Below are 72,089 nucleotides of genomic sequence, written 5' to 3'. Positions count from 1 at the left end.
CAGAATTTAGAAGTTCTTCATGCAGAACGCAACAGTCCCAAAGAAAGGCAAGGACCAGAGACGTGCAAAACATCTATCAGTGCCCATAAATTTTATAAAGTTTGTAGTTCATCAGGAAAATGGGCAGCATTCAAACTGGCAAAGATTCAGGAGCGCAGTAGTCACCCTAGATAGTAGCGTTGCGTTACGTCACCGTCGTCTTCAACAGCATAAGGGAAAAGGAAAAAGTATGCGCGCTCTATTCTACCATCATTTTTATAATAAAAGTAAAGTCAAGATGTAACAACTTACAAAGTTTGGGCTTTCTTGATTGGTCGGTTGAGATCGTCCGGTGAGTTTTAGCAGTTCAAGAGGTTATGTCATGGTTTTGGATTTTTCCGGTTTCTTGTAAAAAGTTCATTGTGTGGGTACTTGGTTGATTTCCCACCGTGGCCTTGTTCGGGTACAGTATGACGAGGGTCATGGCGAGGCCACAGGAACAAACTGATGCGCAGTCGCACTTCGCCCGAAACCTCGGGGAATGGTGGCCATCACGTCATGTCACGTCGGCGGCCATTTTGTTTTTAGGCCCAAAGGACAACTTAAGCGAAACAAACACAAAGAAGTAATTAAAACATGGAAATAATGAATAAAATGTTAATCCCTTACTAATCCCTTTATGTGGTTGTAATTATCTAGCGTATAGCGACATTTAAAGCGTTCATATTCACCCATTTGATGTCATCTTGGGCAACATAATGAAAACGTCACAAAAGCCACATATATCATGCAGTATTCTATTTACTACATATACTACTGTTAGTATGCGTACGTATTTTAGTGATAGAAGTTAATTAGCCATGCGAATGCAAATCCCACGTATATTTAGTATATTAATAAGGTTGATTAATACACATGCAAACTCATTTAGTAATATTATAATTAATAGATTATTCGACTAGTATATTCATGCAGAATAGGGGGGTATACAGCATTTTTCTACTGCCCGCTCCATCACCTGCAAAGGATCTTGGGAAAGTTCTCTTCACTATTGTGTTGTTGGGCATAGAGAAAGCACCCACTTCTGTTTCTACCTTCGGATAGAGAACATCTATGAAGGAGCTCTGTCTTAATAGCTTCATGCTATTTGACCCATTGATGGTGGAGAGACTTTTTAGGAATACTACACATGCTGACAACTTTTATTTTATTTTTCGTCTCTGAAGCTGCTTACTAGGGATGTCACTTTAGTCTTAGTGTTGGGATAGATTAATGCTTTATATTCATCAACCCTCGATGCAGGGAACTTGGACTCATGCTTTCTGATCCTCTGTATTCTGCTCCTTGAATGAATTGTTTTGTTTATGCTGCACCATTCAAACTGGATGCCCAAATTTGGCTTTATGCTGATTCCGATGTATTTCTGCACTCTCATCTTGAGGTGTCTTATAGTCCAGTTATTTTTGGCTTTGTGAAACATTTACTAACCATACGTAGTTGTCTGTGCCTACTATGTGTGTACTAACGTAGTCCACGCTGGTAGGATGTACTTTAAGTAAGTTTATTCAATTAGATAACATGTAGCTTAAATCCTGTACAGCAGGTAGTTAAGTTCAGTAGAGCAGCCCCACCAGGAGCAGGCTGCTAGCTGCTCAGCCCTTCCACCAACTGTCACTACTCATACCAGTCACTTAAGCATTCCACTCATGGCCCACAGCTTTACTGGCACACTCACCTCTTAATAATGTCTGTTGCTGTGTGTCATAATCCCCCCAGCTCAACATAATGGTAATCTAAATATGTGTGCATGATGAAACCATGTGCAGAATGCATATGCAGGTGCAGAGACGTGCAAAACATCTATCAGTGCCCATAAATTTTATAAAGTTTGTAGTTCATCAGGAAAATGGGCAGCATTCAAACTGGCAAAGATTAAGGAGCGCAGTAGTCACCCTAGATAGTAGCGTTGCGTTACGTCACCGTCGTCTTCAACAGCATAAGGGAAAAGAAAAAAGTATGCGCGCTCTATTCTACCATCATTTTTATAATAAAAGTAAAGTCAAGATGTAACAATTTACAAAGTTGGGCTTTCTTGATTGGTCGGTTAAGATCGTCCGGTGAGTTTTAGCACAGTTCAAGAGGTTATGTCATGGTTTTGGATTTTTCCGGTTTCTTGTAAAAAGTTAATTGTGTGGGTACTTGGCTGATTTCCTACCGTGGCCTTGTTCGGGTACAGTATGACGAGGGTCATGGCGAGGCCACATGAACAAACTGATGCGCAGTCGCACTTCGCCCGAAACCTCGTGGAATGGTGGCCATCACGTCGTGTCACGCCGGCGGCCATTTTGTTTTTAGGCCCAAAGGATAACTTAAGCGAAACAAATACAAAGAAGTAATTAAAACATGGAAATAATGAATAAAATGTTAATCCCTTACTAATCCCTTTATGTGGTTGTAATTATCTAGCGTATAGCGACATTTAAAGCGTTCATATTCACCCATTTTATGTCATCTTGGGCAACATAGCGAAAACGTCACAAAAGCCACATATATCATGCAGTATTCTATTTACTACATATACTACTGTTAGTATGCGTACGTATTTTAGTGATAGAAGTTAATTAGCCATGCGAATGCAAATCCCACGTATATTTTGTATATTAATAAGGTTGATTAATGAACATGCAAACTCATTTAGTAATATTATAATTAATAGATTATTCGACTAGTATATTCATGCAGAATAGGGGGGTATACAGCATTTTTCTACTACCCGCTCCATCACCTGCAAAGGATCTTGGGAAAGTTCTCTTCACTATTGTGTTGTTGGGCATAGAGAAAGCACCCACTTCTCCTTCTACCTTCGGATAGAGAACATCTATGAAGGAGCTCTGTCTTAATAGCTTCATGCTATTTGACCCATTGATGGTGGAGAGACTTTTTAGGAATACTACACATGCTGACAACTTTTATTTTATTTTTCGTCTCTGAAGATGCTTACTAGGGATGTCACTTTAGTCTTAGTGTTGGGATAGATTAATGCTTTATATTCATCAACCCTGGATGCAGGGAACTTGGACTCATGCTTTCTGATCCTCTGTATTCTGCTCCTTGAATGAATTGTTTTGTTTATGCTGCACCATTCAAACTGGATGCCCAAATTTGGCTTTATGCTGATTCCGATGTATTTCTTCACTCTCATCTTGAGGTGTCTTATAGTCCAGTTATTTGTGGCTTTTTGAAACATTTACTAACCATACGTAGTTGTCTGTGCCTACTATGTGTGTACTAACGTAGTCCACGCTGGTAGGATGTACTTTAAGTATGTTTATTCAATTAGATAACATGTAGCTTAAATCCTGTACAGCAGGTAGTTAAGTTCAGTAGAGCAGCCCCACCAGGAGCAGGCTGCTAGCTGCTCAGCCCTTCCACCAACTGTCACTACTCATACCAGTCACTTAAGCATTCCACTCATGGCCCACAGCTTTACTGGCACACTCACCTCTTAATAATGTCTGTTGCTGTGTGTCATAATCCCCCCAGCTCAACATAATGGTAATCTAAATATGTGTGCATGATGAAACCATGTGCAGAATGCATATGCCTGTGCAGAGACGTGCAAAACATCTATCAGTGCCCATAAATTTTATAAAGTTTGTAGTTCATCAGGAAAATGGGCAGCATTCAAACTGGCAAAGATTCAGGAGCGCAGTAGTCACCCTAGATAGTAGCGTTGCGTTACGTCACCGTCGTCTTCAACAGCATAAGGGAAAAGAAAAAAGTATGCGCGCTCTATTCTACCATCATTTTTATAATAAAAGTAAAGTCAAGATGTAACAATTTACAAAGTTTGGGCTTTCCTGATTGGTCGGTTGAGATCGTCCGGTGAGTTTTAGCACAGTTCAAGAGGTTATGTCATGGTTTTGGATTTTTCCGGTTTCTTGTAAAAAGTTCATTGTGTGGGTACTTGGCTGATTTCCCACCGTGACCTTGTTCGGGTACAGTATGACGAGGGTCATGGCGAGGCCACAGGAACAAACTGATGCGCAGTCGCACTTCACCCGAAACCTCGTGGAATGGTGGCCATCACGTCGTGTCACGTCGGCGGCCATTTTGTTTTTAGTTCTTGTTCTGTGCAAGACATACAAGACACATAGGTTAAAACGGGGAACAGTGTGCATGTAGTGAATTTGTGTGCTGGTAGTGTGTGTTCACCTCCACACACTTTAGCACAGTCTAAAGGGAGTGTAGAATCAAAGAGTGTGCAGTGTCTGAGTGTGTGTGCTGCATGTCATGTTGTGGGTGTTGCCAGATACATGTGGACCAGTGTATTGCTTCCCTAAAGGCCTGTACCTGTAAACAGAGGGGCATATAATGAGCTTGGCCACACAGTGCAGCGCAGATAACCTACTGCCTGCCTATGCGTGAAAGCATAATGGGAAGGAATGTGCTTATCTAATTGAATACAAATCATTTATGGCTTACATGTTGGCTTACATCCTATGCTGGGACATTTTTAGGGTTCCTCAGGGAAAGAAGGCACCCTTGAACCTTGGAGCAATGGTACCTATGTTGTATGCAGGAAGGTTTCTGTGCTTGAAGGTGTACCTTCCTGCCATGCAAGTTAACCTGTGAGCCATAATCCGTCAGCTGCGTGTGAAACACACATTGAATGATGAAGTGACTGACGATGAGTATGAAAGCTCCAAGTCCTTGTAATGCCACTCATGGAACGGATTTTCATCCAGGTGCATTCCCAGCTACACCTGGTTTGCTGAGTCTGGGAATGCAGCTCAAACCAGGGGATGTGATTAGGTACCCCGATGCACTGCACTTGGAACCACTTTCTGGTGCAGAGTAAGGTAATGCAGTGATGGGCAATGAATTGTGTCATCCAAGATCAATCGCACTTCCCAGGGCAACACAAGGTGGCCTTGGGTGGTTTAACAATTATCTTACTTGAATTGTGTTATGCTTGTACCATGTTGTGTTGTGCATGTGCCACACATATTGGGTCATACAAATGTCCTTGAGTGCAGAAGTGTCTCTGTCAGCACATTACATGGAGGACCCTGCCTATCTTCATGCATAACACATGACTGCCTAACAAACACAAGTGCAACATTGGATTCATACTAGATCATTTAAAAACGTCCATGAAACCTGCTGGCTGGATGGCACATACACTACAGTATGGGTGAGGCAGCCTGTTTCTGTGATTCCCTAAGTGTGTGTTGCATCTGTGACACATCACATGAAAGGATTCCGGACACATTGCATGTATGAAGAGATTTGGCAGAATGGGGAACACAAAAGAGTGGGCCATAGGCCCCAGGAGCAATGTTCACATGCACATATGTCTATGGGTAACATCCAGGTGTGTACCCTGGTGACAGCTGTGACAACTTATGTGTCATGATACAGCTCATGGGTCCTGACTTGCTGTGCTGCCGTGCTATATGCTGTCACCCTAGCTGGGTGCTGATGAATACACATGCAATCCTTGAACTCAGACTGACTCCACGGGCAGTCTGGCGGCTCACCGGTCAAGAATTTACAGGGAAATGCAGGACCTTCCACCACTCAGATTCAGCCCCAGGATACTGCCCTTTGTCACATAGATCTGCCAAGTGGTGCCACCCCAGCCCTGGACCAATGGAAGTGTGACAAGGTGTCTAATAGAGAACAAAAAGAGGGACTGAAGAGGCATTTCCCACTCACAGAGGAATGGGAGGTCCAGTAGGAACCGGGGGCCCCTAGTACAATAATGGCAAAGGATGTTCCTATAGTTGTGATATCAACGCGAAAGCTAAGGTGAATAAAATGCACCGTATAGACTTTATGGGAAATCCATATGTCGGATTTAAATGCCCTCACACAGCCTTGCGGCCTCAAACCCATGGGACATTCTACTGGTGGGTGAGAGTGGTTCTATCCCCCAATATTTCTTTTCTTTATATTGACTACTGAATTTTAGTGGCCAACTGTACTGAACGTTGTTTTTACCACCTTCCACTTGACCCAAGCCAAATATACCAATGGAAGGCCAGGGTCTAAGTTACGGTGATGACCACGCAGCCGAAATTCTTTGGACTCCCTCTATTTTGGGTCTTGATAATGAGGGCGCAACCGGCAGCCAATCAGGGGATTGGCAATCACTATCGGATATGAGGAGAGAAGGGGTAAGGATTACCCTACACGGTGCACTTATGACGGAATATTTCAGGGAAAATATTTCACCTAATGGCCTTGTAGTAAAAAACTTCCCCAGGATATTCTGGGAAGATGGCCAATTTAAAATCGAATGGTCACAAATCTTCTGGAAGTGCACCAGAGATCTCCTTATCCTAATTGTTAACACGGCCAAAAGACTGGCTGACGAATTACTCATCCGCATACAAGCCGCCGAAAATGCCCTAAAACATAACAACTCAGGCCCTACTTTTAAAACCAAACTGATGGAACTCAATAACGAGATTGCAGAGCACAAAGAATATCTCTTGAAGCAAAAAGTGACTAAGCTACAGAAGGACATTAAACGATTCGATAAGGAAAAGGCTTACCCCTACCTTAAAGCTGATTATGTCCCGGCTAACACAAATTACGCCTCTGATGCTAGCTCAAACTCCTCTAATAGGAGTTCATCGTATAACAGTGATTCTAGCACAGAAAGTATGGGACCCAACCAGTATAGTGGTAGGAAAGGAAGGCAGGGTTATAACACCTACCCACCGCCACTTTACCAGGGACCACATCACAACCCCCCACCTTTCTGGCAATACCCAATGTTCCCTCAGGGTCCTCCACAATTTGGCCCTCAGTATCCACCGCAGTTTGTACCCCAAGCCATGCGCCAGCCTTTTTTAGGCAGAGGTTGGGGCAGAGGGCGAGGGCGCAAAAGAGGTACTCAACAGGAAAAAAGAGTACAATGGGAGGACCCGGTTCAACCAGGAGTGGAAACCAGGAGCCAGACCAACAAAAAACAAACCTAGTAGTAAATCTGTCATCGAGACAACTAACCAAGACAGAAAACGATGTCCTCCAGAAAGGACTAGGCTTTGTTCCAACACCTCGAGTGGATCTGTTTTTACAGACCTGTGAATTGCACCAATTTTTTCGTAAGATACGCCTCAAATTTTTCTTTGAGGGGAAGGAATATACTCCTGACGAAGATTCAGGTCTACATAATCCCTCCTCATTTACTCCCCAGAGTGGGATGATAACAAACGAGGTACTGACCTACGAACAAGCTGTTCTGAAAGATGTGAGGGCCTTAACTAACAACAAACATTTCAACAACATCTCTAGACAAGAGATGCAGGCGATTGAAACACTCGCCTGTGACACAACTATCACCATTAAACAGGCGGATAAGGGTGGTGCAACTGTCATAATGTCAACCACAGATTATGACACAGAATGTCTGAGACAATTGGGTGATAGAAAATATTATACACCTTTGTCCCAAAACCCTGTTGCACGCCTCAAGACAACGATCATGGGCTTAGTAGATTCAGCAGAAAGCCAGGGTTGGATAAGCAAGAGAGAGGCCTGTTTTCTCATCAAGAGAGAACCTAAGACCCCATATTTTTATATCTTGCCAAAGATTCACAAGGGCATTACTCCTACACCTGGCCGCCCGATAGTATCAGGGATAGACTCGATTCTTGAACCCTTATCACAATTTTGTGACCATTTCCTCCAACCTCTAGTAAAACTGATACCATCGTACATCTAAGATACCACAGATGTACTACGTTTATTGGATCAGTTTCAGAATACCAATGACATCAGTTTCCTCATCACTCTAGATGTTGTGGCCCTCTACACTAAGAAGTGATCGAAGACATATTAAATTCATCCCTTGAGGGGTCATCTACCCCACCATCATTCATTATGGAGTGCGCCACCTTGGCACTGACTGAGAATTTTTTCGAATTCAAGGGCCAACTTTACCATCAGACGCAGGGTACTTCCATGGGGAGTACCTTCGCTCCTAGTGTGGCCTGTCTCTATATGGCAGCTTTTGAGGCAACCCATATCCTCAATGAAACCAACCCCCACCGCAATCACATCCTTCTGTGGAAATGTTTCATTGACGATATCCTGATCTTCTGGACAGGAGATCAGGACAGCTATGGTGATTTCTTTGGATGGATCAATAATCTCAATCCTTACCGCAATTTCACCATCACAGCTTCCTCTTCACGGATAGCTTTTCTGGACCTGACCATCCAGATCACACAGGGCAATCTCAGTACCACTATGTTCAGAAACCCGACTGACCGTAACAGCCTTCTCCATTATAGCAGCCACCACCCCAAAGCTCTTGAGGAAAACCTACCTTTTGGCCAGTTCCTGAGAATTAGGAGAAACTTCAGCACGCTGGATGACTTTAAAAGTGAGGCAACCATCATAGAACAGAATTTGACTGAAAGAGCATACCCGCACAGGAGTATTGCATTGTCAAAAAAACGGGCACGGAATAACCACCAAGAGGCCCTACTGGAACACAAAACTAAAAATAAATCTGAGGTACTGACGTGCGTCACCACTTTCACACCAATATCTAATCAGGTGACCAAGGTGTTGAAAAAACATTGGAGTATACTCAACACAGGCTCTATGAATATTGCTGCACCCAGATTTGCTTTTAGACGCTCGAGAAACATCAAGGATATGCTCATCAGAACCAGACCTAAACCAAAAACAACCAAAAATTCACAACAAACACTGTTGCACCTTCCAAGGGTCACAGGACACTATCCATGTGGCGGATGCAGTGTATGCGCTTTCACAACGACACACAGGACGGTAACCCTCAACACCTCCTTCACTTGGGAAATGAGAGCGCGTTCAAATTGCAATACCGCAAATTGCATTTATCTACTCATGTGCCCTTGTAACCTCTACTATATAGGGATGACAACCCGCCCTATCAAACTACGCATCACGGAACACCGCAGCAACTTTCGCTGTTTGAAGAACAACACCAAAATAAGCACTCACTTTCTTGAAAACAAACATTCACCTGATTCAGTGAGGTGGTTAATCATGGAAGCCTTTCTGAATATAACCAGACAGAGCCTTTATGCGAAGGAACAGCGATGGATACATCGCTTATCAACCAGCACTAATGGGCTTAACGATGATATCCCCTGGGGTACAATCAAGGTCTAAATATGACATGAACACTACCTGATACTACATATAGTAGAGCTTACATTGATCTTACTGGTTTCACTGGTTTAGAGCTACTTTTCTATCATGCTTCAAAAACCTAACTGACAAACAAATTTTTACCATCACACCAGCACTTCCTTGACCTTTAAATGAGTCCAATATATTTTTACCATTGTGCTAACCTAACCCTTATTCAATCGATGGTAGGGTGTCTGTTTTAATTCCAGACACTCACAATCTGTATCTAATGTTAACACTAACTTACAATCTGCTATCAACAATGCCTTCAACTAAAGTTCTTCACCATATACCTTAGTTGATAAGGTTTATACATTCCTATTACGCAAAGAACTTAACAAAGCGCACATCTGACACCATTCTCCCATATTTCGCCTTGTTAACAGTGATCTTGAACCCCATTCAAACATGGCGACCAAAATAAACCTTTTTCTGGCCTCGCATTGTATCACGTGACCATAGCTACGTGTCACATGACAAACCCTTACACTTAAGTCCTACCTCCCTCTCCACCACGCCACCTTCCGGACTCGGTGGAGAGGGTAGGTCGTATTACGGTACTCGAGGAGAAGACGTGTAAGTACACACAACCTTTTTTAACAATTCCAGTTCCCTTTACAATATTCACCCGCCTCGATAAGTACCTAGCCCCGCTACACGCGAGGATAACACCTTTATAACAGCCGCAATCAATAGTGATGTTTGCTTAATGAATTCCCGCATTACTCCGCGTATGGTTATTAGAAGGTATTACTTGCTCACCCTGACAAATGCATTAAATAATTTACCAGTAACATTGAGGGTTGCATATTGGGTTCCCGCCTCTCCCACACTTACTTTCTCGGCTGCTTAGGACGAGACATATGTGTGCTTGCCTTGACGTGTGCGCAAAGTTATGATTATTGACACAAGCAATGTTGGTTTACATGGGGTATTACCTAAGGACAAAGCCTATCATAATCCAATCCTTTTGTCAACACTAGAGGACCACAGTTTAACGTGGGTCTCTATTGAAACGACCGTGATATTAACTTTATGTGTTACCAATTCTAGGTGACAATAATTTGGTAGACTAGAGGGAGGTATCCCCTCACTTTAATATACTTATCCTATGTAATGCTAGACACTGCCAAAACTCATCCTATGTAATGCTTTACACTGCCAATATTCCCCTAATCCTGTTTACACTATACACTCTTTTGCTGTGCAATAAACATCAGGCATATCCAGGGATAGGTGAAGGATCAATACATACTATGTGGCATTGACATCTTGCGTTTTAATGGATGTTTCTATTACATTAGACTCTCTAGTTTTTAGACCGCTTCTCTGTTGTTTATTCTTTGTGTCTCAAGACAACCATATCAGAGTGTATGATTGATGTATATTTCGTTAAATACAGTCCTATAAATTTGAGGAAGTCATACTCGTGTACAGCCCACAGAGTACTGTTGATACCAGGATAGTGACTGATTAGGGTGAGTCACTCATGCACGGATGTGTGCTGCTTTTTATAGATGTTGCACACCGGTGAGTAGTCACTTTAGCTCACCTAGGGATCCACCACTTCGGCTTTTTAACTTTTTTGACGTTTATTACGACACCGCACCATTTAAGTTATAGAGTGTGTGTCACATTGAAGGCTTTACCAATTGTTTTTATCAAAAGCACCTGCATATTTGTTTGACCATACCTCTTCTTCTTTTCAGGTAGCTCCTGACACCAACAGGTATAGAGTCTGGACGTAATACGTAGATTGACACATAACCCTAACCTAAATAGGCTGTTGAATGTAGATAGTTATTTTCCATATAGGTCCTGAAGAATCGCGAGTATAACTACTCTAAGCGAGAAACATGTTGACCGATTATTGTAAATTACATGCCACTTCAACAGGAGACATTACACTCATATAAGTGCCATGTATACACGGTTTTAAATTAAGGTAGGAGGCCATCATAATAAAACTTACTTTCACCAGGCACTCCTCACCTTATTTTAATCTCACTGTTTTATATCTACATTAACTAGGCCCCACACCCGCACTTCATCTATACGGCAGTCGGATTGAAGATCTCCGCTAAAGTGGCCCTTTTTAGGGAGCCCGTCGGGCATTGCACCGCTGGCCCGACGAGGAGCAGCCCAAATGATGAAGCATGACACCTGCAAGGGTGTGTGAGGGCATTTAAATCCGACATATGGATTTCCCATAAAGTCTATACGGTGCATTTTATTCACCTTAGCTATCGTGTTGATATCACTCTATTCTTGAGGAACTATAGGAACATCCTTTGCCATTAAGGTGTCTAATCCCACATTACCCAGTCCTCCACAGGTCACCTGACACATTGTCCCAATTTTTTGGGTTAGAACCCAAGCATAAGCCCTGCTTTTGGGGTCATTGCACCAGTTGCGCCGGTTGTAAGCCGCGCATCGACGCCAATGCATAGAAGTGATTGCAGACGTGCCACTGCGCTGTGTATTCATCACACAATGGACATTTGAGTAGCAATGTGTCATAAAAAAATAACACATTTGTTGTAAATAGGTGGGAAATGACCAGGACATGACGCAATGGGTGTGGCAGGCTGCATACTAGGAAGTGCGAAGTTGCTTTTATTTTCTCTTACTCTCTGTCAGTTTGTGCTGGGTGTTGGAGGTGCATCTGTGCTTGTGCTGATTATATTGTCCTCTCTGTCTGATCTATCCCAGTTTTGTGTATTTGTCTTACATTATCTATCAGTTAAAATTGTATTGTTGTTTTCTGTGTATTGTTGGGAGTCTTTATTTTTGAGGTTGACATTTGTAGGGGTTGTTTTTGTGTTAAGGGGTGTTATTTTGGTTTGCACTTTGTTTGGGAGAGATAGGGAGATGTCTGAGAAGGGTAACAATTTCTTGGAAGGAAAGTTGGGGGCCAACTTTGGCTCATTGTGCACTACCTGCCAAGGATGCTGGCCTCTGGGGTAGGGTAAGCCAGGGTTCCCTACCGAAGGACAAGAAAGACAAGTGGGAGCATGTGCGTTGGCACCAAAACCAAACCTTTGGGCTGGATTGGACAGTCCGGCAGATCAAGCATAGATGGGCTGATGTGGTGGCATGGTAGGCCGATCTCGTTGCCCATCTGAGACTGGAGATCGGAGGACCCGTAGGTATGTATGTATGGACCATCTGCATGTAGTAATCCATCCATAGCTGAAATGCAAAACTTAAACATGGAATGGACATCATTTATCTTGTTGTACCTTCAATTTGCAACGTCCAACTTGCATATTGAAATAATTTACTGTGAGGAAATCTAGCTACCTAAGGGTAATTTGTGTGCCTCAGAATTTCTACATTAAGCAAGCCTACAACAAGCTCAGTGCGATTCGCTGCATTGCTATACCCTGGCACAAGGGGCTGTTCAATAGTGTGCAAGTGATTGTTTTGAGTGTAAATGCATGGGATTATAAGCATTCCATTATGTAACATATGTGAATGATATGGGGATGTATCAAGATTGCCAGAGCAGCACTGTTGATGGCTGAACAGGAGATATATGTCCAAACTCTATCTCAGATAAATGATCCATGTGTGCTGCATTGTGCTACACATGTACACAGATTAACATGCTGTTTTTAAAATGTACATGTGCAGAACAGTGGATTTTACAGGGCAACACTAATATTTCATACCTGCAGACCATGCATGCATCCTTGCACAAAGTGGGAATGTACCAAGATATTCCACTAGTCAGCACCAGTGCCATTTTAGTCTTATATGGTATTTGGACTGTCTTATACGGTGTCTGCCTGTGTTTACCATCAAAGCACTACTCAGTTCTACCCAGGGTCAATTGTGTCACCAGTGTGTCATGGTTAAATGGAGTCTGATATTTCTGAATACATCATATGCCTGAGGCATGCTCCAGGCATGTGATTATGGAAACCACTTGCATTTATCATCTAGTTAGTTCAGACCTGCAAGCGGAATAGCTGCGTTTTCAAATTAATGTACTATTTAGGAATGTGTGGCTAGGCAGTTGTACACAACTGAAATACTGGCATGACATAGTTTGTAAGGTATGAAAATAAGCGTATGTAACTGCAATATTTACAATACAATGTTCAGCTTCATGTCTTCTTTGAGGACATCTCCCATTCACCCGTGGTGAGGTGGACAGTTTCCAGGACCCCAGCACTAACAGTAAGTGTCATAAGTACATGTATATAGCAATTTGACATCTGTGTGTGATGTATGTCAATTGTAACAACGGGATGTGTTCTGGGAGGTGATGATCACCTACTACCATTTTCCACTTAGTATAGCTACACAGCTGAACTTGCATGCAGATTCATTTGTGATGAACAAAGAGGAATCTAATATTGAATTTAGGATGTACGTAAGCAGGCCCACAGCATCCAAGCATCTTCACATTTCTGTTTATCTTAGCACATCTATCATCATGGTGCTTTTGGCAGAGTGACCGTCAACTGCTGCAAAATTTGCATGTGTTCAACACAAACAATTGGCATGATCCAAATGTATCTTGTGTCTACCTATATAGCAGCACCGTCAAATGTCTGTTGCTGAGCTTGTTGGGCAGATTTCTGCTGCACATGTTCTGTTGCAAATTGTGCATGACACAGGTGCTGATGATGGTGTGCAACTTCAATACACAGACACAGTTCCCATAGTTGAACAGGAAGGTATCATGAACTCAAAGGCAAACACACTGTTAGCTAATATGCCACATATGTTCTATCAACATGCAGCATACCTTTCTCACATATGCAGCATAGTTTTGAGTTCTCCTGCAACACCATTTCTGTGTGTGACCACAAGTGTGGGCAAATATACCTGCTGTGTTACACTTAATTGGTTTGTAGACACAGACGTGTCCCTGCATTACTATGTCAAGCCAAAAGCATCATGGTCGGAATATTTATGACCGTGTCAGCAGGGTAGCAATCAAAATCGAATCATCTGAATATGATAGAAGCTGTATATGATGTTCTGATGTGCCCACATTTTATTCATCAATGCATTTGACCCATTACATTACCAAAAGGCATGTCTACATGTGTGTCTCTTTGTGTGTTTGTACATTATCAGACGTACTTCCAGATCTTTATTTTCTTACCCTACCCTAGGGTATGGCTGTCGTAAGCCAGCACCAGGGGTACTTGATCCTCCCTCAGAGTAGGGCATATCATCATTATGTGGAAAGCTATGATACAGGGACATTCACACTGATGGCCTGGAGGCTGTAGGGATATAGGCCTGCTGCTCTAGGTAACAATGGTTTTGTGTAGATCATTGCCTGACTTACTGACTGATGGGCAATTTGGATGTGGATGTCCACATGGAAATGTTGAGGTCATATTGCTTTCCAGGTCTTAACTGGATGCTAGCCTTCTGATCTCTATGCAGTGTATAATGTTGAAGGCTCATTATGCAAATGCAATTGCTATGAAGACTATGGGGTGTTAGTTGGCCTCATTGAATGTATTTAATCTAATTGGAATGTGGTGGCCAGCTGGACAAACACACTAGTCTGCAAATGGATTGGCCTTTAAATGCCAAACCCATACCCCTTAAATCCATTCTGTCCCATTTCTAGAAGGCATTCACACACTGCAAGGTAATCTGTATTCTTGCAGCACTGTGTAGATGTTGATATGCAGAAATGCGCATACTAGTGGGCTAAGGGAGGTTGAGTGCCAACAACGTGGTAAACTTGCATCATGGTGCATGTGATCCTGCATTATATGCGACTAAGTTCTTCATCCCCCATCTCGGTCATGCGTGGAACGCGCCAGGGCTGCCCCCTATCCGCTGTCATATTCTCTATAGCCATGGAACCACTGGCGATTGGCTACGGGAGGTGGGCGAACTTTGGGGTATACCGTTGGAGGGCAGCATGTATAGCGTGTCCCTGTATGCGGATGACCTCCTCATCTATGTCAGGGACATAACGGCAGACCTCACCACTCTTTGGACCACGTTCACTGATTTCAAAAAAGCGGCAGGTTTGAAAGTGAATTGGGCAAAATCCTCTATTTACCCCCTACATACGGATGCACCTCACTGGGAGGTTGGAATAGGAGACGCTACGCTAACCTGGACAGGAGACGCCCCAAGATACCTAGGCATTAGACTTTATCACACACCACAAGACCTTCTGAAGGGCAACCACTACCGGACCCTCAGAGGATTAATAAGCCAAGTGAACTTCTGGCGAACACTACCCCTGGCCCCCATGTTCCGGTTATTCCCTCACGCTCCTTCTTTCAGGAATTAGACTCGTTACTAACCTCGTTGATATGGGGGACAGGTTGCCGAAGAGTAGCCTTATCAAAGCTGCAGCAGCCACAAGACAGAGGAGGGCTGGGAGCCCCGTCCTTCGAGGCCTACTTCTTCGCAGCCCAGCTGCAATGGCCGTCGCGCTGGACAGCGGGCCGGAACCTATGGGAAGCGGAAACCCGGGCAGGACCCGTATCGGTTCCAGAACTGACGCGGATGCTCCTCCCGGGGACCAAACCCAACACATTCCATATTAGTCAAAGTGGCCAGATCCTGCGTCCTCCGCATCCACCGCCTGTCCGGGACGAAGCCCCTGTTCTCCCCATTATTGCCGCTAGCAGGCGTCCCCAAGGGACATGGGCACTACACCGCGGGGGAACTGCAAGTGTGGACGGACCACGCGCTCACCAAGATAGAAACCCTATTCACTGATGGGCAGCTAACATCGTTCGCGGAATTGACGGAAGAGAGTGGGCTGCCGGCAAGCCAATTCCTACTCCACAGACAGCTGGTGGCTGACTGCAGAAAGACCCGTGATACTCCCGGTATTACACACACTCCTACACATGGGGACAGGGAGACACCTCGTTACGTGGATATATAAATCCATCATGGAACTTATACGCACACCACTGACACGACCCCGACTCCACTGAGAAGAGGAGTTTGATCGAGCGCTCCATAGCAAGGAGTGGCTCACCGCACCAGAACACCACAAAAAAGTGTCCCACAACCAAAGGATCAAAAACATTCAATTCAATATACTACACCACGCTTACCTCAAGCCAGCGCGGCTTAAGCGTTTTTTCCCGGTCACACAATTTGACTGCCCCCGCTGCCACACACCTGACGTCCCATTTGTCCAAATGTTCTGGACCTGTCCCACACTACAAGCCTTTTGGGCAACAGTACATTCCACACTACAGTCGGTCACGGGCCTGGTGGGACTCGACGCATGGGAGGCAAGCTCCCTGGGCATTTTTAAGCGACACAAACAAGGAAGAGTGGAAACCAAATTTGCAGTGCTTGCCCTTCTCCTCACAAACCGAAGCATAGCTATGCACTGGCGCTCCCCAAGTGGTCCCCCAATCAACGCATGGTGGGGAGCGGTCAAGAAATGGGGTGCGGCCGAAGAAGACATCATCAGGCAGGAGGAGGCACGCGGCCTGTGACAAAACCCCATATCGATGGAGTGGTCAATGCTCCTCCATGACTTTGTGCACACACAGGCTACCCCTGGGGAGTTTCCCCGAGCCACCCAAACAGTGCCAGATCCTAGCGCACCCCTACCCTCACAGGCCCCCCTTGAAGTGAGCCACCCCTCTGACCACCCTCAGTAGACTGTCCGACTTGCGCTGACAAGAAGCTGCCGCCTATTGATAGTGGACCTAAGAGGAGCTATGCCCCCCGTTCCCTCCCACCCCCAACCCCCTGAGTTATATATCCCTAGTTTGGTTACACCCACGGATTGCCCCTTTACATTGTCACACATAGACAACATAGGTCTAACACCTGCTATCGGGGAATGATAGGTTCTTTCCTTTCACCTTATGGACACCCCCATACAGGCTTACACGTCAACCTGCTATACATGTGCAAGGCAGCACGCCCGCCATCCACCAATAGACATGCAGGTACTCATTATGAATCTCTCAATGATGAATGTAACGCCATGATTAACATCACTGCTTGCTGTATAAACTGTATGATAACTGTAAAATCCAGTAAAAAGGTTTACCCAAAAAAAATATGCCACAAAGTTCTTGTTCAGATAAGTACTTATGCATGCATACACAAACTACTGAGATGCATTGTGTAAGCAGACGACTGCATCCTTGGGATTATGTGTGTTTAGGAACATGTTTGATTGAGAGGTGTTAGCCAGTAGCGACATGTTAAATTGCAATACATTTGTTTGAGGGCTAATTGTTGAAATATACCAGTCATGTATTGCAGGAGATAAATGACAACCCCATCCATGTATTAGCTACTTGACACTTAGTAGGTGAAATCAGTGACTTGTGTGGATCCAGATGGGGTATGCAACGCAGAGGCACACCACCTGGAAGTATCACCTTATCCACTTTCACGTATGTCAAGGAGCAATTCTCAGCCTGCTTGCATGATGCAAACCCAAAACCCAAAGCTCCAATCTCTGGACCATGTGTACATTTTGAAATATGCTCATCCAGAGTGTGATTCAGTGTTCAATATGAAATGGTTGTAATCTTACTGCAAATACATTTCCATAATGTGCACTAACATAGACAGCACCTGACTCGATTTTTCTTGCTCAAGCAGGGGATGTTTTGTAGTGACAGTATGTTGTTCACATCTCCCAGACAACACAGGGACTTGGTATTACATTGTGAATGAGCTGAAGAAGATCACCAAGAGCATGGAAGGCTTCCGGCAGGAGCAGGCCAGCCTTCAGGAACTTGTGGTTAACATTGAGGAGGCCTTGAGACAGGGTGCCCAACTGTTGAGAACACTCCCTTTTGTTGTTACCCTTCCCTTGTTTTAAAATAGTTTTTTGCCATCCATAGTTGTTAGGCATAGGTTAATTTAGTGATTAGAATAGGATTAGTGTAGTAAGGGTTTAGCTGTTGGATATTTTTATAGATATATGCATAGGAAAAGGTTTTTAGTGGGTGGAGGGATTGATGTGTATTGTATGTATAAAAAAAATAAACATAGAAAAAATAAGAAAAATAGAAAAAATGATATTTGTTTTTCTTTACATGTGTAGTTAGTATATGTTTTGGGTGTAGTTGCTATTTGCATTGTGCCAGTCTACATGTGTGGAGGGTTGATGTGTAACATGTATTTTGTGTTAAATGTTTAGGATAGATTAAGATAAGTTATTTTAGGGTAGTGTTAATTTAGTTAGTGTAGGATAGGTCGCTTAGGCTTAGTTTTGATAGTGTAAGGTAGTGTTAAGATACGTTAGTGTAGGCTAGGTAGTTGTAGTTTTTAGGAAAACATTTTTTTGTATCAAACTTTTTTCTACTTTCACAACATCGTAATCATTTCATACTTAAGAGTTGCCATTGTTGATCAGGTTGAGTTGAGTACATGGTGTACAAGAGTTAGCCCACTTCACAATTGAGTCACTTAAGGACTCTTCACCATTCTTTAGGCACTATAAGTGGTACTCTTTGTGTTAACTAATGCAGAGCACAACACAGATAGTCACTTACTCTATCATTGTGTGTGTATGAGATGCAACATATTTAATAGGGGTGGTTTGGCATTACAAATTACACATTCTTGCTGTGCTGAAACACACACTAGTGCCTGCCACTCCCACACACAGCATTGCACCACTGTGCAAGTGGCTCATTGTTGTTGGCTGGTTACAAGTCATGGATGTGTCCACAAATGCCTGCCAAATTTCATTATCATGGACTTTGACTACATTTTAAGTGTGGCAATTCATGCATTTCACTTTGTATGAGTACTTGCTATGTTTCAAGCACATGAGTCTCCTAGGTCCTTTTCCCCTGGGGAGGTGTTGCTCTGTTCCTGTTTGCGTGGTCTTGCACCTATGCAGCAATATGTGTGTACTTTGTACACTAGATGTCATGTTTGGTTACATTCACACTCAAAATATGTGAGGCCTCTCGGGGGCAGAGGAACACATTTACACTATGTATCACAGTGTACCTTTCTAGACACTGTATCAGTTGACACAGAACCCCAACAATGATCTGTTGCATTTCTTGCATACTGACATCCAGGGTATAGGACTGCACTAACACATCCTTGTGTGGCACAGGTATGGTGCCAATGATGAAGGAGTATAGCATGAGTATCTGTTTAATATCAATGCAACATGATAACATTTGTACTTTAGGATGTCTTCAGTGACAGCATTGAGGGACAGTACTAGGTGACAAAGGAGACAAATGAGGTGGCATGATGATAAACACAGTACCACTAAGAAACTGGCCAGGAGGCACATACACATGCTACCTTGCTCTTTGCTGACAGAGAGTGGTGAAGTCCACATCTTCCTCCTCTGACACACACATCAGAGGCAGAAGATGTGGCTCTCCTGTCCCAGCAGCATTTGTCTGTGCCAGCAAGGAAGGCAGCACACGCTGACAAGGGCCTGATGGCTTGACAACAAGGCAACAACGTTGCAGTGGAAGGCACCCACAGTTGCTATATAGGAGTCCTGCTTGCACTCCATAGATTACAAGATATACAGATGGCCCCTAGCTGGGTGGCAACCTCATTGGTGTCACATTTGCAGGGCTGTTATTCTTTTATCTGCCTAATGGCACCGACAATGTCAGTCAGGGACTCATCCATTCTATGGAGCCAAGGGTAGGTGCCTTTAATGGCCTCAAAGGTGTCCCTATTAGGAGTGAGGCACCTACGAACTCCTTCTATGGTGCCCACTATGATATCCATCTCCACCCACACTTCATCAACCAGCAGGTGCTGGACTCCTGCCCCTCATTGGCATGTCCTGTGGTAGGCAGTCCCTCTGGAGACCCAGTGATGCTGCCATCCCTTGACATGACTGGAGAAGGACTTCCAATGGAGTCCAGGAGTTGCTGGAAGATGTCATTTACCATATTATTTGCTTTATTTTTTCATGATGGCCATATTGATTTGAGATTCACTTATTGACACAACTACTGTGCACATTGCACCAAGTCACCAGGGTGCCTGCATTCCTCTAGCCACTACTTAGCCCACAGCTCCTGGTAAAGTGATGCAGGTTTGGTCACGTATTAGATTTGGTCCCGCATTCTGCCTTTCACACAGTACACCATACCAATCTGCATTGTTGTGCTGTCTTGCATGCACTTTGAGCATTCATGTTGCCAAGGCATCACATTTGACACACATCCACAAAACTCTACACAGCAAGCAACCTTGCTACACTGCAGGAATGTGTAAGGGCCTGTACTTGCCTTGGTTAAGTTATTTGTGTGTAATCATATAATTTCATAAAACACACAGTCATCTCCATAGTTCAGAACAGTAGACACTGTGAAGCATCTCTGAGGGGGATAGACCCCTCAATCTTTGAAAATGGCTACCACTGACGCTCACCCCATTTCGTCATTACCAAAATTGGTAATCTGCAGAGTATCACACATTTCTTCACTCAGCCCTGATTACTTGTATCTGTACATGACTCCTCTGACAATTATCATTAAACCCAGGGATTCAAACTGTCTCACACTGATGGCACACAGATCATACATTGAGTCTCATGTGACATCAACACCGCCAAAATATGTTACCATATGCAATTGACCAACATGCCTCCCTGCATGTGAGAGCTATAGCTGTAGCTGTGTCCCAGAACATAGTAATAATGATATTCTGTCCCATATACCTACCCTGGTTGACCACTCAACTCGGCCCAGACACCTACCCTCCAGCCATCCCCAAAAACTGTCTATTAACCTGGACACTGGCTCATTTTGTCACTTCACTATTCCCTGTTTCACATCCTCCTGTTTTGAGATATGTGGCACAGTCAGACATTTCTTTTTATGGCTCCCTCCTGACACCTGCTACACCTTCACCCAGGCCAGCAGCACATGTAGAGTGTAGTACACCAATGCACTCTTCCACACCATCATTTCACAGATGCGACGCAAGTGTTATGCTATCAGAAACAGCACTGCATGACTATCTCTCAGGCTACCTTGCAGTACACACATCAAAACTCACTTCCTTTATATCCAATGGCTCCCCATTGAGGCACATTGCCAGTTCAATGCGCTGAGCCACACCTATATTGCACTACACAACCAGGGGCTCACCAAGCTCATACACCATCTATGCTTCAAACAAACACTCATGGTCCTCTGGTGTGCATCACTTGCATTCACCCCCACCCCCAATATTCATTTGTACAAGACAAGAGGTAGGGTGGTCTCTAACATGGTATCTGACACTTGTGTGATCTCACCCCGCCCATCAGGACAGCTGCGTGTGATGTTGTTTTATGCTAGTGACTGTACACGTTGCTCTACACGTGATCGTACTTGGAGATCCTTCTCACAGTCCGCACCTGGATCCCCTCTCAATTGAAGAGTTAATGCTCTGGCAACCCCATTCCATTACTTTACACTCCAGTTTTGGTTGCATAGGCCAGAGACAGACACACTAGCCTCATGGTGCCAGTTGGTCTGAATTGTCACAGTCAGGTTGGGCATCGTTCAAATGTCCATGCATGATGTGCTGCTCCAGTCCAGGTTTTTTGCTTTGTATTGTGGGACTTGCAGTCCTGGTCACTCATGCTATACATTCCACTACAAGTCCCAGCATACAAAAGAGAACCTGGGCTGAGGAAGCACATCACACATGGACCTGATGAATTTGGCAGAGCTGGACTGGGCTGTACAAAATGTAACTGGGCAGAATGATTTACATTCATGTGATTTATGAAAGAACATGTGAGAGATTCCTGCCCTTTCCATTTAAATCAGCCCAGTGCAGTGCAGGAACGTAGCTTGCTGAGCTGCACTGCATGACATTTTTAATCATAATGTCTGTTGTTGCCACTTACCCAGTAGATCTTCCTGGTCATTGAACTCAGCATTATCATGTCCTGCAACTCCTGCTACCAGCTTTCCTGGTATGACTGATGCCACCTCCTCCTCCAAGAGGTCCAGAAGCTCCTGCTTCTCAGGTTCTCCTTCTCAGATCTGCATGGCAGCTCTCAGGTTCTTAGTCAGTTTCTCCTTGGTCCTGTGCCGATAGTCATGCCAGTACTTCTGGCACTCTGAAACTGTCCATTCAGTTTTCCCTTCACTGTTTATCTTCTCGAATATGGACTGCCAAAAGGCTTCTTTCTTCCCTGATGGCAATTTGGAGGTGACAAAGAGAAGGTGTTCATTCTCTGTCATCTCTGGTATCAAAGTTTGATTCTCCTTCTCACTCCTCTTCCCCTGATGTTCTGTCTTAACATCCTAGCTGGTGTTGGGGTTGTTGCCTTGATTGCTGGTGCCTGCTTCATTTCTTCCTTTTAATGCGTTGGAATTAGTTTTTTGCAATGCATTGCTTTTTGAGGGGTTGTGACACACAACGCACTCCAATTTGATGCAAAGCTGATTTGTGGAACGTAAAGATTGCTTTATGACCCGCAAAGCAGATTAGCGTCACTTTGGCTAGAAATGCGCCACATTTCTATGCCATCTGTCCCACTGGAGATTCAATATTTTTGACGTACCTTGGGACCTTACAACAGAGTGTGCCATACCCTAAATATAGCTCATCCATGTAATTTTAAAGTGTCGTACCACAGCACAACTTTTTCTGATGCATCGCTGTGGTAATACAGTGATAAGGCAGTTCTCATAAATAAGTCCCCAGATTCGTAGATCGTCTGTCTACTAATTTGGCGTTTGCTCTGTTACAGCCCTCTTCTAAATCAGTCCTAGGGTCTTTTCCATAATAATGTACATAACTATGCACCTTCCCATTGAAGATGATTTTATGTGGCACTTTTAATTTGATTTCTACGCATCTGTGTCATCAATTAAAGCTCAGAAAACATTTTAAATAATAAATTGCAAAATAATCGTAACTCAATACCACCAAACAGATCTATCTCAACCATATGATACTGTCCGTGTGCTTATGGGGCTGTTATTTTCCTTTTTGTTAATGTTGATGTACACGAACAAAGCATCACATTATAAGTTTAAACAAACAATATAGTTTTGCAGTTTTATTCACTGTGAGGTTTTTGTTAGAGGAATTTAAAGTTAATAACAATCTGAAACAACTTTTCACAAATTAGAAGCCAGGTAGGGCAAAGCGTTGAGTTAAACTATAGGAAGTAGAATTAGAAAACGGTTAGAAAATATCTAAATATAATTTTACACGTAGGAGGAGAGCATGCATGAGTTACCTTAACAGCTACGTGACACTCACTGCTATTAAAAGAGTTCATTTTATCGCTAGTATTGCGTCAAAGAACTTTCCAGTAATACTGATTTCAATACCCCTAAACCCAGCTGCAGTAAGGAGATTCCTATATTCTGAAGAAGTCCTTTCTTTGCCTTCTGTGTAAATCAACATGTTCAAGGAGCTCATCTGGGCTGTCAACGGACCACTTTTGTATTCATTAACAAGGGCTTCAACCGGGAGTATGCCACCACCTGGAGATGAACAATAAAGTATCAGATTTCCTGTCAATAAGTTGTGCGGCATTGGAATCTGAAACTGAAATATTTGTGTCACGAAATTACCACATCCAAAATAAAGAAAAACATTTAATTAAGGCAGCTCAAAACATATTATTTATGAATGTGATGACATTTTGTGAATTATTAAACAGCTTTCAATTTTTAGTGGTGTCTCCCTCACAGCATCCATTTTAGGATATTGAAACCTCACTCCTTATCAATCACTCTTCACCCTTCATTCCTTACTTCTTATCCCTATGTCTCACCCCTCATCCATCATCATTCCTCAGCCTTCATTCTTATTTTTTCTCATTTTCACATCCCTCATACCTCATCTATCATTGAACATACATCACTCCTCACTTTTCATCTCTTATCCCTCAGTTGTCATTTGTCATTCCTCTTTTCTCATCTGTATTTCTCAGCCATCATCCCTCATCCATCATTCCTCGTCCATCATTACACACTCATCATCTCTCACTCCTCTTTCCTACTTATCTTACCTCGTCCATGATCCATCATATCCCATCATCCCTTATCCATCACTTCTCAGCCATCATTCCTTACTTCTCTTCCACATTTCTAATCCCACATTCATAACACAGTCATTCTTCATCCCTCTTTCCAGACTTCATGTCCCTGCTTTTCATCCATCACCCCTCATTCTCATTTCTTACTTATTTTTCCTACTTATCATCCCTCACCCCTTATCAATCACCACTCAGTCCTCACTACTCATTCAAGCTTTTCATCCATCACATATTATACCTCCTTCATCACTCCCCATACTTCCTCATCCCTCATCCATCACACCTCAAGTCTTATTCCTTACTTCTCATTTACCAACCCTCATATATCATTATTGTCCCTTATCCACTATTCATCAACCCTCATTTGTATTCCCTATTCATCATTCAACACCCATCATTCACATTCCTAAGACATCGCCTTTTTTTACCCCTCATTCTTATTCACCATTCATCATCATACCCTATTTATCCCTCATTCCTATTCATCATCTCTCATTCGTATTCCTCAGCGCAGGAGCAGGCGCTCTAGGTCTGCGCTGCTGCCAGATTGTATAATGGTTTTAAACTGCTTTTAATCGTTTTACTAAAAGTATATTGAATTTGATGTTTGCTAAATCTCACCTCCACAAACTTGCCTGATCGGTCACTCGACTTTGCTCAGCCGTTTCAGTTACTTCCTGGGCAACGCCCACCAGGGGCATCCTATTGTAGAGGGCGGGAAGAGGGGCTAAGGCTGCAACTGGACATTTAATGCCAGCTGCAGCGCGGTGGCTGGCGCTCTAGGACAGCGCTGCTGCCTGATTTTATACTGGTTTTAATCGTTTTACTAAAAGTGTGTTAAATTTGATGTTTGACAAATCTCACCTCCACAAACTTGCCTGATCAGTCACTCGACTTTGCTCAGCCGTTTCAGTCACTTCCTGGGCAACGCCCACCATGGGAGTCTGATCATAGGTGGGCGGGAGGAGGGGTTAAGGCTGCAACCGGATATTTTATGCTGGCCGCAGCGCGGGAACGAAGCGGGCGCGTGCAACGGGCAAGCAAGTGAGCTGGTGGCGCGCGCCAAAGTCAAGCCCGTCTGAGGCCAGGGGCCAAGTATTATGTCCAATTTTTATCCTACTCCTCGTCTGAACTAAAACTGCTACATACTGGAAAATACCCACTCAACCCCTTGATTTGCCCTAGACTGATTAAGTATGGGATTATGGAAACAAGGGCTTCTTTCCCAGAACTTGCCCATTTCCCTCACGTAACAGGACACACCCGGAAACAGGACAATTATAGGCCCTCTGTGCTATCGATCCTTTATTTAAACACTCGCTCTCTGGTAAAACACAAGCTAGATATATTTCTCCTACTGGACTCAGAGCAACCAGATGTTCTCTTTCTATCGGAAACCTGGTTCTCACAGGAGTCTGCCCCCAATATTCTGGCAGCACTTCCCAATAACTACTACATCCTTCAGGTAAATCGCCCACCAGGAAAAATTGGTGGAGGAGTTGCCGCTATTATGTGCCAGGAACTAAAATTTACTGCTCTAACACAGTTAGATTTAACTTTGGTGGATAGTCTTGTCATCAAACTGGCGTCGGTCTGAGCCCCCCTAACTTGTGTACTGCTATACAGGCCCCCCAGAACATGCCCCTCTTCCCGCATTTCTTGGGTGAACAGGTAGCCCACCTAATACCCAAGCATGCAAAAATCTTGCTGATTGGTTACTTCAATTATTGGGCCAATAACACTCTGGGTGGACCCCACTCCACAGATTTAAACACCCTACTTACTGGGCTAAATTTTACTCAGCAGGTAACCTCCGCCACACATATCAAGGGATGCATACTCGATCATGTCTGGACAGCCAATCTTGCAGTGTCCGCATTCATAGTCTCTCCCTGCACATGGTCTGACCACTACTTAATAAAGTTCGCCATTAACAACATTGTCATGGTTAAACCTACAGTTATTGAAGGGGCCATTGCAAGGAATTGGCTGATGATGGCTGATTAGCCAGACTCCAGTCCCAGGATGCTTGTTTCCGGTCCAGGGAAGACATGGCTTGGCAGTTCGGGCTGGACTGTTCCCATGAGGCACAGGGTCAGAGTGATTTGCATATGGCCATGTCTGAACTGGGGTGGCGGAGTGAGCTAAAGAATGATGATGGATTAAACCCAGATCTGTGACTGAGGGTGAGTGTCTAAAGAGTGTCAGCGCTCCGTCCACCATCTCCTTGTGTTTGCAAGGAATTGGAATGGCATCAATAGAAATACTTAATGTACCACACTGGCTAGCACAGTCCTAGTTGACCAATCATCCATCAACCTCAGTGTGGAAAATCTTACAGCATGGTTATCAGCAGCTAGCAATGAACATGCCCCACTTAGGACAGTAAGATCAGCTATGCGCCATGAGGCTCGGAGATGGTTCTCTACAGATTTAAAAGCCCAAGCACTAGCCCTACACCAATCGGAAAGGAAGTGGAGACGTAATTAGTCTCCTGATAAAAGACAGATCTATTTAGCTTCATTAGAGGAATACAAAAATCCATTTTAACAACCAAGGCCACCTATTTTTCTTCTAACATCCTGAGCTCTACGAACAGATCGAAAGCAATAGTCTCTATTGTCAATGAACTGTCCAACCCTGACAGAGTCACTATAAAACCTACACCCTCTCAGGCATTCTGTAACTCTCTGAATACTTTTTTCATTGATAAACTATCAGGATGAAAGCCAGTATTCCTACCTACCTCACCTCTGAGGCACTTCCATCAATAATGAGAATTCCTTGTTCCCTCAATCAATTTCCGGCAATAAGCAACCAAGCATTCTTGGATCTCTTGACCAAAGTAAAATCCGGGTCACCCATGGACTGCTGTCCACCCCATATTTTTAAAATAAGTTTTTTCGGCACTCCCCAGGCCTGCCCTCTCCCTCTTGAACTCGTCAATATCTCAGGGCTGTGTCCCCAGAGCCTTCAAAGAAGCAACTATTGTCCCTCCTTAAAAACAACCAGGGGCTGATCCCCGGACTCTGACCAACTACTGCCCAATCACTTTGCTCCCCTACTTGGCTAAGGTACTGGAGGCCATGTAGCTAAATGCCTCTGTGCCTTTATCGAGCACTCTGAATACCTTGGCCCTCACCTAGCAGGGTTTCGCCCAGCCCACTCAACAGAGGCAGTGGTACTGACGGTGTTGGACACACTCCGGAAGGAAGCCGACAAAGGCTCTCCTCAGGCCCTGGTGCTGTTGGATTTTTCTGTCGCATTTGATACGGGCGACCACAGTATCTTGGTCGACCGTGTCAGGATGCAGGCATCCAGGGATCGGCTCCTCAGCTGGATTAGATAATTTCTAGGGGAACGCTCCCAGTCAGTCCGCATATCCCAGTTCACCGTGCCTAAAATGAGAACTACATGTGGAGTACCTCAGGGTTCTTCACTATCCCCTCATTTGTTTAATCTTTACCTTCTTCCACTGATCTGGTCCCTGAAAGAAAGGATTCAACTATGCAGACGACCTACAATTAATGTTTACCATTAGTAACACACCTGACTCGGCATCCAAATTCCAAACTACTATGCTGCACATCAGCAATTGGTTGAACAGCAACCATTTAAAACTTAACCCGGACAAAACAGAACTTATCCTGACAGTGGGTATCCATAATCCATGGAGTCCACACTTCTGGCCAGTTGGACTGGGTTCTTCCCTCACTACATCCCCTTCCGCTAAGAGTCTTGGGGTGGCAATTAATTGTGACCTCACTATGAAAACTCAAATTGGATCAGTTATCTCAACTTGCTTCTTTCAATTAAGGAGGATAAGAAAGATCAGCAGACTTCTCACTAGGGAAGCATTGATACAGGTTGTTCCATGCCATGGTGATATCTCATATAGACTATGCCAACTCGCTTTACTTTGGCATACTAATATATCTAACTAAAAGACTGCAATTGGTGCAGAACCAGTCTGCCAGAATGATTTTCCAGCAGCCTGGATGGCAACACGTCACGCCTCTCATGAGGAAGTTGCATTGGCTTCCCATTCCAAAATAATGCGCCTTTAAGGTTGGCTGCTTTATCTTTAAGTCCTTGTATGGCACGAATCCCAAATTTATCTCTAGCCTTATTCAAAGGCATATACCTACCCGCAACCTGCGCTCAGCTCACTTGAACCTTCTGGCCACACCTTCTTACAAATTGAAGCAACAGGGCTGCTGCAGGTTGCAGTGCTGGCACCCAGGTTCTAGAACTCCCTTCCAGCTGACATTAGATGCTGCACTGACCTCTTGAGATTCTGTCACTGGTGTGCGTGTATTGCACAAATGCTTTACACATTGCCTCTGTGGATACACCTGTCTACTCTGTGCCAAGCTTCCGGGGTGAGAACAGGTTATCTTTGGTGTGTAACTTACTTGCCCCGACAAGAGTGGTGGGTTCTGCCTGGCTTAGGTGCATACCCTAGCCAACCAGATACTCAATTTCTAACACATTTGTATTATTATATCTTTATTTTGCTTGCCCTCAGCCTTATTCAAGGGTCAGATCAGTTGTTTCCACTCCCTCACTATCTTCATCACCCACATCGTTGGTTCTCCTCCAGCAGTACCCCAGACCAGAGGAACTGATTAGGGATCTTGTAGGTCCTGGTGAAAGCTGTCTCTCCCACCGGTCAAAAAAAGGCCAACTGAAGCATGTAGACCTGCTTGAATGGCAGAAAAGTAATATCTTTATGCCCATCTGTACCTGTTTTTAACTTACCAAAGATTTTTTTTTTAAAAAGGGTAAACAGAAAGGAGATATATTTAAGCAATTTTAACCTATCTCAAGATCCCTGAAAAAATTAACGTTAAAGTGCTCTCCCCAAAAGTGAGGTTGAGGCCACACAGGGTCATTATACCAACTGGGTACATACTTGATGATGAAGCATCCCACATGAGTCAGTGTAGTGAGAGACCTATATAAAAACACATTATGCCTTGTCTTGACAAGGATATAGACATTAGCATATCCCTTCTGGGATTAGTAGGCTCCTCCTTGTGCTGACATATTTGTATATCACTCTAGGGAAGAAGAAATTATATATCCCTATTACCAGCTCTCTCCCTTGCATTTTGTTGTACTGGTTTTTAGTCAGCTAGTAGGTCGAATTTATTGCTCATTGCTCGTGCATTGATCAGGATACAATTGCGCTGGTGTGGGGTGTGTTTGTAGGCAGAGTGGGTTGGATCGAGATTTGTATTTTCATATTTCTATGTTTCATTATTAGTGTGCCAAGAAGAGTTGGTGGATGTCCTCTTCTTGAGATTTAGAGGGTAATGAAACTGAGTGGGTGAATGAGATGTTTATGAACAGCTGGTTCTTGCATCATATCTCTCTAAGCTGTCACTGCCCTTCAAAAAGAGACGTGATGATGGTTTGGTGGGATCATTGTGAAAGGGTGAGTAGGAGTCTCTGTGTGTCTGAGAGGGAGCTGTTGGTGGATCATTTATGCATGATGTTTTATTGTAGTGATGTTGGCACCTTTTTCCATTTGTTGGGTCGTGATGCTGGTGAGGTAAGGCGTATCCTGTAACAGCATTAGTGTTTTTGTTTCTTTTAGGTTTGTTGAATGTGAATGGTATGTGGGCCAGGGGTGGAGTAGAAGTGTGGGTGTCTCACTTTGTCTAAATTAAGAGTTTGAAGTTCAGTGACTGAGAGTAGGTAAGAATGTGTGGCTTCATAAAGAGTTGTGGTGTGCTGTCTGACAGAGTGTGAGTATGGCTGAATGCCAGTATGTATATGGTTAGTAGGAGGATAAGAGGTGACTTTGGTGAGAGGATTGTAAGTGTGCTGTTTAGCATAGTCTGTGTTGGAAACCGTGTCTGTGAAAGCTGTTGTTAAAGAAGGAGATTTAGGCTGATTTCATTAATTTGGAGTTTAATGTATTTTCTAATCATAGTGCAGGTTGCATAGAAGGGGAAGACCTAGACCTAGTTGTTATGCGATCTGGGTCAAATGGGAATCCTGAACCCTGTGCTTAACAAGAGCCCCAATCCTTAGGTCCGGTGGGAGCCCTAACCCCAGCAGTCAGATGACCCTGGATAAAATATGTGGTCAGTTGTTTCTCCGAAATCTTTAATGTAAATATTTTGGTGGATCCTAATGCAGCATCTTTAATAACAAAACAAGAGTTAAAAATACATTTTTTGGCATTTGCCGCTAGGAAACGGGCCATTGCTAACGGTTCTCTGTCTACTGTTATGTTTTACAACAAGCATAACCTTGTTGAGGGTCTACCTAGCTATTTAGTATGGGTAACGAGGTCATCCCATAAGTTTGTGCTGACTAGACTAAGGCTTGGTATCGTCCATCATTTAGTGGCACTGCCAACATTAAAGAAATATCCGCAGGGGCCTTGTATGTGTGATGGCGTTTCCAAACAGAGCACTGTGCACTTTCTCCTCATCTGTAAACTGTACATGAATATTCGTATTGCCTATTTAAAACCTATGTTTCATACATATGGCACATGTACTGTTAATCACGCTATGAGTTTAGTTTTTAACCTACAACATGTCGATATCTGTTATTTTACTGCTATTTTTAACCCAATCTATCAAGGCCAGGAAAAGTATGTGTTTTTAAATCCATTGTATTTGTTTTCTGTAGCTTGTGGTTCATAATTTGTTTTACTTGTAATATTGAAGTGTATTTGTATTTTTATCTATGTTGTGCTTTTATGGTCATTTTTATATGCACCGAATAAAGCTTCATGAATTGAATTGAATTGACCCGTGTCCTGGGTTCATTGGGTGGCCTAACAGCCTCCTTTCTAACACATTCTTTCCTCCTTTTGTCTCTCACTCCAAGGTGCTTGTGAAGTCTGAATTAGACAAAAGACGATGTAACAGCAATCTGAAAAACACCAAGGATAAATAAACACGTAAATCTCTTGATCAATCATGCCAAAGATGGGCACTCTTTTGCCTCAGTATTACGAAGGCTCCATTTGTCAATGGAGCGGCCATATTGTAAAACGAGCAATGCGAAATGTCTCCTTTTGAACGTAGTCTCTGTGCAGAACAGGTGCCACTTCTGGTGTGCATAGATAGTAGCAAATTAGACTCTTATTTGTGAATCTTAAAACCTTTTATACTTTTTTGTGACTGTATAACAATATTTTCAGGCAGCCTTAAGACGCATTACAGACAATGCCTTCTGATTTCCATTCTTCAGAAGCAAACATGGTTGTGTTCATGTAATTCCCTTGTTTACACTCATTATTTCAGACCAATTTCATTTTTGGGACATCACATTTTGAGCAATTGTGATTCGAGCTGAGCAGTGGTATTGCAGTTAAAAACTTTTAATTACTTTACACATCATGAATATTTTGTTTGTGTCCTTTATGAAACTTTAACAATTCATATTTAAATTAACACTTCAGTAGCTCCATTGTGAATCTCGGGCTGTGCGGCAGGAACAAATATGATTGCAAGAAGAATTTGGCAATACTTTGGTACTTCTGCAATATGGAATTGTGTAAACACATTTTGCCGAAGCCCATGTTAAAGAAAGGGTTTTGAGCCTAGGCAAATAAAAAAACAATCGTTAAACCATAAGAGAACGTGTAACATATTTTTTTCTAATAAATGAGCTTACGTTATACATAAAGATTTTAAGAAACCATAGTCAATGAACTACAATTTCTTTTAAAAACTAAGCGAACGTATTTTCATTGTTTTAGCTTCCTTTGTAATATTAAAAATGACACCAACTAATTCTGCTTTACACGTATACCACGTTTTACATTTTAAAAGTGGAGACATACATTTTCTCTACATCTTAACATGTAAACAGGGCAAGAATGTGATTCCACTTTTGTGCCAATCTTCCTGAGAAAAATACTGGGGCTTATTTACAAGCCTCTTGCGCCACTTTTGCATCATTTTTACATGGGAAAAATTACGCAAAAGTAGCGCAAGGGGCTTTTGTAAATAAGCCCCACTGTTTGTTGCATTTCCCATTACAAAATGATGCAAATGCATTTGCCCTGTTTTTTCTTTTTTTTGCACAGCGCAAAGCTTCTAAGATACTGGCCCAGATTCACAGAGGTGTCATGCAACTTCCAAAGAGGCTGAGTTGCGCAACAGGGAGAGAGCAGGAGAGTGCCATATTCACAGAGATATGGTACTTTCCTCCCCTTACCCTAGCGTTGGCGCTGATTTGTGCCACTGTGCGCCAGGCACACCCCTTAGCGCCATAGTTCTAGGGTGTGTGCCTGGGTCTACCAAAGGATTTTTACTGGCAGGGTACCCTTTCTGTACAAAATACTATGGCTAGACATGTTTAAAACCTTTTCCTATTTTGCACGTGTGCTGTGCAGTGCAGCACACTCAAAGTCAGAAAAGCAAGGAGAAATGAAAACATTTAACTTTTTAACACCAGCTTTTGAGCTGCCTAATTTCTGGTGCTAGACCCTGTCTACTAATGTTAGTAGATGGGGTTTTGCATAAAAAAGTATGGGTGTCTGCATGGGAACGCCCATGTATCACCCATGTAATGCCCCCATTGACGCACAGTAATGCAAAGCAGCATTCTCACACTGCTTTGCAATACTTTCCCATACCAACCCTAACCCAGCACTAAACCTTTGTGATTCTGACCACCATTTTGAATTGATTTAATTTTATTGTCCCATAGTCTAATTGCTAGGGCAGGGGTGCAGTCTAAACACAACCTCGTCATGAGCGAGCCTCTTCCCTAAAGTCTTTTAATTGATATTAGTGGCTGGCAGGCTCAGATGGGCATCTCCAGGAGAATCACTGATGTCACTGCTAATAAGAGTAAGAGCACCTGTATTAAGTGGGAGTTTGTTAATCTGATAGATTCACATCTCAGTTAGTCAAAGGCAATCCTGCCTTATTTGAGGTCTGCATAGATGCAGCGGCCGAAGCAGTCAGCATTAAAATCGCACTTACCAACCTCTCGGAAGCAGTGTCTCGTGCACAATTTAAGGCGTCCCACGTGAGCTCTGGGAGGGCAAAGGTTTTGTTGGACGCATCATGTTCAAAGTGCCATAAAGAGCTGATGGTTTCACTCCATACTCAGCCCAGGTCAGCTGTTGAGGTTGCATGCTGCAAGAAGTTATGTAAAAGAGCGATCACTGCCTGGAAAGAAACCCTGAGAAGTCTGGAAGGATCTCCAGGAAGCTTCGCATAGGCCTTTTGGTCTATTACTAATCCGCCATTTCATAAAGAGAATGATGCACCCCTGATCGATTCTGCCATTTCTGGCCACCATTGGGCAGCTTTTTTCGGGGAAGTTTATTCCAACGGACCGGGCAAAGTTAGCTCTTCCATCCCAAGTACTGCGTCTCGCTGGAAGAAGTGACCATGGCCATTAAGGCCAGCCCAAGCTGTAAAGCTCCTGGTCCGGACAGGGTCCCCTGGACCTTTTTTAGAACAATCTTGAACTATGGGCCACTCTCAATGCCAACATTCTCAGAGCAGTGAGCTGATCCACGAAGCTTCTTCTTGGTCTGCATCTCTTATTGTCCCAATTTTCAAGAAGGGGAATCAGAAGTACCCTAGCTGTTTTCGCCCTAGTTCCCTCCTGGATTCAACTGTGAAGGTGCTGGGTCGCATGCTGCTATGTCATTTGGAACCCTCGGTGGAGGAGAGCGGTGTTGAACAGATATCCAGCATGGGTTTAGGAGAGGGATGGGGACAGAAGACTAGTGCATAAATCTGTGTCACTTCCTGGGGAAATACACAATTGCCAAGCATGGTGATTTGTACCTGGGTTTCATGTACTTGTCCAGCGCATTCCATTGTGATGCAGATCGGGCTTCTCGATTCCCCTAGGCTTCCACGGACAGGATGATTTCACAGTCACACGCACACACGTACATCACACGCTGGTGGGGCCCATAACACCAACATTCATTCTTCATCAACCTATCCGTACTGTACCAAAGAGGGAGATTCTTCTGGAGTTCTTTCCCGATCTACAACTTGTCTTTTAAGATGGAAATAACAACTTCCCTGAATTACCTTTCTATTACTTCCATCTATTCTGGCGATCGATCATTTAGTTGAGTTGGTTTAATAAACTTAACTCTCCATTATTCACAAAATACACATTTCATTGAAATAACAACCCGACACTTGAATTTTTAATCAATATTTCATTTTATCTAAATCAAAAGCAGGTTAAATCCTAATAAATCAAATTCATCTTTGTCATATTTACCTATTCTGACTATCTGTCGTCTCTAAGACAGAAAACCGTCCTCACTGGAAATCAACAGAGTCTCGTTCTATCCGTCAGTCACCGTCCTCTCTGTCAGCATGACGTTCAGTAGTGACGCGTCAGGAAGCTCTCGAAATGACGACCCTAGACCCTCTCTAGTCTACCAATATTTATACTAAAATTTACATATACAAAGTTTCATTCAATGGTTTCTCGAATCCTAATTGGTCCATCAAAGATACATTTAATTTCATTATGTTACATGGGGAAGTTTTCCCAGCTGGAGAAAGTATCTATTAATCAGGAAAGTTCATACTCAACGAAAGTTCGATACTTTTCTTCCTCTTTCAGGGGCCTTGGCATGTTTCCCAGATGACCTTCACACGCATAGCTTCTCCGGTCACACAGGGGACATGGTCGCTTCTCAATTGTTTCATTAGTGTCGTCATAAATCTAGTTAGGCTTCAGTCAGCAGCCATCTTGTGGCAGGCCCAAATGGTCAACTTAAGCAAAGAAAACACAAAAACGTAATTAATACATCGAAATGACTATAACAGTGTTATTCCCTTGCTAAAACCCTTATGTGTATGCATTTATCTAGCCATATGCGACATCCAAAGCCATTAATACTTAAATATTTAAGCGAAAATCACATATAACATCACTTTAAGCAACGTTTATCATTTTAATATGCATACAACTTAGTACACTAGTTATTTTAGCCATGCAATTGCATTCCCACGTGTATTCTTTCCGTTAATAAGGTTGGTTAATATCAAACCATCAAACTATTAATCATTATAATTAATCATAAGTAATTTTAATAAAGACATACGAAAATGGATTGGGTATATAAAAAGAAAACAAACTACCCGCTCCATCAATCCCCCCTTTTGGTGATTTTATCACCACAAAACAAAACCCACAAATTCAATTTGTGTTTCCCCTTTTACGGAAATTCAAAATGTTTTCTTGCTCAATTATAGTCTGGTTTCCCCTTCATCAGTTCTTTTAGCTTTGTCATACATACTCTCCTTCCACTCCTCCAACTCAATTTCTTCAAATTCTCTTTCTTGTTTCTTTTCTTTCTTTTTAATAATATCTCGTTTAATTTTCCTTTTATTTCTTCTATGTCTACAACACATACACCCTAGTCTAAATATTAATAATACGAAAATCACACACGTTAGTGGAAATAATATTTTCCCTAGTTTATTACTACCTAGTCTAGTTCAGAAATTCTTAATAGCAGCCATTTTATTACTCATTTTAGTCCAGATAGTTTCAGCTTCCAGTGGTACTATTTCATCATGCAATTCTGTAATATTTTTGATATAAACTTTTAGATCTTTGCTTTCGTCTGGAATGTAAGTACAACAATGTTGAACTTTCAGCATTCCACAGACTCCACCCTCTTTTGCCAATAAGATATCAAGGGCAAGTCGATTTTGCATAATCATAGCACGCATAGCAACCATTTCAGTATTTACCAAAAGAAAACCTCCAGCGGTGCTTGTTGACAAGCGATCCACTATGGTTGACAATTTACGAATATTATTTACATTCAAAGATATTCCCACTGCTGGTATTAATGCTCCAAAAATATCACCTACTATTTCTAGCCAAGTTTCTCTTCTACTGCGCATTAGGAAATTATTTGGTCTACTATTTTCTACTCTGTCCATATGAAAGATTTTTGGAAAGACCAGGCCAACATAACATGTGCCATACCAATGGTCAGGCAACCTGTAATAAGCCTTGTTCCCACAAATGTAATATAATCCAGGAAAAACTGGATCTTCTCCACCTTTGAATCCCCATCCTGTTGCAATAAAATAGGTATCATGGCACTTACTAGTCCCTATATAATAATAATCATATTGAGACCTTTCCCTCATAATACATAATCTTCCTTTCTGTGGAGTGTCTATAGCCACTGTCGGACTAACACCATTTTTCAGTTCTTTTCCTTTATTTATGTCCCACATAGTTTCACTCCCTTTACTTTCTTTTGCTTTCTTGTGCATTTTTAACCTTCTTTCCTCAACCATATCCAAGAACGTTCTCTCTTCCTTCTTCAAACTGCAAGTTAAATTATTTCTAAAAATGTAATCTAATGTTAGCTCTTTAGTTTCTATATAAATTTCACCTAACACATTAGCAGTTTTAGCTGGATTTAGCTCATTATTCATGGGCAATTGTCCAAGAATGTTATCTACGTTTGACAGATTATATTCTAATTTCCCTAATTGATAAAATATACTTGTTAGCACAGTACATGTTATTCCATAAGTTGCTGGAAGGTGATGATAAGTCACTCCTTCTGATACAGAGGCAGGTAACTGCATACATACATAGCAATCCCTTACATCCATTATTTTTACATATTCATACAATAATTTTGAAAACACATTACTAGAAAAATCAGTTATAGACCTATCCTTATGTATATGTTCTGTGGTAGTTCTTATCGGAACTATCTTTTGTGAACTCTTCCCTATATTAGTCACATTCTCAGTATGTCCTTCTAATGTATCTAAAGTTACTTTGAAAGAGATCAGTAGAGCCAGTACGCTCCAAAGAAGCATTAATAATCCAGTACAGCAACAGCACATTTTACACCATCTTTTCAAAAAGATGCATCTACTCTTGTTATCCTCTATGTTAGCCATTTTGTTAAATAGACCGTGTCTTTTGACTTAGCCTCTGCTACTCCACTACTGAGCTCTTCTACTTTATGACACTCAACACTTAGCAGGTTATTCCAGTTCTTCAACTTCTAATTTTAGTCTCTTTACTCTCCTCTTCCCAATGCTTTCACAGGATTACTCAGCTTGGCATCTCATCGTTTTTCACTTCCTTCTCGTCAGGCAAAAACAGAAATTCCTGATTCTCCGCTTCTTCTCCAATATCGGACAAGATAACTCTCAGGATTCCTTCAGCTTTTTCTTCTTCAACCACTTTCAGCAAAGTCTCCTCTGGATTTCCTTGACCATCTACCTCTTCTCCTTGTTCAGGTAGTGCCACATACGTCCATTCAGGTGACTTATACTTCTGGTTTGGCTTTCTTGTTCTTTTGTTTTCTTCAGACACTTCTGTCTCTCCCTCTTTTGCTTGGTTTTGGCTTGTCACTTCATTCACTTGTTCAGCCTTTGAGGGATTAACTCGTGTCAATCGATATCTCAGTCTTTTTATCTTGTTGGGCCAAAGATCTCCTTTAGCACTTCTTCTTGGTTTACTTTCTTTGTTATTTTTCTCCTCGATCCAAGTTCTCTTTCTCAGAACTCGACCTTCTGGTATTCCACTTTCACTGTCCTCAGATTCTGTCTCAACTTGCTTTTCACCTTCAACAGCTTCTTTTTCCACCTCTTGTGTTTTCCCTACTTCTGTCCCTCCTCAGGTCTCCGACACGCAATCTTCCTGCTGGCTACTTGTCCCTTCACCTAACTCAGTGTTGGTTGTCCCTACACCTCCTCGAGGGGTTTCCGCAATCTGTCCCTCTCTCTCTGTACCTGTCCCTTCTTCTTCTTCAAGAATTATTTCAGGTGGATTTTCTCCTACTCCCTCATCTGGTGTAGAAGTCACTTCTGTTGAGGTGTTCTTTTCTTTCTTCTTCTTCTTTTTGTGTTCACCACTGGTACTTGGTACCACCTGCTCGTCTCCAGAATCTGAACTTATATCTGAAATTTGCAGTCTTTTTCTCAGAATCTCCTCTCGTGGGGTTTGAACTGGTTTTGGCCTTTTCTCCCCCCTTTCAGGATTTTCTTTTGCTCTTATTTTTTCATCATCTGAATCAGCACTCGATTCTGAATCAAAATATTCTTTGCCAATGCTGTCACCTGGACTTGGAACTCTCAAGGTGTGACTTGCATGAATCCAGTTCTTCAGTCCAGCGCACTTCACAGCAGTTGTTGTAACTACTACAACTTGCCTTGGTCTTCCCCACCTTGGGGCCAAGCAATTTCTTCTTCTGTGGACTTTAATTCTCACCCAGTCCCCTGGGCTCAGATCATGGGCTGGTTTTCTTTCAAGTGTGGTGGCATCCGCTCCAACCTGGTGAAACACAGAATGGACTGCGTCAGCCAGGCCTTTACAGTAATCCAAAATCATGTCATCAGTTATTGTCATCAACTTGTTGACTGGAACAAACGCATGCCTCATGGCGCGTCCCATGATAATTTCATGAGGACTCAAACTTGTAGCTCTGTCTGGAGTAGACCTAATCGTCATTAGAACTAGAGGCAAGACATCAGGCCATTTCATTCCTGTGGCTAAACACATTTTCCCTATTCTGTTTTTGATTGTACCATTCATTTGTTCAACCACACCAGAAGCCTCTGGTCGATAGGCACAATGTAGTTTTTGCTGTACACTCAATGCTTCACAGATCAATTTCATTAGTTCGTTATGGAAATGTTTTCCTCTGTCTGATTCCATGGTCACTGGAAACCCGAACCTTGGGATGAATTCTCTTAACAATAGCTTAGCCACTGTGAATCCATCATTTCTCCTTGTTAGAAATGCTTCCACCCACCTGGAGAACAGGCAGACTACCACCAAGACATACCTCAATCTATTACAAGGAGGCATTTCAATGAAATCAATTTGCATTCTGGTGAAGGGTCCTCCCTCTCGGCCTATTGTGCCTAGGCTCACCACTGTTTTCCTTCCAGGATTGTATTGCTGACATATCAGGCATCTTTGACAGAGACTTTCTGCTATTAACCTGAATTTTGCATTGTACCAGGTCTGCTTAAACGCTCTTATCATGGCATCTCTTCCTAGGTGTCCCTGGCCATGATACATCCTTGCAATTGTTGACATCATGCTATCTGGTATTACTGGTCTTCCATCCCTGTAGACCCATACATGGTCTTTCTCTCTTGGGGCACAACCTGCCTTTACCCACTGTTTCATTTCTTCATCTCCTGCTTCATCCTGCAACTGCCTCACTTCTTCCCATGTTCCTACAACGTTAGTAAACATTAAGGAGCAAGAAACCACTTCCTTTTACTTTCCCCGATTAATTGAATATCCGTTGCGTGCACAATACTGAGCCATATCATTGGCGTAACGGTTCCCTGTAGTGATATAATCACTACCTTGGCCATGAGCAGCACATTTTACAACTGCTAGTTCTTTTGGCAACTGTATTGCTTCAATCAATTTTCCAATCACTTCTGCATTCTTTATTGGAGTTCCACTGGAGGTCAGGAAACCTCTTTGCAGCCAAAGTTGGCCAAAGTCATGGACAACTCCGAAGCCATATTGGCTATCAGTTACCACAGTCACTCTCACATTCTTCCCAATTTTGCATGCCTTTGTCAATGCCATTAATTCTGCTACTTGAGCGGATTTAACTCCTTTCAAGTGTGATGCTTCCAAAACTTCTGAAACTGTACAAATTGCATATGCTGCACTCAGCAATCCTTCATCTGTTGTTAGACATGATCCATCCACAAACAACACTTGGTCACTTTCTGATAATGGCAAATCTTTTATGTCAGGTCTGGGTTTTGTACAGAAATCAAGCACATCCAAACAATCGTGATCAACATCATCTCTTACCTCCACTCTTTCAGCATCTGGCAATAATGTGGCTGGATTCACATTCATCAAATATAGAGACAGGATGCACACCTTTTCCTTTTCACTTTCAAAGCTTTTTCACTGTTTTCTCAGTTTTCTTTTCTTTGCGTGCAGACTGGGGAGTCACCCCAACCAGTCGCACAGCTTCATTGTGCATCCTGTCTCTATATTTGATGATTTATACAGAATGCCCAGCATCGGGATAGCACCCAAATGATTGAAACATCATAAAGGAGAAAAAATGCGGTAGTCCACTCGCTTGGGAATTACATCGTGATTCATTATGGACAGAATTTAAACGATCAGGAAATGGACATTACATCATGTGGAACAGTTGTGTTTATAATACAGAAACTGTTTTAAATTACAAGACTTTCATTTGGGTTCTAAGGTTGCCACAAATGGGTTTGTGGGGAATGTAGTTTTTCAATGCAACAGCATCAGACATTAGCAATTATAATGTTGAAAGAGCAGGAAATTCGTAATTAGTGTGAGAAGCGGGCGGGGAGAAGAAAGGGTTATAAGTGAGAGGAAAGGAGGGGCGGTGATAAGTTTGTGTTGCAGTCGCTCGGAGGATGGAAGGTTTTTAACAGCTCAGAGCAGGTACGTGCATGGTTCGCAGTATGAATTGTTTTGAGGGGACTAAATCGAAAGTATTATTAAAGTTGGATGCATAGGAAAAGGCTCACTAAAAGCGAACACACTGATGGAGCACAAAAAGTTCAGAAAAGGGTTTATAAACAGAACGGGATGAGGAGAGACGTTAAGTGAGGTACACTGTATTGATACTGTTATGGAATCGGGTAAAGTACGAGGGCTGAATTAGTATGTAGGGAGTAAGTGACACAAGCAGGAGGGAGTGAGAGGAGTGAATCTCACGTTTCATGCTTAAAGTGAAAGCTGTTGCTGGTTCGGTAGAAAGGATGGGTTTCGTTTATTTAAATAAAAAGATCGTTTTGCGCACAATGCACTGAAATAGCTGAGCATAAATTAGAATACATGTGCAACAACAGTGATTTTATTAACTGGTGACTGTTTTTATTGATTGTAGTGACCCCTGAAGAAGTGCTTTTATGCACGAAATGCATTGGGTTTTAACGATTTAACACTGCCCTGAAAGAAGTATGCTTAAGTCGTGTTCTTACAGAGAGGTCCGGATGGGCACGGTGGGAACATCAGAAATTTAGGAAATTGCATGATCACTCCGCTTGTGGAATTCAAGCATGTTGAAATGAAGAATAATGAGTAAGACTAAGAAGTATAAAGTTGGAATTAAAAAGGAGTATGTTCTTGAACAAGTTGCCGAGGTAGGCACAATGAAGCTGTGCGACTGGTTGGGGTGAGATGTCGCCCCATTGAAATTGATTCACATTCACACATCTCTCAAGACTCACATTTGTTGCACCTAGTATGACTTTTTCATACTTAGTCAGCCGACTATGTGACATGAACTGTGTTCGGCTCCTTGTTAAAAGGATCGCCACTCATCATGAGGTACATACGCTTTTACTGGATATCCAATCACAATTCCTTCACTTTGCTCTAGACTGCGACATGTCGCAGCTACTGCTTTCAGACATCCTGGCAACCCTACAGCCACTGGATCCAGCATGGATGAGAAATAGGCAACTGGTTTCCGAAGTCTTCCATGTTTCTGTATCAACACTGGGAGTGCACATCCATTCCTCTCACTGCAGTACAACTCGAACTCCTTCTCATAGTCTGGCATACCCAGCGCAGGTGATTCACAAAGACTGTCTTTCAATTGTTTAAATGCTGCCAATTCTTCCTTGTTTAATTCAAGAGGGTCTTTCACCTCACTTTTTGTCAATTTTACCAATGGTTTGGCAATCAGGGAGAAGTTACGTATCCACTGACGACAATAGCCAACCATTCCTAGGAACATTCTCACCTCTCTTTGTGTCATAGGGGCTCTCATTCCTTTGATTATTCTGATTCTGTCTATTGCTATTTTTCTCTGTCCTTTTTCAATATTGTGTCCTAGGTATTGTACTTCCTTCTTACAGAATTGCAATTTTGCTGGGGACACTTTCAGTCCTCCATCTGCCAAATGATTCATTAACGCTATTGTGTCTGCTTCACAAGCTTCACGAGTTTTCGATGCCACAAGCAGGTCATCGATGTACTGAACCAAGACTGAATTTTCAGGCATTGTTAATCTTGCCAGAGATTTCTTCAACAACTGATTAAATATTGAGGGGCTCTCTGTGTACCCCTGTGGGATTCTGCACCATGCCAAAATACGGTTTCCAAACCGAAATGCAAAAATTGGCTGGCTGTCATGATGTAACGGGATTGAAAAGAAAGCATGACACAAATCAATCACAGTGTACCATTCTGCATCATGGGGAATCTGATGCAAAATCACTGACGGATTTTGTACAATCGGACAACATGACACAACAATTTTGTTAACTTTTCTCAAATCTTTTACTATTCTGAACTTCCCATTTGGCTTCTTCAGTCCCATTGTAGGTGAATTACATGGGCTACTCATGATTTCCCTTAGAACTCCTTGCTGAATCATTTTCTCAATTATCGGAGTTACTCCTTCAATTATCTCAGGTGTCAATCTGTACTGGGGAATGTTTGGATAAACTACTCCTTCTCTTACAGCAATCTTTACTGGATCCACATTCCTCATAAGTCCCACATCTTCTCCAGTAAAATCCCAAACTCCTGCCTTCACTGTCTGTTTTAATTCTGGGGGTAATTCATCTGGATTGAATATGGCATATGTTTCAGAAACATCATTCTCTCTGTTAGCTATGGTCATTTTATACAGGACATCCTCATCTGGTGTCTCAAAAGCTATTCCATCGGGAGTACAGAATATCGTGCAATTCATCTTGCACAACAGGTCCCTTCCTAACAAGTTCACAGGACTGGTATCACACACCACAAAGCGGTGCGTTTCTGAGAATTTCCCTATTTTAACATTTACTGGTTCTGTAAGGTATGTTCTAATCTGTGTGTTTGACACACCAACTACTTGGATTGTTTCATCCGAGAGAGGAAGATTCTTTACATCAGCTAACCTGACAGTTGATCGTGTAGCCCCAGTGTTGACTAGAAAAGTAATGTTCTCATCATTAATCTTTCCATCCACAAATGGTCCTGTCTGGTCTATTTCTAGAGATGCGCCAAGCACGCACTCTTCTTCCTCCCTTCGGCACCGTCAGAAATTTTCCTCTGAATCACTCTCGTCATTTCACAACCAATATTGTGAAACAGCGCTTGCGGGATGTGGTTTGTTTACCTGCTCTTCATCGTAGAATCCTGTCTCCGCACTATACCTCTGCTTACTTCTGCTTTGCGGAAAAGGTGGTTTTGGCACCTGATTCTGTGGTTTAACAGCCTTCTGCTGTCGCTGCTGTTGGCCACTCCCCTCACACTGCACCTGTGGATTCAATGAGGGATTTTCATTGTCAGTATTTGGAGGGTCCTTACACTCGGATTTCCAATGCCCTAACCTACCGCAATTGTGGCAGGGAAACTTCTTCTTGGCTTCTTCTATATTACCTTTCCCTTTTCCTGGGCCAAATCTTTGCTTGTTTCCTGGGTTATTAGCTTGTTCGACTAACTGAGCTTCTTGTCTTTCTGCAACTTTCACCTGTGCCCACATTGCCTTTTCCTTCAACTTCCGTTGCTTTGCTTCAATCTCATCACTAAAATACTTAGCATGTCTCAGAATCTCATCAATCTTCTTACTCTGCCAGTCCACCGTGTGCTGCTTTATCATTTCGCTGATTTCAGGACGTAAACCATAAACAAATCTATACACAAAATGACTCAGGTCCTTTTCACCAAGATTCTCATCTCCGCTAAACTGCTTGAAAGCTAGTATTAGCCTTTCATAATAAGCATGGACTGATTCTTTTGTTTCCTGGTGTGTTCGGTCTATCTTTACCCAGTCTGTTTCTTTAGGAGGTACTTTATTTTTCAAAAATACCATAACCTGTTCATATTTCTTCATTACCTCGGGGTCTGGTGCTCCTGTTTTGGGATCTCTCGGGTATTCTTTAGTAGGCCAATCTATGACAATTTTACATTCTGCCCATAAATCTGCTGGCACTATTATATCAAATAGGCTATTCAGATCAATCCACAGTACCTTTGACAACCTCACAAATCTGTCTACTTGTCTGTACCACTCAACCGGTTTCTCTCGTAAACGAGGAAAGTCATTGGTAAATGACAAAATGTCCTGTCTCGTCCATGGGACATGCACATATCCTCCTCCAGGTATCTCTCTCATGGGGAATTCTGCAACTACCTTCTCTTTTTCTCTCACAGGAATTGCTGGAAAAGTTCTGTCTGAGGTATCATCTCGTTTCCTGTACCACCTACTTTTCCATTTATCTACATCTCCCCATTTTCTCAACACTGTGATTATGTCTCTGATCTGTCCTATCCGTCCGGTAGTATTCATGTTTTCAATATCTTTATCCGTGAAATCCACTCGGTAAGGCTTTTCTAAAGCTGTTACCCTGTCCATGTCAATTCCCATCTCACTCGCTATTTCTTCTAACCTATCATGTAGGTTCTTTGCTCTCCAAGTGACACTCTTGCACAAAAATAGCAACTCCTCGTCCTGGTAATTTCTCAGCTTCTCTATGGGGATCGTTCCTACTATTAACTCTTCTAGTACCATGCGTAATTTAGCCACATCAATCGTCTGTGATTCTTTTTCTTTTCCCTGTAAGCCCTTCATCCATTCACTCAATTCATCTGCAGTGATTACTGTGGATTTCTCTACATTTCCATGTTCTGTTATTCTTTGTGGTTCTAATATTGTTTCTCCTGTCATTCTGCTCCTTTCTATGAACTCAGGATTTAAAAACGGATTATTTGTCACATTCAATTCACCTTCACACATTGTATGTCTCCACGGGTTTTCCCTTGTTCTCATTGGGGTTTGTTCTGGCTGGACCATCTGTCTATTGTTCACATATGGAACTGTTAAACCATGTTCACTCTCTTTCTGCTTCTCAAAAATGGGCATTACGGGACCTATTGTTACAGGGACTGTAACTGCTTCTAGGTTTTTAGTCAATTCCCTGATTTTCTCGGTTAATTCCAGTGTGGTTTTTGCTAATTCCATTGATTTTTCACTATCAGCTTTTTATTCCATTTCTTTTTCCCTCTCCCTAATGGAAATACTTCTTTTCACTTCTGGGGTCGGGATCTCTGTTTTAATGATTCGCATAGTATCTCTCATGGGTGTACTTTGGGTAGATGAATCTGGTTCCTGTCTGTATGGCGGTGGATTTTTGTAAAACATGTCATCTAGGACATCATCCTCAACTTCGTTCGCTCCATATCTCCTAGGTTCTATATGGTTTTTCTTCTCAACACACTTTCTCCCTTCTGTCTCCCCTATAGCTCTTACGGGAAACAGTCCTTCAGTCATACTTGCGTCTCGCCATCTCCTCATTCGGTCGCTATGAGTTTCACGATCATACTGTCGCCCAAATGTGTATCGGTACCTATTAACGCGGCTCTAAGCACAACATCCGCTCTCGCAAATTTCTCAGTATGGCCAGATTAGATGAGCCATGTTCTGGGAAAGCTAAAACTCCGTCATCTTTTGTGTATTTTACCCAGTTGTCTAACCAAATACAAGTATGATATCCATATTTCGCAACCATAAAGGATGCGGGCGATTTCGCCGGAGCAAGTAAGTGTCCTTCCCTTGTCACAATCTCCTTGTCTTTCACAAACCACCCCTTTATTCTACTGAATAAGGATCTTTTCTTCTTTTCGCCTGAATAATACATCTTCTATTCTCTAGTCTCCCTTTTCAACTGTACGGTCTTTTAGTCCAATAGCAGCGCGACTCACACTAACGCACCAATCCTGGAGCGTCCACGTCACTGTAATAATCTCCAATCCCAGCGCGACTCACACTAACGCACCAATCCTGGAGCGTCTACGTCACCCTGTACTTCTTCCAATCCGAGCACGGCACACGCTAACGCACCAATCAGGGCATTTCTGCTGTTCTAACCCACTGTCCTATCCCAGCGCGGTTTTTCTGACGTCAGCAGTCGCTGCAGCAGCTCCTGCTCCTGACTTCTATCTCCCGTCTACCCCTCCTGTACAAAACTACTCGGTAGACTTTGTTTCAGTTTTCACAATCCTGTTAGTTACAACATATAAACATCTCCATTGTCCGCTTCGCTAACCAAAGAATAGCAATAGACCTTTCCCACGAGAATTCTGCCTTTCCCGAGAGCAGCGCTCTCTTCTGCCCTACTACAGAATCGTTACTTCCGTTGATAAAGTAGCACATCCCTCCACTTCACCCTTCTATCAAGCATCAATTAACTGTTTCTCCAGAATTAAGACACATGGTTGGAAACGCAATGCTCCTGAGAAATAAAACCAGAGTTTAGCAATTAACCGGAATGCCTTTTTCATTCACGCACTTTCACACAAGAAAATGTAGTACATTCACACAGAATCCTGTCTTTCCCGAGAACAGCGAACAGTCTGTCCTACTACAGAATTATGACATACGTTAACAAAGCAGCGCTTACCTCTGCCCTGTCCTTCTAACAAGCTCAGAGAATACCTATTACCTCTCCAGTGATAAGCATTATCGGAATGCCAGTTGGATCCCTGGTACCTAAGACCAGAATTTCACAGGTAACCTTCGCTATCATACACACGTCTCTCACACGGAAAATGTCTCTAATGGCAACACACGGCGATGTCACCGAATCGAACCCAGACAGTGCGACGCGCAACTTCAATTGTTACACGTTTTTCCCTGTGTACCTACAGGGCAACAACAATTCCGCCTTTCCGAGAGCAGCGCTTACCTCTGCCCTACTACGGAACTGTTTACCGACTTCCTACATCCCAGAAGCTGCACAGACTACATAGAACTCAACACCACTTCAACATATAGTGTTAGTACATATATCAATACCAATCAATAATCAATAAGCTATATATACAGGCAAAAATCATTAAACCAAAACAATAAAAACCATCATACTGCTACCAAGAAAAACTGATGCAGATCGGGCTTCTCGATTCATCTAGGCTTCCACGGACAGGATGATTTCACAGTCACACGCACACACGCACATCACACGCTGGTGGGGCCCATAACACCAACATTCATTCTTCATCAACCTATCCGTACTGTACCAAAGAGGGAGATTCTTCTGGAGTTCTTTCCCGATCTACAACTTGTCTTTTAAGATGGAAATAACACCTTCCCTGAATTACCTTTCTATTACTTCCATCTATTCTGGCGATCGATCATTTAGTTGAGTTGGTTTAATAAACTTAACACTCCATTATTCACAAAATACACATTTCATTGAAATAACAACCCAACACTTGAATTTTAAATCAATATTTCATTTTATCTAAATCAAAATCAGGTTAAATCCTAATAAATCAAATTCATCTTTGTCATATTTACCTATTCTGACTATCTGTCGTCTCTAAGTCAGAAAACCGTCCTCACTGGAAATCAACAGAGTCTCGTTCTATCCGTCAGTCACAGTCCTCTCTGTCAGCATGACGTTCAGTAGTGACGCGTCAGGAAACTCTCGAAATGACGACCCTAGACCCTCTCTAGTCTACCAATATTTATACTAAAATTTACATATACAAAGTTTCATTCAATGGTTTCTCGAATCCTAATTGGTCCATCGAAGATACATTTAATTTCATTAAATGGGGAAGTTTTCCCAGCTGGAGAAAGTATCTATTAATCAGGAAAGTTCATATTCAACGAACGTTCGATACTTTTCTTCCTCTTTCAGGGGCCTTGGCATGTTTCCCAGATGACCTTCACACGCATAGCTTCTCCGGTCACACAGGGGACATGGTCGCTGAAGTCATGGCAGGCACCCTTCTCCATTGTTCCATTAGTGTCGTCATAAATCTAGTTAGGCTTCAGTCAGCAGCCATCTTGTGACAGGCCCAAATGGTCAACTTAAGCAAAGAAAACACAAAAACTTAATTAATACATCGAAATGACTATAACAGTGTTATTGACGCACAGAACTTTATGCAGTTTATTCTGCTTGGGTTTCGCCGTAACATATTTCACCGATTAGTCACATTTTCCCAGTGCAAAGACTGGTCGCCGAATTTAGTGCCTTGCCTGTGTGATGAGGTGTCAGTCCAAAGCACTTTACATGCTATGTTTTTTACACTTTTTATGCCACTTATAGATCCAAGGTTTTAAAATATTTTTAACCGGCACTCCCTGCATCGCTGCATAGTTGCTTTGAATCTTCTACAGTCCTTAACAACCGAGGAGATTGCTTTACTGTTTATGCCTTTTTTGCGGATGGTGCTTAAGACAAGGAAATCGAATAAGAATAACATTTAAATGTCTTGTTACCAATTCGAATCTAGTCTTTCAGTATTTCATTGCACAGCCTTCTCCCAGTAGAACTGTCTTTTTAATCTATGTATTATAAGTATTTTATGGCTGATGTCTCATTTATGCAGCAATGCATTTGGAATTGATCCTTCAGGACTCTATTCTTAGTGTAACATGATTTCCACTCTGGGGGGTGCAGTTTTAAATTGGTATGATTTATTCAATGGTTTACTTTTTATATATGTTTTATGGTCTATTTACTATGACCAAATAAATGTGATTTGGACTGAACTGAGATAGTTTTGCAACAACGAGGTTTCCGATTTCTCGAGGTTATACGATCTATGCCATTGATACTACCGGGGCGGCTGCCTTCGGTGTGAGCTTTTATTTGGCGGCGTGTAGCCACTGCCTACTTTGCACATTTAATGCGCTGTCTTTTAAATTTGTATTTTAAACATTTTTTACTGTGTATTGTTTACTGTGTAGGGTGTACTGATTTTTATTCTGTTACTGCTTTCCTCTCCTGAGGCGCAAAGCCGGGAGATCTTATACTGCACTCTCTCCTCCTTTGGGGCTGGGGACTCGCCTCCTACCTTGGGGCAGCGGAGTTGCCTGCTCCGGTATCGGGGGCTCGCAGCTCTCCACTTTCCTTTCCTCCGGCTGTGCTCTCTGGGCCACCTTCTCGCTGGCCAATCGCGCAGCGGGATATTCGCACTGGGACGGCGGCTATCTTGAGTGAGGCAGGCTCGCTAGTCGGCGGACTAGGCTTGCTGCCTCACGGGCGGGAAGTATAAAATTAGCTTCCTCGCCTTGTTCTGATCAGATCTATGCCATTGATACTACCGGGGCGGCTGCCTTCGGTGTGAGCTTTTATTTGGCGGCGTGTAGCCACTGCCTATTTTGCACATTTAACGCGCTGTCTTTTAAATTTGTATTTTAAACATTTTTTACTGTGTATTGTTTACTGTGTAGGGTGTACTGTTTTTTATTCTGTTACTGCTTTCCTCTCCTGAGGCGCAAAGCCGGGAGATCTTATACTGCAATCTCTCCTCCTTTGGGGCTGGGGACTCGCCTCCTACCTTGGGGCAGCGGAGTTGCCTGCTCCGGTATCGGGGGCTCGCAGCTCTCCACTTTCCTTTCCTCCGGCTGTGCTCTCCGGGCGACCTTCTCGCTGGCCAATCGCGCAGCAGGATATTCGCACTGGGACGGCGGCCATCTTGAGTGAGGCAGGCTCGCTAGTCGGCGGACTAGGCTTGCTGCCTCACGGGCGGGAAGTATAAAATTAGCTTCCTCGCCTTGTTCTGATCAGATCTATGCCATTGATACTACCGGGGCGGCTGCCTTCAGTGTGAGCTTTTATTTGGCGGCGTGTAGCCACTGCCTATTTTGCACATTTAACGCGCTGTCTTTTAAATTTGTATTTTAAACATTTTTTACTGTGTATTGTTTACTGTGTAGGGTGTACTGTTTTTTATTCTGTTACTGCTTTCCTCTCCTGAGGCGCAAAGCCGGGAGATCTTATACTGCACTCTCTCCTCCTTTGGGGCTGGGGACTCGCCTCCTACCTTGGGGCAGCGGAGTTGCCTGCTCCGGTATCGGGGGCTCGCAGCTCTCCACTTTCCTTTCCTCCGGCTGTGCTCTCTGGGCCACCTTCTCGCTGGCCAATCGCGCAGCGGGATATTCGCACTGGGACGGCGGCTATCTTGAGTGAGGCAGGCTCGCTAGTCGGGCAGCGGAGTTGCCTGCTCCGGTATCGGGGGCTCGCAGCTCTCCACTTTCCTTTCCTCCGGCTGTGCTCTCCGGGCGACCTTCTCGCTGGCCAATCGCACAGCGGGATATTCGCACTGGGACGGCGGCCATCTTGAGTGAGGCAGGCTCGCTAATCGGCGGACTAGGCTTGCTGCCTCACGGGCGGGAAGTATAAAATTAGACGGGGATGGCTCCGCGCAGCGGACGCGCATTGCGGAGGCGCCTTTCCCGCGCCAAAGGAGCGCCTAAGGAAAGCCCGTCTGTGCCCGTCAGCGTCCCGGATGCGGACGTATGCGGCCGGGCTGGGGACCTTGAGAGTCCCTGTCATATGGGAATCACGGAGTACACAGCCCCTCAGCTACTAGCTTTAAGAACGCGCCGGAATAGCAGTTGTAGTGTGTGTGACCTAGCTGCCGGGGATAATTTTCTTTGCTCTGGTTGTGGGTGGTCACTGAGGGGTGACTGGACGGAGTCAATCGCTACCAAGCCTAGCCAACATACAATCTCAACGACGGTGCATAGCTCGGCTGATTGCTTTTTTAGCTGTGCTCTTCTGAACACTCGTTCGGCGAGCAAACATGCTCAGGATCTGTTTAGCTTCCTTACTGACTTCAAGCCCGCCTGTCTCTTTCTTACTGAAACATGGCTTGACGAAACATCAGGCCCAGATATAGTTAACGTCCTGCCCTCCAATTATTATGTACTAAGAAAAGACCGGAATAAAAGAAAGGGTGGGGGAGTGGCACTAGTAATAGACAGACGCTATGAGTGCTCCATTATACCCACTGATGATATTCACGGGGTTGAAGCACTGGGTTTTTGCCTTACACTTTCACCTGCTCAATCCTGTGTGGGTCTGTTGATTTACAGACCCCCAGGCCCTGTGGGATCTTTTAATGAGGAGCTAGACACTGTAATTTCAGCTATGAGTGTTCAATTTAAGCACGTTATTCTTCTGGGCGATTTCAACGTTCATTTTGATAACACGGATGCTGCAGACACTATTAAAATACTAGATACTACTACATCTCTGGGCCTATTACCTTACGTAATGTCGCCGACTCACAATAAGGGGCATACTTTGGATCAGATTTTTTCTACCTCTGCCATCTCAGTTGCGCCCCCCCTTCCTGTGTTATGGTCTGACCACCTTCTATTGACTTTTAGGATTCAGTCTAAGATCACTGTAACTAGCAGAGATGTCGGTCGTCAGCCCCGGCTATCACGGCCTTCACACCGAGTTACACAAGAAATGATTGAGCAATATCGGCTGTCTCACCCCTGCTCTCTTACAGGGGATTTAGAACTGGACCTTATCTGTTTTCAAACATGGCTTGCGCAGTGTCTGGAGGTCTTAGCCCCGCCTAAGCGGTCCTTTAAGAAATCCGCGCGTGCATCTGCCCCATGGTTTACGCATGCGCTTAATTCCAGCAGAAGGCTCTGCAAGAAGTCCGAGAGAGCTTGGCGTGCAAACTATCTGGATCCTTTGAAGGAGGCCTATAGGTCCTGTACCAAGGCGTATCACAAAGAAATCTCTCTAGCCAAAAAAGTCTACTTCGCTCAAAGGATTGAAGAAGCCGCTAATACAAGTAAAGACATTTTTGCAATTGTGAAAGAATTCACTTCACCAGCTGCCATTTCTCCTAAATGTTCTTTCTCGGAATCTTGGGTTTTACAACTAGCCAGCTTCTTCTCCAACAAAATCAGGAATATTCATGCAACTTTTCCCTCTCTTGAGCGGGGGGGACTGTCCTGTCTTAAAATCCAGTCTGATGTGCCTGACCAGGGACAACCCAGCTTGACGAGTTTTCCTCCTATTCAACCTCAAGCTTCTCTGGAAATTCTTTTAAAAATGAGATCTGGCTCTCCTCTGGACCCCTGTCCTGCAAAGTTTTTGGCCAAGGTGGCCCATGTTATTAACCCTATGGTTAACCCCATCTTAAACTGCTCCTTGGAAACTGGGATAGTACCGTCTACTTGGAAACGGGCGATGGTCATTCCGCTCCTGAAGAAGCCCTCCTTGGATCATACCATTCATGCTAATTACCGACCCATCTCTTTGCTCCCGGCCTTGGCAAAAGTGGCAGAAAAGCATGTTCAGTCTGTCCTCTCGCATTTTGTTGAGTCCCATGGTGTTTTGCACCACACTCAATCCGGTTTCCGTGCTAATATGAGCACAGAGACGGCCCTGCTAGAGGTGACCGAGGCCATTAAGGAAGTCCTGGACTCTGGGGGGAAGGCAATGATGGTACTGCTTGATCTCTTGGCGGCGTTTGACACCGTTCCTCATGACCGCCTATTGGCGCGTCTCGAGGAGATTGGTATTGGAGGAACGGTGTTCAATTGGTTTACATCCTTTATGACCAACCGCCAACAAACAGTCTGGGCACCTCCGTACTCCGCGGCAGTGCCGCCTCTGGATGTGGGAGTTCCTCAGGGGTCAATTTTGAGCTCGACTCTTTTTAATATCTATATTTCCCCTTTGGCGGCGCTGGTTGAGTCTTTTGGTGCCCAGATTGTCTCATATGCTGATGACACCCAGCTCCTCTTCTCCTGTGAGAAAGATATGGACTTTGATGGTGATCTCATTAAAGGCTGCTTGGGTGCGGTTTTTAACTGGTTCCAAGATAATCAGCTCAAATGCAACTCGGATAAATCCGAGGTTCTCTTCTTCGGTTGTCCCCCAGATACTTGTTGGAAGTCCTGGTGGCCGACGGACATGTTTCCCCCTTCTAATGCGGCACTGGTGGCAAAAAATCTCGGTGTTAAGATGGATACCCTTCTCACTTTTAAACCGCAGATTATGAGCCTGGTCGGTCAGTGTTTTGGGGTCTTGAAGATGCTTAGAAAATTTCTTCCCCTTCTTTCCATCGCCCATAGGAAAACAACAGTGCAGGCCCTGATAGGATCTAGGCTGGACTATGCCAATGTCCTGTATCTGGGTCTTCCGAAGTTTCTCCTATCGCGCCTGCAGATTGTGCAGAACTCGGCCGCTCGGGCGATTTTTGGTCTCAGCCATCGCGCTCACGCTACCGGTCTGTTGCACACTCTTCATTGGCTGCCTATTCAGACGCGCATTGAATTTAAGACGCTCACGATGGCTTTCAAAACCCTTCATGGCACTGGCCCCCGCTATCTGAGGAAGAGGATTGGTCTTCATCTGCCAGCCAGAGCCTTGAGTTCTGCGTCTCTGTCTCTTACGACGGTCCCGGCTATTAGGCGCGCCCGGATCGGTGGACGGTCTTTTAAATATCTCGCGTCCCGGGCCTGGAATGCCCTCCCATCTGATATATTGAAATAATCTGATTGAAACGATTGTGGCAACATTGCTCTGCTCCGAATGACAATATCTTTAAAAGATCCCTAAAAATGCCCTGGAGCAGTGTTTCCCAAACTGGGGTCCGAGGACCCCCAGGGGTCCGTGGCACATTCCCAGGGGGTCCTCAGCCAGCAATTTTAAAAGCACTGCACTGTTCTTTGTAAAATTAGCAGTTTTTGAGCAACTATAAAAGTGTCAAGAAAATGCCAGTGATTAATGTACCTGCTGGAGACATATGAGAGTTTTGTCCAGTGGCAGCTTTGACTTATCTAATGTGACACAGAGAGTTAATATGCCTACTGCAAAGAACGTGTACAATGCATTTTAAAAAACAGTATTTTATGTGCCTAGGTCAATGGGTTACTGATTTTGTCACAGAGATTCTTTCGTCACTGTGCAATTCATAAGAGAGAATCGTAATCTAGCAGTGTCCTATAAACTGTCATCAAAGAGCTGCTTGCAAACTGCCTGGTAAAAGTTAGCAACATATGTTTATTCCCAGTCTATCATTATCCTGATGCTTCTATGTTCCCACTTCCTGCACATGAACAATTTTGTAATGCTGTTTTGTCACTTCTATGTGTGCTGCCTAATGCAGCACACATGGAAGTTACAAAACGTCATTTTTATTAAAGATTGTTTATGTGCAGGAAGGGTCAGCTTTCTGAACATAAACAATCAAATGTGTTTTGCTTTTTCCATTGGAAAAAGCAAAAACGAGGAGAAATAAGGCATTTCTCCTCATTTCGCAAAGTTAAGACCGGGTTTTTCATGGTCTTAATTTGGGTGCTGTCTCCTATTTAAGCTGAGCTTGTAAATAGAGGGCAGCGTCAAAATTAATGGGTGTTGGAGTGAAACGCCCACTGTAACTCCCACTGCCCACCTTTTTCACGCTAAGCATTGCATGATAGGGGGCCTTATTTACAAGGCAGCGTTAAGCCACAATAAGTGGCTTAACGCTGCCTTGTAAATAAGGTGAAGCCCCTATTGCCACAGGAACATCGCTAAAAATGACGTTCCCATGGCGATAGGGACTTGTAAATATGCCCCTGAAATCCTTAGTAATTCGAGTATTTGTTTTGTGTGCACACGTGTTTTTATTTTTTTTGAATTACTGTTTTAATGTTTGAAATTTAAATCCTACAAATTGCTTGGGGGTCCCCGGCTTTCAGTGGTGACTCAATGGGGGTCCTCAGGAGTCAAAGGTTTGGGAACCACTGCCCTGGAGATTTAGCTTGCACTATAAATAAAATACTGCAACAACAAAAGGAGAGAGAGGAAATTGTTGAAAATTGATTACCTTTCATCCCAGACAGATGAATGAGCAAGAAAAGTATGAGCAGTGGAAACTGAACTAGGTGGGCGGCTCTGTGGCAGCTGCCAAGTAAGAAAATAATGTTGTTAACAATATATACTCTTGTTCACAAAGAATAAAGCACTCTCTTGTGAGTAGGTTGTATAGAATATGGATGTGCTTAGTAAAATCAGTAGGGGGCCAGACCCACAAAACGTTTTGTGAACCTAAGTAAATCTTGCATGCTCAAAAGGTGTCTTCTCAAGATGGCAAACCTTGATTCTCAGTCGGTGCCGACTGCACTTAGTACTGTGAAAAGTCAGTCAGAAGGGTGGATTTTTCATAGTTGTGATTTTAAGCAAGGGGGCAGAAAATTGTACTCCCAATGGCAGGCCCAAGAAGAAGTCTGCTGGGATTGCCGAGAGAATCCATAGATCTGTAACTTTTGGGTACTCACAAACATACACAATGGTGGTCCCCAATGTAAACTGAACACCTACCCATAGTTAAAGTAAATGTGAAAGTAGAATGGGAAAGTGCCCCAAACATCTCCATGTGTTCAGGGAAAAACATTTTCCCTGTGGAGAAAAAACTGCGGAAAATGCCTAATGATGGAGACAGTTTCATTTTTATATATTGTCATGAGTACATTTTGGGATTTTTGTGAATCTCCCAAACATAGCTAACCGAAAACAATCTTAGGCTTGAGTGTCTACACCTTACATTTGCTCATCTGTTATTTGGGCCCTAGATGAGCATTTTCAAAAACTAGAAATGATATACTCTGAAAGATGTTAAAGTCCACGGTCTAATAGAAACTGTGGCCCAGATTTACTATGACTCTGCATTGGGGTTGCATCACTTTTGTGGTGCAGCCTCAATGCAAAATAATTTTTGGCATTTGCGAAGATACACAAAGCCACTTTGTGTGTTTTTGCTTGGTTTACTGAATACAAAGTAATCCAACAAAGCGCATAATGCTGCTTTGCGTTACTTTGCACCAGGTGGGAGTTACATGGATCGCGCATGGGCGTTGTCATGCATTCACCCATGTATTTTGACACAAACCAGATTTATAAAGACTTGTAAACCTTGGTTAGCACCAAAATGGTACTTCTACCTGACAGAGAGATAATGAGGAGAAATAGCTTAATTTCTAATTGTTACTTCCTCTTTTCATTCATTCTTGCAGCACACATAGAAAGATGAATAAGCCTCTTTGTAAGGTTGGAGATCGAACCCTTCAATCTTGAATTACATTACTGAGCATTCACAAGATTAATGGGCATGATGGTGTCAGCCTCAGGAGCCGCTCTGGTTGCGTTTGTGTGCTTTACAAAAACAACTTAATATTTCAGCAAAGCTGTGCATGTTGAGGTGATGTATTTGTAGATACATTTTCTTTTTTTATAGAGTTTTAATATAGCGCAAACTAGACCCGAAGATATCAGGTATCAGAGCGCTTTACATGAGCACCAGTTTCGTTCCAGATGGACACATTCATTTTTGATAGGCACAGGGAGATTAACAGGCACATGCATCAAACCTTTTTGCGATCGCAAACGGTGTGAATCGCAAAAATTGGCCGTTTGCGATCGCAAAAGACGGTGTAGCAATGCATCTACTGTATATTTGCGAAAACACAGGTTTTCGCAAATATAAAGAATCGCTAAACATTCTGCGATTCATATTGCGATTCGGTATTTGCATCTCCCAAATAGTGAATCGCAAATAAAGAATCGCAAAATATATGCATGAAAAATCGCAAACTGCGATTTACCCGAAAATCGCAATTTTGCGAGAGCAAAATAAGAAGGATCACAACCAGGTGGTAACCATGAGTGCAAATCAGATACAGCTGAAAATCAACTAAAACCTATTTAAACACACCCAGAATGAGCTAGCACATTTCACAATGGCAGGGATTTACCTGATGGCGAGGAGGATGAGGCTGCAGGCTGCTGCACACAGACGGAGGCGAATAAATGAGCGCATTTTCAGAGTCCGCATAACTTTGCTAGGACAGCAAGAGGATGAGATATACGATAAGTATAGGCTCAATGCAGCAATGATCCATGATCTAATCAATGAATTGGATCCCATTCTGAAACGACAGACACGTAGGACCAATGCTATCCCAACGCATGTGCAGGTCCTATGTTGCCTACACCTTCTGGCGTCAGGCAGTTTTCAGGGGGTCATTGCTGTAGCGGGAGGTGTGTCACAAAGCGCACTTTCAAGAATATTCAAAGCATTCCTTGATGCCATGATGGCCGTGATCGGGTCACACATCAATTTCCCTACCACCGCTCTTGACGTTGCGAAAACTAATCAGGAGTTCTACCAGATAGCTCGCTTCCCACATGTTTTGGGTTGTATTGATTGCACCCACGTGGCAATATGTCCCCCTGCAGCACAGGAATATTTATATAGAAATAGGAAATGTTACCATTCCCTCAATATTCAGGTTGTTTGCAATGCCAAAAACATAATAACTGACATAGTTGCGCAATTTCCCGGGAGTGCACATGATTCTTATATATTCAGGCAAAGTGGCATACACACCCGTCTTGTCAGGGGAGAATTTGGAGAGGGACATCTGCTTGGTAAATATGTGTAATTGTTTCTCACAGTCATTGTACGTATGTCAATGTCAAACTGCCACTGACCCTTTGCTTCCTTACATGTAGGTTACAGCGCATACGCCTTGCGTAATTACCTCATGACGCCTTACCTCAATCCCACATCTGCCAATCAACAGAGGTACAATGCAGCACATATTTCAACAAGGAACATCATAGAGCGCACATTTGGGCTGCTGAAGAGCCGATTCAGATGTCTCCATAAGACCGGTGGAGCACTTCAGTACAACCCTGAACAATGCTGCAAGATAGTAGCAGCATGTGCCATGCTGCACAATATTGCGACAAAGGGAGGAATGGAAATCGAGGTGTCTGACAGCGAATCGGAGGATGGGAACCAGCAAGTGCCACACCACCGTGCAGCACAAGGGGCAAGCGCAGCAGAAGGGCGCAGGAGGAGATTGGACATCACACAAAATTATTTCTGAGGTGAGTAATGATGATACAGAAACTTTATATTGCAATCAAAGTAATCTTTAATTAAATAAGAATGACATGAGTGTTGAAGCACACTTTTAATGTGACCAGTGTAATGGACATAATTGGTTTGCAAAAGAAAATTTACTTGTAAGTCAGTAAAAGGTCAGATCACAACAATGGTTACGTCACTGTAGTGGAATGTAATTCTAAATGGCAGTCTAGCGCTTTCTTCCACGAACACCCAGACTCCTGTCAGAGCCAGCATGGTCATCCCTAATGTTGGAAGCGGAGGGGGTACTGCTGCGTGTGTTGCGTCTTCTTGCAGTGTCGACTGGCATTGCCAAACTACTTAGGCTTGAGGCACCCTCACTACCCTGTTCCGGCGTGGAAATGTTGGCCGCAATTGTGGAAGCATTAAGCAAATCTACTGCATTGGTCACCTGGTCCAGTGCTTTAGCCACATCCCCGCTCCACTGGCACATTTCTGTTTGCATGGTCACAGACCTACGTGCCAGCAGTGCAGTTGTCGTGGCCAGCCTATTGTTAGATTTGGCAAACATTTTGAGGTGCTGCATTAGTTCGCGATGGTTCTAAGCGAAAGGCCCCCCTTAAAGTAATTTGAGGTCCAAGAGAAAGGGGAAAAGACTGAAAATATTAAAGAAGGACTCTTTCAGGACCTATGTTATTTTATTTGAGACTACAAAGAGTTCTCACCTGCCAACAGCGGAAAAATTAAACAAAGAAATCCATATATTTATTAACAATTTTTATTTATATTTTTTTTAAATTTTATAAGCACTCATTGAGAAATTTTCTCCATTATTTTCTTAACTTATCACATATATATTCATTTGATAGTATCCAAAACCCTAACACATGATCCCGTGGCTAATCATATAAAAAACAATTCATACTCTCACACATACATCAGTCATACTCATGTTAAAATATAGCACTAAACATTTGGTTGTTTGGCATAGTCTCCAGGACAAAGAAGTAACAGCAAATACAGTTGAGTCTCTGGGGACCTCTCCTCTGGATGGAAAGGGCCCTTTCCATCCAGAGGAGAGGTCCCCAGAGACTCAATACTATCTGAAACAACTGTATTTGCTGTTACTTCTTTGTCCTGGAGACTATGCCAAACAACCAAATGTTTAGTGCTATATTTTAACATGAGTATGACTGATGTATGTGTGAGAGTATGAATTGTTTTTTATATGATTAGCCACGGGATCATGTGTTAGGGTTTTGGATACTATCAAATGAATATATATGTGATAAGTTAAGAAAATAATGGAGAAAATTTCTCAATGAGTGCTTATAAAATTTAAAAGAAATATAAATAAAAATTGTTAATAAATATATGGATTTCTTTGTTTAATTTTTCCGCTGTTGGCAGGTGAGAACTCTTTGTAGTCTCAAATAAAATAACATAGGTCCTGAAAGAGTCCTTCTTTAATATTTTTAGTTCGCGATGGTGTCTTTTGTGGGATACATGTCCCTCCTGCATGACCTTGGTCAGTTGCTGCACACTATCGGACAGTACTGCAATGTTGCTTGCCATCTTGCCAATTTGTAATTGCACTGCACGTGTGTTTTTTGTCTGCAGGCGCTGCATACGGAGCATCTGTACTTCAAGACCACCCCAGACATCATTTGGTTGCTCCTCCTCCTGTGTTCTCAGTGCTCTTCCTCTTCTACGCCGGACTCTGACATTGCTTCTGTGGACCTGTGTTTGGGGTATTGGGATGGAAGTGGCCTGGCCATGGCTGGCACCTGGTTTTGCATCAGCCTCATCATCAGAATCCATGGTGACCAGTGATGGGATAGGTGCCCTGCGTGAGTTTGGGGCACGTGATGGATTTTTTTGCAACACGGGTGTGTCCATGTGTTCACCTGCGCTGGTGTCCTGCATGTCGTGGGAATCACTATCCTCGGCTTCTACACGTTGTGCATCTGTGAGGTGAAACAGTGCAAAATTGCATAAATTAATGTCTGTGATGTCATGTCACAGTAAAATATTTTTTGTTTTGTTATTTAATTGATAATATATTACACAAGTTAGAGTTTATTATCTCAGATTTGTGTGCTTGTCATTGTGACTGTTTCACCTGACTACATCTCCCATAATGCACCTCCCTTTATGAATACCTTGTGTAGTGGATGTTCAAAGTGTGCACTTGGGCTGTACTGAGGTCATGTTCCACCTTTAAATTTTAGGACAATGGTAACATGCATTCATCTTACCTTCAGATGTGTTTGCTGCTCCTGACGTGTCAAGCTGGGTTACACCAACAACAGCTTCTGGCTGGATGGTGGATTTGACCAAGTCCTCCATGGGAGTGTTCCCAGTGTCTGTTGGTGTTCCCCCTCCTGTCTTCTTTGCCTCCTTGAGCCGGTCAGCAATGTGCACCTTAGCCCGACTGCGCAAGTCGTACCATCGTTTTTTCAGTTCTTCGATGGTGCGGTGTGTCACCCCAATGGCATTGACCCTGTTTTGGATTCGGAGCCAGATTTTTCTTTTCTCCTGCTCTGCCACTTTTAAGGATAATTTTCCAAACAGTTTATCATGGCTGTGGACTACTCCCTCAATGAGGGTGTCAATTTTTTTTCAGAAAACCTTATTTTCCGCTTCCTGCCTGTTTGGCTCTCCTCTGCTGTTTGTGAGGCTTCCATTTAGTTGAGATTCAAGGTGTTTGTAATGTCTCTCTCCCACTCCTGTTCAGCTCCCAGAGCCAGCTCCCTCCTCTCCCTGAGACTGTGCACTGAAAATGAGGCTGGAGCTGCTCACTTCCTGGTTCTGATGTCATCAAGATGCATCAAAATGCGACTTCGGTAATTGCGATTTCACTAATAGGGAAATCACTAATAGCGAGTTCGCAATTGCCAGAATCGCTATTATATTAGCGATTATTAGCGATTCTTTATTTTCTCGCTATTATTTTGGTGCATCGCGTTTTGCGAGTCTTTATTTGCGATTCCTTAAAAATCGCAAATAAGGAATCGCAATTTTTCACTTTGATGCATGTGCCTGTAAGTGATTTGCCCAGAATCACAGGATGTTGAGCGTCGCTGCCGAAACTCAAGCCCAGTTCCCCAGCATCGAGGTCAACCGCTCTAGCTGTAAGGCAACATCTGTAGTGGGGGGGGGGGCAATATTGCAAAATGCTTCCAAAGGAAAAGTGAAGTTAATGCCATCTAAGCCCTTCCTCTACTGGCTTTATGCCAGAGTGGATTTCATTTTATTTATTTTGTTTGTTAACCAAATCACTGAACATACTACAATGGTGGTAGAGTCAGTTAAATGGGTGCTGCTCTTTGCTGATACTCTGATCCCATATAAGATTGCTTGATGCTGTTTGTGTATATTCTATTTGCATAGTTTTACAGTTTGTGCATGGGAAAAAAGTTGTTGCTTTGACTTTGCCACTGTTCTATTGCCATTATCTTCAGATTAATGGGAAGCACACGCCACAGACTATCCCTTCTGGATCTTGTCAGTGTGCATGTTACTATCATTTACAATAACTGAAGCAGGTTTGTTCATTTTCCTGACTAATAAATTACCCTCCCTCTGCTTGCTTCGTGATAGGACACTTCAAAGTGTCATGGTACATGGGAGTTGGCGAATCTCTGTATTCTGGGCTACAAGCCTGTTGTTTAATTAAATCCCAATAGAAAAGTGCCACCTGGCCTATGGCGAAGAAATGATATTCTGCTGGAGTAATGGAGGAAGAAATGAGGAAATAAAGTGAAGAAAAGGAGAAAGGTAGCAAAGATAATAGGAAATGTGAAGAACTATGAAATCCTTCACCCTACACATGCACCGAGGCCTGGAAGGGACAGTAACTGTGCAGAGGCAACCTAGAGGAATCTGTGGAGTGCAAGACAGTGTCCGCAGGTTCATTAGTTACCATATTTGCATTACATCCTTTACTTTCAGCCATTGCAACTGTAGCACGTACTACCATAAAAACCTCTGAAATGATGTCCACTGAGCCACCTATGTTGGACACCGGACAAATGGAGAGACCTGTCTGCAATAACAGCCAGTGACTTGAAAAGAAAGCACAGTGGCTAATGACTGACCTCAAGTTCAATTCATTAGTTCCACACATCCTGCAGAGCAGACGGCCCTACTTTCTCGTACCTGGTCCCCAAATCCTAGAACAAGCTCCCACAGAACACATCAGAGCCTCCTCCTCTCTTCTTGACGTCCACAAGAAGCTGAAGACCTGGCTTTTCTAGTATACCCCCAGGGCTGGCCTCACACACCTGTCAGATACCCTCACAGGTGATTAGCATGCTATAAAAAACACCGGTAACATAACACACATAATTCAGACTGAGGATGAAGTATCAATTAATTGGCAGGTAGTGTCTTGTCAATCAGGCCTCAAAACGGGAAGGTCAATCCTAATTCTAACTAACTACGATAGGGAGAATGATGATGTATTAAATGCTTGCCAAAATCAACGCTCCCAATACACACTTTGTAAAAAACAAAAACCCAAAGAGGATAACAATATGTGGTAAGTCCAAACAATCTATACATATTAAGTGATCCCAATACCTAGGTAACTAAAACTAGACACATTAGCTTAATTCAACTTATGTCAAGTCAGTCATGGAGCAGAATTTCATCACATCACCAGACGTGAAGAGGACAAGGATGGCCAACTTAATACATTATGAATTACAATCAGTCTTAGTCATAATTAAGTCAAAAGATTGTAAAAAAAGTATACCCATTCCTAACCTCAACCTATAAATGGGACATTCCAGGAGCTCACCCTTACTTACATGTTCTTAGATGTACCAAGTTAAAACCACAACCCAGTAATGAACCATCACCTATTAACCAAACCATGACTCATGGGTATAGTTTGGACAACAAGCAATTCAGAACATTCTAATCATTCAACTAGTACAATTAAGAAATCTGGCATAAAGTAGCCCATGCCAAATATTACAGGGGTATTGCAAGTCATCTAGGAGATTCATGGCCACATAAAGGAACGAAGGCCGAAGGCCAAATCCCCTTATAAGCTCATGGAGCTCAATCAGGTCCAGATGCATTGCCCTGAGGACTAATCATCAGGGCAACTAAGACTTAATCATTAGTTAAGCTCAAACTAACTTGTCTTCTTAGAATCTCTGTGAATGCCATATACATTGTTTTAAAATGACCTGATAAAGACTTAGCAATTGCATGAACTTGCAATCACAGTACTATATTATAGCCTGTAAAGTAGTGATAGTTGTAAAGCAGACAGATGTACATGACAAAAATGCTTTATTTTGATTGGCTACTAGCCAGTTGATATCTACCCGGGAGAATCACAGCTAGTACCTGAGAAAATATTCATTACAGTATCAACCCACATCTCTTACCCTTATACATTCTTACCCTTATATCTACCTGTGAAGATCACAGAGGTCTAATAAATAACTTGAATATGTATTCCACGCTTTATCCTGCAAAATGCATTTACGAGCAGTGATAGTGTGTTTGGGCTTTAGTCTGTAAACCTTGTTGTCTTCCAGGTTTTGGGGGAGCAATTCAGGGCAAGTCTAAGTTTTCAGTTGGCCTTGCTACAGCTTCTGTCAAACAATTTGCCCATACTACAATTACATCTGCGAATTGGAGGAGCTATAAATTCTCTGTAGATGATGTGAATATTTGAGCTATAAAGCTGGCACAATATCAGAAGCCTCGGATGAATCAGGCAAACATAGAATGACATTACTAAAAGCTTTGATGATCACACTATTCAGATCAGTTGTGCAATTTTAGTGTGCAGCTTCCTAGCAATAACATTTGTCAGCAGAAGCTTTAAAATAATACAGATTAATATCCGACTATGATTGCTACAGGCACTTCTGATTTATAAGATGTTCTGTCACAGACCTAGAGACAAGTATATAGTTAATTGTGCTAGAGATATATCTAGCAGCAAAGGTGGGAGGTGAAAATGGTCAGATAAAAAAAATGACCTTGTGTTTACACAAATTCCATTTTGGCCAACAGCAAAAGAAACCCAGGGCCATATTCATTGTTTTTTCATGCAATGTCGAAGACTCTTTGCTCCACTTTTCTGCACTGTGTGAAAGGGAGAGGGCAGGAATTCCCCATATCTATCAAACTATGGTGCATGCCTGCTCTCTCCTTGCACTGGGACACTTTTGACTGCCTAGCACCAAAAGAGCCATCTTTGCATCATGATGCAAGGCAGGATTGTTTTTGTCCAGGAAGGGACATCTTCCTGCACAAAAATAATCCTTGGATGCTTTTTCCTCTTTCTAAGTGTGGCAGAATGCAGCACATGTAGAAAGAGTTAAAAACGAGGAGCAATAAAGATGTTTCTCCTCGTTACACCTCCCCTGGGAAGGCATAGCATTTTCACACACTTCCAGGTCTACCACTCATGGTAAATCTGGGAATCCAAGGGTGGAAGTGGGGGAACACCCATTCTCACCCATGGAACACCTCCCTGGCGCAGAGTACCCAAGTCTGCGACTTGAGCTGCATTGTGTTACTCCAAGGTGGCCTTGCATGGCTTTGTAAATCTCATCTAGGTTTAGCGTTGTCCTTGTGTTATCTTGCATGGCGCAAGGGTGCTGCAAAGCTTTGATAAATATGCCCCTTAGTGTGCTGGCAATCCAATTTTAATGATGGTAAGCTGACATGTATGTTATTAAACAATGGCTCTTCAGAGGTGTCAGAATACTTTATTGGTTAATTAAATTTAACAGTGAAATCCCCTGCAGATATTACTGAGGGACGGTGCTGTTTAAGTGCAGCTCCTTATCCAATAATGGATCCATGTTCTAAGACAACTGAATAATACATGTGATATTGCCAAAGCTTAATTGATTGTTATGAAAATGTATGAGCAAGACCCTCCCTTTCCCTTAAAATTGTAATTCCATTACCTGGATGTTGGTTGCCTCTATCCTTTTTACTATTACACACGATTTAATAGAAAGAACAACCCAGATGAAGAAGCCCCACTTGGCTCTACCAGAAAGTAAAGAAGTTCCTGGAACCATAAATAGGGCACACCCATCAATATAAACTGCATGGGGCAACCACGTTTCCCGCAAAAATAAAAAATATTGGATGATAAGTTTCATCCATTATTTGTCACAAAGCCTTGATTTGAAACTATTCCAGGATATATACACTAAGGCCATTAATACCTTACAATCTGGGATTAACATGCTCACCAGCTTGAAGAAAGTTAACACAATTGTAGAAAAACCTTTGCACTTGAAGGAAATTACTATTGGTCAATCAGTGTTCCCCATGCCCCGAAGTGGTAATAATAATAATCCACACTTGTAAAGCACGAACAATCACCCGTAAGGGTCTCTAGGCGCTGGGGGCTGTCGGGAAGATTAAGCAAGCTATGGCCCAGAGTCACATGGTGCTGGGCTAATCTGCCGCCGGCGCCAGGGATCGAACCGTGATCCCCGGATTCCGGAGACAGTCACCCTGGTTGCGGCGCCACCCCTCGGTAAATCTGTTTTAAAAAATGCGCTTACTGCTGGTCAATCAGTTACACAGTAGAGACCTATTACTGCAGCCATTTAACATATTTAATACTTAGTGGCTGCGCCACAAGGCTGCCACCGATGTAAAAGAAAGGCAGCCTGGCTGCTGGTGAGCGAACAGTTGTCACTGTCCCTGGGCATGGTTGGATCAGCTCATCTTGGACCTGGGAAGGACATCAGAGGCATGTGCTGGTTCCTGAGTAGAAACTTCCTCCTCTCTCTCTATTATATGGCCACGGCTCTGAGTCAGTAAATGTCGAAGGGAGCTCCCAGCTCAAGTGGATAGGTAGAGGCAGCACAGCAGGAAGTTTCCCTCCAAGGCAGATATTAATTTTTAGCTAGAGTGCACACAACACCCAGGCTACAGTAGGTCATACAATTTTGGCTTTTACTTTGCATTGTAGTAACTGTAGTCCTGCATTTATATTGGAGGAAAATACAGTAATAGGTACCATAATGCAGAAAAAAAAGCACTGGATGCGCTACCGATTTTTGGCATGGGGTGACTTGAGCAATTGTAAGACGCCACATTAGAGAGCACAGGCGCTGCAGGAATCCTTCACAGCCGAAGCTCCTCCGCTAAGGCGGAGGAACCCACTTAGTTTAAAGGAAAACTAAAATGAATAACACAACATTAATAAGTTACATTATCATAATTTAATTTTTTGTACGGAGCCTGCGCCAGGTTAGGGTGGGGCGTGGCTGTCTTACAGGGAGGAGGAGTAGTTGCTGCATTACAAGTGCGCATGATGGTTTGGCCAGCTGTCTTGGGCCAGCCAAAACCATCATACGCACTTAGCATGTTCTCCATCCAGCTGGTCATGCACAGACTCGGTGTCTGAGCACCAAACCAAGGTGCTCAGACCAATCATGATGCTGCTGTCATACTGGTGACAAAAACATTTGATTGGCTAGAGGAGTCTGGGAGACTGTGTGCTTCTTGCTTCTTGGAGACTCCAGAAGTGGACGGAGGAGAGGCAGCGACCGGCAGGTAAGTAAGCTTTTCTTTTCTTTTGAATTCCCCCCTCGCCTCACCACTATATTTCCCTAGCGGCCGCTCCTGGTCCTTCAACTAGGGATGTTTGAGGACAGCCCCGAGCTGCATGGAGAGCAGACGATTCAGAGAGGCCAAAAACTGCATGGAGACTAAGAAAAGCAGGAGCTGCATAGATGAGTAATAAATTCAGGAGCTGCAAGACCCTCTGGAGCTGAAGGAAATCCTCAGCCCAGAAGCAGCTGAGCAGCCAAGATCTGTATTGGAAGCCAAAAGGCAGAAAAACATTATGGTAATAACCAATATGGTATTCCATTCAAAATGAAAATTAACAATCATAGCCGACCATCCACTAATGACAGGCAATCATTGGGTCGATCGTGGCCTAAAATTTCAAATATATCCTTGAGAAAAAGGACTTGAGCAAACTCACTGTATCCACCAGCAACAAGTATAAGGATGTTTAACCCCTTCAATGCTCATGACGGAATGGTTCCTTCATGAGCATCGGCAGAAGCCCCCAATCTGCCCTCCCGGAGGAGCAAAAAGCCCACTAGACATCAGGGACTTTTTGGGCAAATTTTAATTAGGGTGGGGACATTGGCATGCCCATTTTGGGCAGCCCCCACCCTAATAAAAATTTGCCCAAAAAACTGCCTGGCATCTAGTGGACTTTCTGCCCCTCCTGGGGGCAGTTGGGGGCTTTAGCCGCCAATCTGCCCCGCTGGGAGGGCAAAAAGCCCTCTAGATGCCAGGGATTTTTTTGGGGCAAATTTGTATTAGGGTGGGGGTCCCAAAACGGGCATGCCCATGCCCCCACCCCCGGAAAAATTACAGCCTTCCTGCCCCCCTGGGGAGCAGATGGGACAGTAGGCCCCAATCTGCCCCCCGGGGGGCAAAAAACCTACTAGATTCAAGGGATTTTTTGGGGCAAATTTTAATTAGGGTGAGGGCATTGGCATGCCTGTTTTAGGCAGCCCCCATCCTAATTAAAATTTGCCCCAAAAACTCCCTGGCATCTACTGGACTTTCTACCTCCCCTGGGGGGCAGATGGGGGCATCAGCCCCCAATCTGCCTGCTGGGGGGGCAAAAAGCCCACTAGACACCAGGGATTATTTTAGTGCAAATTTGAATTAGGGTGGGGGTTGCCCAAACACTGACATGTCCATGCCCCCACCTCCTCCCCGCAAAAATTACAGCCTTCCTGCCCCCTCGGGGGACAGATGGGGCAGTAGCCCTCAATCTGCCCCCCTGGGGGGGCAAAAAGCCCACTAGACGCCAACAATTACGCTGGCTTTTTTTATGCGTGGGGGCTGCCCGGAATGGGCATACCAATGCCCCCACCACCCAAAAAAATATCCACAGTGTTGCTGCCCCTCTTGGGGGCATATCGGGGCAACCCCCTCCCCCCCGATACCCCCCAGGGTGGCAGAAAGCCAACTAGGCACGGAGTTGTTTTTAGCAATATGCCAACCTGTCGATTTTGGGCCCTAGCACAGCCGGCACATAGGGAAACCTACCAAACCCACACATTTCTGAAAACTAGACACCCGGGGGAGTCCAGCGAGGAATGGCTTGCGTTGATCCCCTAATGTTTTCCTACCCGCAATCCCCTGCAAACCTCAAATTTAGCTGAAAAATTCACTTTTTTCTCAAAGTTCTGTGTGGGAAAGTTCTAGAATCTACATGGATCCACAAATTTCCTCAAACCCAGCGTTTCCCCAGGTCTTCCGATAAAAATGATACCTCACTCGCGTGGGTAGGGCAAGTACCCGAGACAGGCAAGGGCCCAAAACCTATTGAGGCGATATCAAAATGACCTATCACAAATCAGCCTGGCTTTGCAAGGGGGGTCACCTGGGTTTTTGTCCCCGGGCTCGGCGGCCATCTTGGAGAACTACCAAACCCAAACATTTATGGAAACTAGACAGTCCAGCGAGGTATGGCTTGGGTTGGTCCCCCATCATTCTCCTACACAGAATCCCCTGGAAACCTCAAATTTTGGCTAAAAATGCACTTTTTTCGCAAATTTCCGTGTGGGAAAAATCTGGAATCTGGGTAGATCCACAAATTTCCTCCCTCACAGCATTCCCCCAGGTCTCCTGACAGAAATGGTACCTCACTTGCGTGGGTGGGTCAAGGACCCGCAACAGGCAAGGGCCCAAAACATAGTGAGGCGACATCAAAATTGCCCATCTCAAAACTACTTGGTTTTGCAAGGGGGGGGGGGGTCACCTGGGTTTTCGGCCCCGTGCTCGGCGGCCATCTAGGGAAACCTACCAAGGGCCCAAAACGTAGTGAGGCGACATCAACATTGCCGATCAAAAAATATTTTGGGCCCGTTGCCTGTCGCGGGTACTTGGGCCTCCCACACAAGTGAGGCACCATTTTTATCGGGCGACCTGGGGAAACGCTGGGTGGTGGGAAATTTGTGTGAGCCCGGTGATGCCACAACTTTCCCACACAAAAATGTTTGAAAAAAGTGTTTTTTTTCAGCTAAAATTGAGGTTTGCAGGAGATTCAGGGTAAGGAAACGTTGGGGGATCCATGCAAGTCATACCCCCCTGGAAGCCCCAGGGTGTCTAGTTTTCAGAAATGTGTGGGTTTGGTAGGCTTCCCTAGATGGCGGCCGAGCACAGGGCCAAAAACCCAGGTGACCCCCTTGCAAAACCAGGTGGTTTTGAGATAGGCAATTTTGATGTCGCCTCACTACGTTTTGGGCCCTTGCCTGTCGCGGGTACTTGGGCCTCCCACACAAGTGAGGCACCATTTTTATCGGGAGACCTGGGGGAATGCTGGGTGGTGGGAAATTTGTGTGAGCCCTGTGATGGCACAACTTTCCCACACAAAAATGTGTGAAAAAAGTGATTTTTTCTGCTAAAATTGAGGTTTGCAGGAGATTCAGGGTAAGGAAACGTTGGGGGATCCACGCAAGCCATACCTCCCTGGAAGTCCCCGGGTGTCTAGTTTTCAGAAATGTGTGGGTTTGGTAGGTTTCCCTAGATGGCCGCCAAGCACAGGGCCAAAAACCCAGGTGACCCCCCTTGCAAAACCAGGTGGTTTTGAGATGGACAATTTTGATGTCGCCTAACTACGTTTTGGGCCCTTGCCTGTCGCGGGTACTTGGGCCTCCCACACAAGCGAGGCACCATTTTTATCGGGAGAGCTGGGGAAACGCTGGGTGGTGGGAAATTTTGAGTGAGCTCGTTGATGCCACAACTTTCCCACCAAAAAATGTGTGAAAAAAGTGATTTTTTCAGCTAAAATTGAGGTTTGCAGGGGATTTCGGGTAAGGAAACGTTTGGGGATCCACGCAAGTCATACCTCCCTGGAAGCTCCCGGGTGTCTAGTTTTCAGAAATGTGTGGGTTTGGTAGGTTTCCCTAGATGGCCGCCGAGCACAGGGCCAAAAACCCAGGTGACCCCCTTGCAAAACCAGGTGGTTTTGAGATATGCAATTTTGATGTCGCCTCACTACGTTTTGGGCCCTTGCCTGTCGCGGGTACTTGTCGTGGGTACAAGTGAGGCACCATTTTTATCGGGAGACATGGGGGAACGCTGGGTGGTGGGAAATTTGTGTGAGCCCTGTGATGGCACAACTTTCCCTCACAAAAATGTGTGAAAAAAGTGATTTTTTCAGCTAAAATTGAGGTTTGCAGGGGATTCTGGGTAAGGAAACGTTGGGGGATCCACGCAAGCCATACCTCCCTGGAAGTCCCCGGGTGTCTAGTTTTCAGAAATGTGTGGATTTGGTAGGTTTCCCTAGACGGCTGTCGAGCACACGGCCAAAAACCTAGGTGACCCCCCTGACAAAACCAGGTGGTTTTGAGATGGGCAATTTTGATGTCGCCTCACTACGTTTTGGGCCCTTGTCTGTAGCGGGTACTTGGGCCTCCCACAGAAGTGAGGCACCATTTTTATCGGGAGACCTGGGGAAATGCTGCGTGGTGGGAAATAGGAGTGAGCTTGGTGATGCCACAACTTTCCCACCAAAAAATGTGCGAAAAAAGTGATTTTTTCAGCTAAAATTGAGGTTTGCAGGGGATTCTGGGTAAGGAAACGTTGGGGATCCACGCAAGCCATACCTCCCTGAAAGTCCACGGGTGTCTAGTTTTCAGAAATGTATAGGTTTGCTAGGTTTCCCTAGGTGCCGGCAGAGGTAGGGTTCACAAACTACAGCTAGGCACTTTGCCAAAAAAGGCTCAGTTTTTCACTGCGAAATTGAGGTGTGACCACGTTGCGTTTTGCGCCGTTTCCTGTCGCGGGCACTAGGCCAACCCACACAAGTGAGGTGCCATTTTTCTCGTAAGACTTTGGGGAACGCGGGGTGGGTAGAAGTTTGTGGATCCACGCAGATTTCAGAACTTTCCACCACAGAAATGTGGGCAAAATTTAGTTTTGTTGACAATTTTTAAGGTTTGCAAGGGATTCTGGGTAACAGACCCTGGTGGGAGGCAGTCAAGTCACCCCACCCTGAATTTCCCTGGGTGTCTAGTTTTCAAAAATGTATAGGTTTGCCAGGTTTCCCTAGGTGCCGGCAGAGCTAGGGTTAAAAAACTACAGCTAGGCACTTTGCCAAAAAAGGCTCATTTTTTCACTGCGAAGTTGAGGTGTGACCACGTTGTGTTTTGCGCCGTTTCCTGTCGCGGGCACTAGGCCAACCCACACAAGTGAGGTGCCATTTTTCTCGTAAGACTTTGGGGAACGCGGGGTGGGTAGAAGTTTGTGGATCCACGCAGATTTCAGAACTTTCCACCACAGAAATGTGGGCAAAATTTGGTTTTATGGACAATTTTTAAGGTTTGCAAGGGATTCTGGGTAACAGACCCTGGTGGGAGGCAGTCAAGTCACCCCACCCTGAATTTCCCTGGGTGTCTAGTTTTTAAAAATGTATAGGTTTGCCAGGTTTCCCTAGGTGCCGGCAGAGCTAGGGTTAAATAACTACAGCTAGGCACTTTGTCAAAAAAGGCTCATTTTTCACTGCGAAGTTGAGGTGTGACCACGTTGTGTTTTGCGCCGTTTCCTGTCACGGGCACTAGGCCAACCCACACAAGTGAGGTACCATTTTTCTCGTAAGACTTTGGGAACCGGGGGGTGGGGAGAAATTTGTGGATCCACGCAAATTCCAGAACTTTCCACTACAGAAATGTGGGGAAAATGTGGTTTTTTGGACAATTTTTTAGGTTTACATGGGATTCTGGGTAACAGACCATGGTGGGAGGCAGTCAAGTCACCCCATCCTGGATTCCCCTGGGTGTCTAGTCTTCAAAAATGTATAGGTTTGCTAGGTTTCCCTAGGTGCCGGCAGAGCTAGGGTTCACAAACTACAGCTAGGCACTTTGCCAAAAAAGGGTCATTTTTCACTGCGAAATTGAGGTGTGACCATGTTGCATTTTGCGCCGTTTCCTATCGCGGTCACTAGGCGGACACGCACAAGTGAGGTACCATTTTTCTCGTAAGACTTTGGGGAACGCAGGGTGGGTAGAAATTGGTGGATCCACACAGAATGCAGAACTTTCCACCACAGAAATGTGGGGAAAATGTGTTTTGTTTGACAATTCTTTAGGTTTGCAAGGGATTCTGGGTAACAGCTCCTGGTGGGAGGCAGCTAAGTCACCCCATCCTGGATTCCCCTGGGTATCTAGTTTTCAAAAACGTATAGGTTTGGTAGGTTTCCCTAGGTGCCGGCAGAGCTAAGGTTCAAAAACTACAGCTAAGCACTTTCCCAAAAAAAGGTCATTTTTCACTG

Source organism: Triturus cristatus, chromosome 8 (assembly GCF_964204655.1).
Source record: "Triturus cristatus chromosome 8, aTriCri1.1, whole genome shotgun sequence".
Taxonomy (NCBI): Eukaryota; Metazoa; Chordata; class Amphibia; order Caudata; family Salamandridae; genus Triturus; species Triturus cristatus.
Note: the sequence above shows the minus strand (reverse complement) of the source record.